This window comes from Benincasa hispida, chromosome 4 (genome assembly GCF_009727055.1).
Source record: "Benincasa hispida cultivar B227 chromosome 4, ASM972705v1, whole genome shotgun sequence".
NCBI classification, from domain to species: Eukaryota; Viridiplantae; Streptophyta; class Magnoliopsida; order Cucurbitales; family Cucurbitaceae; genus Benincasa; species Benincasa hispida.
Window position 1 is genome coordinate 68,384,826 of NC_052352.1, and position 72,089 is coordinate 68,456,914.

Below are 72,089 nucleotides of genomic sequence, written 5' to 3' on the forward strand. Positions count from 1 at the left end.
CATAAGTATTGAAAGCATTAAGTTCATTTTAGTCACTCACAGCTTGTTGGGGCTCTTAACGGTTTATATGCCTCCCCTAGCTCTTCTTGGCCTGAAAGGACATAATTTCGGGTTAGATTCCTTAGAATTATTAGCAAAATGCCTCAGATAGTTCGTTTACTAATGAAAATTTTATCAACAAAATCAGCATTACTAGCAAGATAATCATCATGAGCGAGATCATCCACATGAGCGAGATCATCCTTATGAGCGAGATTTACCATTCCCAGCAAGATTTGACACTTTCCAGCGAGATTTAGTGCAAAACCAGCGAGATTTCCATCCTTAGCGAGATCCATCTCTCGCCCTCGCTCTCTCTCGCTCTCGCTTCCTCTCGCTCTCTCTCACTCTCACTCACTCTCGCTCTCTCTCATAAGCTGCCTGCTTAATCTTCCTAAGCAGCTGCTTGTTTATGCACAAATTTCCTGTTTAAAATTCAAAAATTCATAACTCAAAATCCAGGACTCTTTTTAATAAACTTTCTTCTACAAACTTGTTTAGAATTGAGTAACTTTCTTACCTAAAAATATCAGCCGAAAATCCCTTGTAGTTTGGCCTAGAGCTTCCAAACTTCATCCTAGGCCTTGATTAATTCGAGAATCTGCCCCTTCTGCAAATTCTTCACTTTTTGTTCTTCTCCTTCTGAGATCTTTATCTAGAAAAAAACCCCGAAAATTAGATTCTCTCAGCTTTCAAATGGCGTCAATCTCACTTAATTTGCTCATGTCATTTGCCAAAACCGAGCTTCTAAAATTCCGTTTCCATTTATTCTTCCTACTGCCTCCCGTGCTCAATGGTCAAGCTGCCACCTCATTCCGCACTTAGTGTTTCTAGCCAATTCTAATTAGTGAGCTTCTTCAATTAATTCGTTTTTCCTTCCCTTCCTTCATAACCCCTGTAAGTAAGCATGAATCTCCACTTATCAAATAATTAATATAACATTCCTTTGGCTAAACATGCCTATATAGGAAACTTAGAGTTCAGGGTTTACACAGGTAGCAGTAAAATCCTCAAGAGATAGCTCTGCATTTGCTCTGCCACTAAAAGAAAAAGATATTGTAACCGTCTGTTAGGTGGTTACTGTAAATATTGTACACATGTTACAATTATTCATATAAGGACTAAGGTTTTGGGAATCGGGACTTGTGAAACTAGTAATGTAATCACTCTAAATATGTTGTGTTTTTAAAATTAATAAATTCTTCCTAAGAGGCATCCGCTGTGTATGAGTTACATGTTGGTATCAGAGATTTCCGCTAGATTTTTTAGGCAGTAAGTGTCAACAAAAGGGTTGATAATTGCTGCAGTCATGTCCTTTCCTAGGCTCAGAGAGTAGTCTGAGACGCGGTGTGACATTAATGTTAAATGATCAACCAAACGCATGACAATGGTCGTCAATGCTAAACGATCATCCTTAGCGAGATAGTGAGCGAGAGCAAAAGCAGCCAGTTTGACCAGTTCTCTTGAGGTCTGGTTCGGTTCAGCTTCAAATGGTTTGTGGCTGGTTCGGTTCAGACGGTTCGAGTCCGATTCAAGCAGTTTTGGAACGGTTCGAGCGGTGTTAAAGCTATTTTTGTAATAGTTAGGCTTTTATTTGCTTGTTTTGGCCAAAACTCAAACCATATCAGTCTGTGTTTAATTATTTATGCATTGGATGTATGTTATAATTAAATAAATCTTGTATGTGCATATAGTATGCCATTTAGATTTAAACTCCCACCTTAGGAAGCATGCAACATGCATTGAAAGTATGTTACAAGTAGTTATAATATATAGTATGCATGTTAGGGTTTCTTGTATTTAATATAATGGTTATATTAAATATTGAATGCCTGTATGATGTTGTGGATGTTTAGCATGTCTAAAGTTTTATAAATTGTTATAAAATTGGGTTAGACATTTAAAATCCATAACAAAGAATAGTTGCATGCTCACGTGGGTTAACCACTTGTTTTAATAGTTAAAATAGGTCATTAAACTTGTAAAACTAGGGTTACAAATTCGATCGATATATAATCCTGTCGAAGGCTGGGGGTATTTAAGTTGACGGTCTACGGAACACCTCCTACCTGGGGATTATAGTCGAATAATTGAGCATTGGTAACCGGTTTTATGAGTATTCGTGAGCGAAGTGAGGTAATAAAAGGGTTTATCACCTAGACATCGTAGGTTTAAGTCCATTTATAAGTGTTATACTTGGATAAACCACATAGACTTAGGGTTATTTTTATTAGCTGAGAAAGAACCAAAGTATAAATTTACCCAAAAATTATGTTTGTTCAAGCAACTTCTGTTAAGAATCAAATTTTTAAAAGCCATTAGAAAATATTTAGATATTTAAATGGCTAGATCAAAGTATAGAAAGTTTAAAATATTTCTAGATCTGACTGTTAACAAAGAGTTGTTGAGATAGGTCAAATGTGTCTTAATCAAAGAGTTGAGAGTACCTCAATGTAGTGGGAGGAAAGAGTGCTTCCTAGCCATTATTGAGAATAAGATGCATCCCCATATAGTTTATTCAAAAGCCTATTGTATACTAACATGTTTACAATGATTCTCTCGGCTAAAGTGTTTGAGAATCACCTAGTAGGACTAGGAATACTTAATAATCTAGGGCAAATGGGAGAAATATCGGCTATGGGATACCAAATGGTAAAATATGGGTATGGGATGCCCTAGTTTATTATATTTCTCTATAGAACTCAGAAACTCAATCTTATATATCAGATATATATGTTACCACTAGGGTTTTAGTCCAAGTGGGAGTTTGTTGGGTTTTATGTCCTAAAACTCGTGGTATGTAAACAATGGAACTTATTCTGAAAAATTCAATAAGGTTTTATTGAATACATGTATTGCTTATGAAATCCAATAGACCTGAAAGTCCCTTGACTATTGGATGAGTACTTGAACTTTATGTGGAGACATAAAAGTGGATCAGGTTCGAGTAAATAGTCAAAATGATCTATAGTATATGAATAAGGTTGGGTACCTTATTCGGGTAACACTATTATGACCTGCTCTGTAGTTGTTACAAGGAGTTGTAAAGTGCTACAAACGAAATGATCCTAATTCGTTCATTGATAGCTGGAAGAAATACAAGCTATTGTAGCCTTTTACTTAGAATTATGAGGGCTAACAAGCAGAATATGCGTTGATATACTAAGAATTTATGTGAAAAGTGAGCTTGCGTCGATCAGCAATGAAAATCTCTACTAACCCTATATTATGCGTTATTATGTGTCATAATGTCTGTTTTTGTAGCTATCGTAGGAATTGATCACATGCGTTGATCCCAGACCATCGCAAAGTTGATCGCATGTCTGGATCTTCATGAATACCAGTTCGTCTCATGGAATGCTACAGCTATAGAGTGATAACCATGATAGAAGGTCGATCACAAAGTGAGTAGAATGCGTAGATACTTCAGAAGAAACAAGCATGAATGCATACATTGGGAGTATAAAAAAGATAAGATGATGTTGACATTTCACCTACCGTGTCAGAGGTGGCAGTGATTCAGAGTGGGACCACCAATACTATCGGCATTTGAGCTCTATAAATAGAGCCTTAGAGCCAAATTCAAGGTATCCGAGCTTCTGCCTTGAGGTAGATCCTTGTGATCACAGATGAGAGCATGAGCAGACACTCTTTGAGGATTCTCCACCTCTAGAGACCCTTCCGAGTGACGATCGGAGCAATGTCGAAGATAGAGCTCGAGAGACACGTCTCCACCATCCATCCATGGCGCCACCAACAGCCTTGACGCATTTTCGATGAAAAGCAAGAGATTGCTTGCATCTAGACCTCCATCTCTCCTCTTATCTCTATATTGTATTACATTTTGGCTTAAGACATTAATACATTTTGTAATCAATGCATCTATTAGTTCCTTCAGCTTCATCTTCTTCATCTTCTTCTCCTTTATCATCGTTTAGTTATCAAAGGTAGTCGTATACTCAATCGTGCAGCCTAGAGATAGGACGCATGTAACAACCCATCGAGAGGTGTGCGTTGCGGGAGTATAGTAAGTTAATCTTCTTCGCTTGGTGTGAGGCGATAGCAACGCTTGTCTATGAGCCGTCTCAATGCTTGTCTATGATAATTAGCCGCAACTAACTACCTAAGAGGGTGAGTAGTGGAACACACTAAAGCAAAGTATGCATTGTTCCTAGAGATAGGCATGATCTTATGCTCGACGCAACTATGTATTATAGAGATATAGGCATGCGGCTGGCCACCGAGAGGTGTGCGATGCGTTAGTATGGTGAGCTGGGATTACTCGGGCGACCTAACATAATGAATATTATTATGCATTAACAACTGTTGCATCTCTACCAATTCTCATAGCTAAACTTCCATTGCTCAATCTGTTTCATTAGGAGTAGGAGTAGCGCATAATCCTTTTAACTTTTGTCTTTTTACTTTTATTCATCGCCTCAAATGCATTACTTCACAAACATTATTGAGTTACAAGTCCCTATGTTCGACCTCGGATCACCCCGAGAAACTTGCGTTCTCATTATACTTGGCGAGAAAGCAAGAAAACTTGTGACAGGAACGCATGGTCATACATGCTTAAACGCATATTGTATATTTTCTAGTCCAACACATGATCATCGACGCATGGAGATCAATGCATAACATAAGATGCATATTTATTTCCTCTCCTTTTCCAGTCCATCAAGTTTTTGGCGTCGTTGCCGAGGACTTGGCAACTAATAGTGTGTTAAGTTTTGTGTTTTCGTAGGCACCCTTTTAGTCTTGGGCATATTGTAGCTTGCGCGACCAAGTTGCAAACGATATTTGAGTGAAGGCGATGTGCCGAAAATCAATATTGTCCCCAAGATAGAAAGGCCATCTGTCGCACGAGCTAAAAGCAGTCTTAGGAGCATGTCAACCAACATGTGGCCAACAAATGTTGGAAGCTCCAATGGTCGGGACAACGAGTCTCTTGACCTAAGCAGTTGAGATCAATCTCCTACGTGAAAGACTCCTTGCGGTAGCTTCACTCCAATTTCTCCTACCTGCTTTAGGGATAGTAGAGAGGTTGTTCTCTTAAGTGCTGATTCTAGGTCTTGAACAAGGGACCCTGTCCTCTCATTGGCCTGGGAGGAACTCAGTTTTGTTAATTGGATCATAAAACAATTGTTCATTAGGGGATCAGTGGGGACTTAAGGAATAAGAGGGGTAAAACAAAGATTCAACCCAACCGTTATTACGAACAACCTGTGAAGGGTTGATTTACTAATGATGGTTATATCTAGTGGACACAACATATCTACAGTGATGGGAGTTCAACTATGGGCTTTAGTGGAGTGACTCATTAGTTAACGAATGAGGGTTAGATCGGTCTAATGAGTTTAGCCGATTAATCTCGGATTGTTGGAGCCCATGATCTGTGGGTCCACGAGGTCTCCCTACTAACTCAAAATGGATTAGCTCTAGAGTAGCGTGATAAGTTAGTTTGAAACGTTCAAATTAGAATCAAATGGAATTGGAGAACATAGATTTAAATATGATTTAAATATATGAAGATGAATTTGTGTAAAAATTAATTTAATATTGGATATTGAATTAATTAGAATTATTTAAATTGTTTAAATAATTATTTATTAATTTTATTAGAAAATTAATTTATGAAATTAATTTGTAAGATTAATAAATTTTTATTTTAGAAATAAAATATCATTTTACATTCATTGGATTTTGGAAATAGAAAATTACACAAAAAGGAAAAATGGTTTTTCAGCTTCATCTTCAAAGTTGCTCACAAAGAACCCATTATCTTCAACCTTCATTTACTCTAAGCATGAGCTGCATCCCATTCAGCAAATCTCTTTGCATGATAGTCTGCAATATATTGAAGAGATTGGAGTGAAGTTGAAGTGATGCAACCGATTGAATTTATCTAAAAATTCGGGTAAAAGAAGGTGCTCCTCATTTGGGTTGCTGTAGTGAGCATTCTCCAAATTCCCTTTGATTCCAGCTTATTTTGAGTCCCACAACTCAATCTAGAGCAACAAGAGAATAGTGGGAAAGATCTTGTGGTGATCTGCACAAAGATTTGGAGGATTTTGCAGTTGGAAATCAAGATTTCATCGGTTCTTCAAAGGTATGTCTTGAAACCCATTAAATTCTATTTGAGCATGTTTTCTTTTCTGCCAAAATTAATGTATTAAAGTGCTTATCGATCCTCGTCGCTTCCACTACGTGCTGGTACCTTCCAACACAAGCCCTTTTTACCAACTAATAGTGCAAGTAGCAAGTCCGGGGTCGAACCACAGAGAGCCTAATATGGATTCCTAAAAAAAGTTGGAACTTGTAGAAAGTAACCAGAGGGTTTGTGAAAATTGTTAAAAACAAATTTGAAAACAAAAAGAAGTGCAATGTAACAATTGTGAAAATTATCAATAAAACGAACACTTAGCTTGGGCAATTGTAATTTAATTCATTCCTCAATACTTTTATCATAGACTACTCAAAATTGTGTGAGATTAATTGAACTAAAAACTTAGCCTACTCGATTAGAATTCTAATTGGTAGTTCATAAAATCAAGTTAATTAAAAGAAGAGCGAAGATCCTCAACCAATCAATTAACTAACAGGCTTTAAGCTTCAGGGCGAAACTAAGCTAATTAATTGGTTTCTATCATCTAATCGATTAATTGAGTGAAATTTGTCTAAGTTAGAAGGTAAATGCTTGTTAATTGGAATCCCTAATTAACACAACAAACTGACTTAACTTTTGCTTCTAAGTGATGACTACCTAACGATTACAAATTAAGGCCAATCAAAGCAATCAATTAAACGTGCATAGCTAATTTGTCAGATTATCCCATACACGAAAACTTAAAATTTACTCAAGATAAATTCCATAAAGTCACAGAATCACAAATCGAGTCTAAAGAATTACATGGGAATGAAATTAAACTAACTAACCCAAGCTAAGTTCTTACCCTTTAGCCATGGAACATGTCAAAAATCAACAAGATTGGAAAAGTGGAAGAACTTATTACAAGAAACTAAAAGAAAAAGTACAAAAAAAGAACTAGAAGAGAGTTGGCGACGCTCAATGTTTGAAGAAGAAGGGATTTTTTCGTCTCTTCTGTCCTAGGCCTAAGTGGTCTATTTATAAAAATCAAGGCATCAGCGCTCGACGCTACATAGAGCATCATGACACTGCCCTACGTGCTTTAGACGATGTTCCGCTTCAAATCGTAGCATCCCGATGCTATGGATGGCATCGCGACGCTGCCCTACAGTCTTGGAAGTCTGCTTTGCGTTGTAGCGTCGCGACTCTATGGATGGCATTGCGACGCTGCCCTGCCTCTCCCCAGAATAGTTGCTACTGTCTTTCAGCATCACGCAATGCTCAAATCGAGTGTTGCGACACTCCGACGGGGCTGAGGACGTTGTTTCTATGGCTTCCTTCCTTAATTTGTTCGATTTGGTGCTATCTTGGGCATCTTAGCGTCTTTTTTACCTGAACACTTAACTTGATCGCTTGTGCACTTGATTTCTACAAAATAATCAATTAAAAAACATTAAATAGCTTATGGACCCTGAATTAAGCAATAAAAGATAGCACATTTCCAGTGCTATCACACTACAGATACGACCCGCTTACCTTCTGATAAGACAACAGATTCTTAACCTCGCCATCGGCTACTATAGTCAGAATTTTAGCGAAACCCATATAGCAAATAGGTGGGTTCGCGACCTTCCCACTACGTCGAGGTTCCCTCAACTCTTGCGGTGGATTTGACCTACTAGATGAACTTCCATCAACAACTCTTGCTGATGTAATAGGCTCTTTAACAACTCTTGTTAAAGTTTCAGTAGTTTCGTTGGAAAGTTCACGAAACACCATTTTACAACGTGGATTGTGCTCCCTCATATAATCCTCCTCTAGGAAGGTAGCGTTTGTTGACACAAACACCTTGTTTTCCTTAGGATCATAAAAGTAACCCCCTCGTATACATTTGGGGTAGCCTATAAATAGGCACAACCTCGAACGTGGTTCCAGTTTCTTAGGATTAGCCTCAAGGACATGTGTTGGGCAACCCCAGATGCAGAAGTGACGCAAACTAGCTTTACACCCGTTCCACAACTCCAAAGGTGTTCTAGTATCACTCTTGGAAGAAACACAGTTGAGGATATAAGCTGTAGTCTCCACAGCAAAACCCCAAAACGAGTCCCATAAGGAAGCGTAACTCATCATTGACTGAACCATGTTAAACAAGGTTCTATTTCTCCTCTCCGATACACCATTCTACTGAGGTGTACCAGGAACTGAGAGTTGGGAAATGATACCATGTTCTATCATATAGTTCTGGAACTCAAAATCCAAAAACTCTCCACCTCGATCTAATTGAAGTGTTTTAATCCGTTTATCCAATGCGTTTTCAACTTCAACCTTGAACTCTTCAAACTTTTCAAAGGATTCTGACGTTCATTGCATCAAATAAACATATTGAGATTAATGTGCCCTAATCGAAGGTGCCAAAGTTGGGCATTTTCTTTAGGAGAAACCTTAAGTCGTTTATTTTGAGTTACAACAGTTTTAAATATCTCTATGTTATGGAGGGAATTTGTTGCTAACGGCCTTAGCACATATAAATTATTTTCCAGTTTTGCTGAACAAATCTCAACACCATCTTTCAGAATAAACACTTTATTCATCGAAAAGTTGAGAGTATATTTACATTCAATCAGACACTTTACAGAAATTAAGTTTCGCTTTAACTCGGGAACAACATAAACATCATTCAAAATGATAAATTTATTCTGTAAAGTCAATTAGAGTCTTCCCACTACCACAACTGAGATGACGTGCCCGGTACCTACTCGCATCGTCATCTCACCAGCCTGAAGCTGCTGTCAGGATCTAATCCCCTGAAAAGAAGAATAAACATGATTAGTGGTCCCAAAGTCAATAATCCAGGCAAAATCATCATTCTCTACTAAACAAGTTTCCAAAACTAGTAAATCATATTTACCTTGTTTTGCCTTGGCCTTAGCCTTCTGCTTCTCCTTTAACCAGCGAGGACAATTTTGCTTCCAGTGCCCATCCTGGTTGCAATGGAAACATTTTCCTTTCTCTACCAGCATTGGTCGTCTACCCCGCTGTGCGGCAGGTTGTGGGTTAGCAGGTGTCTTCTCTTTCCCCTTACCACTCTTCTTCTTCTTCCACTTGGTAGTGTTAGAAGTAGAAGATGCAGACTTAGTTCTTGGGGTCAAACCTTGATGGAACTTCTTTGAACATGAAGCAATATTTTCCTTACCAACCTTCTTCTCCTTGCTTTTCAGCAATGAATAAAATGTCTGCAACTTGTTGAGGAGAGTTGTAAGGGTATAATCAACTTTGTTCAGCACAACATTGCTGATAAAGTGCAGGAAGCTTTCTGGCAACAAGTGCAGAATTATGCTAACCTGGCAGCCCTCATCGATGCGGGACCCATTTATCTCCACCACATTGAAGTGAAACATCATGTTCAGAACGTGTTCTCGAACAGATGTACCCTCCTCCATTTTAGAGTTAAAGATGCATTTCAGAGCTGCTTGAGCTGTCTAGACGGTTATCTGAACATTCCCCGTAGGGACTCTATGATCTCATGCACAGAGACCATAGGCTCATGCTACTTGGCCAAAACATCATTCAAACTGGCCAAGATGTAAGCTCGGGCCTTCTCGTTTGCCCGTGTCCATCTCTCATATGCCTCTCGAACATTTTGAGTGGCAGTTTGAGTCAGAATAGGAGGACACTCCTCCGAGGATGAACCTTAGGTCATCGATGATAAGTATTGTATTTATCGTGTTTTTCCAACTAGCGTAGTTTTTCACCAGTCAATGTGTCGACACTTAATAGAGCTAATGTGGTTGTAGCCATTTTAATGTTGCTAAAAAACATGAACAAACTGAATAAGTCTATGAAATACCACTTTTAATACCAATTTTAGTTTTAGCAAAATAGTTCCTATGTACCCTAAGTGAAAATATATCTATTTTGCAATGATGCCTCAGAGAGGCAAGACAAAAGTCACCGATGGGGTGATCAAGTGCCCCTTCACTGGGATGAGACATTCTCAACCATTAGACAGAAACAACTCTTATACCTAACTTTAATAGTCACCATTTTTCGGTCCGAAACTGTTAACCTTTAACAATTTCGTGTAAGTGTAACCCCTGATTTTAGGCCCAGTTCTGCCCTAATGCACCCACCGTAAGGAAAAAGCAGATTAGGACAAGAGAATAAAGTGATCTTGTCTTATACAGGAGATCAGATAAAGAGTTATGCAAAACTGCCATCCATTAGGGGGACACTCCTAGAATGCCTCGAGGCGATGCACAAAATGTTATCCAACCTAATGAGAGAGAACGTGGGATATGTTGTCACATATCCCGCTCCCACTTACTATGAACATTCTCTTCATTCACCTTGGTATTGACCTACCCAAATGTCATCCTTTAGGGGGACACTCCCAGGGTGCCTCAAGGTCGAGGATAGATCTCACAGTGTGAACATTAGGGAGAAAAATAAAGAGGTTTAAGTGAAGTATCATATACCTCAAGTACCTCTCACTGAATGTTCCACCTAGGGATTCATTAACTTAGACAATCCGGCTACTAATTTTGTCTAAGTGTGAGTTTAATTTGCTCAAAAACAACCCCTGCTTTTGATAATTAAACAAGTTCAAATCAAGTTCTATTAAACACTTTAACGGACTATCATCAAATTTGCATGTATGCAAACAATCTATCTAATTCACCTTTTCAGGTAAGGTTCCCAGGTAGGAGTGTTCCGTTTTTGTCAGCTTAAGTACCCCAGCCTAGACAGAACCCGCCTTAGACAAAAGAGATAAATTTGGTACATATTTAACCTTTTATTAATCAATTTAATCCTATTAAATTGATTAAAATATTAGACCTTAGGTTTATAATCTCATTAGAACCGTGATCTTAGGTATATCTCCATCAAATTTTAAAACTCTTTTAAAACATGATTCAAGCCTAAGTTTGCATGCATGTCTTTCTTTTGATTTTAGTTCTAATTTTCATTATAACACTTATAAAATGAAACAACCAAAATCATCCACATTGCTAAGCTAGACTAGCTACAAAGAAGTAATGAATTGAACTTATGTGTCATGTTTCATGCATTGTCCATTCATTACTATATATAACTCTTATATAAAGAAGTAATGAACTAAGCATATATGCTTCCATACACCCTTATACTATAACACTTATAATATAAAGATGATGCATGAATATGCTTAATGCATGCATAAATATAACTCTTATATTATATGATGCATGAGCATGCTCTTATGTAATTTAATCATGCAAGCTACTATATCATAACTCTTACAATATAGACATAATGCATGACCAATGCATAACCTATGGTGGGATTTAAAGTATATGGCATATTATATGACATATAATAAAAACATACATCTCATGTACATTCAACAAAATTAATGGACAGAGATGAATATCCTCATAAAACCAAAAATAAATCTATCATTACATTAAACAATCGAGTAAAATGGTTCAACAAGCGAACCGAGTCTTGAATCACCCGGGCGAAGCCTTCTTTGTGATCTTCTAGCAAAGTTGGTTGAGTAACCACGATCTTGTAGCATTGATCGAGTTCCTTTGACTATGCGATGAAGCATGAAGGCCACTCGATCATGCAGTGCACCAAGTTTAAACGCAAGCCTAAACAATCGAGTAGACGACTACAATGCTACGAAGCATTATCGTCTACACGATCAAAGAGCAAGTGATAAGTAACACTTACCGAGCGATCGTGTAGCCAGTGGCTATACAATGAAGCATGCTAGCCTATACGATCGTTTAGTGCACGCGTGTACCATGCAACGAGTATCCCATACTCAACGATCGTTTACCCCCACCATTTACATGATCTGACCAACTCTTGGTCTTCTTCTTCCTCGAAGTAAAATGCATCTCCATGCTTTGAAACTTCATCACGAGTGACTCGTTCAAGAACCCTTTGACACTACCACTCAGCAACCTTGGTATTCTCGAAGTGAGAATCCAGGAGGTGTGGACTCTGTGTGAATTTGGTAGAGGGAAGGAGGAAGAAAATGATCGAACTACACGATTAAGTAAGTGGGAGAAAGGTTTTGTCTATCACATAGACTGAGAGTACTTTATCGTTTAGTAAATCTCGCTCTTGTGAGAATCATCTAGCCGATCATTTAGTCTCTCGTTCAATCGTTTACAAGATCGCTTAGTCTCTTGCTACATTGTTTACATAATCTTTTAATAAATCTCGTTAGAGCAGTCTCTCGCTTGATTGTTTACACGATCGTTTAGTAAATCTCGCTCTATCGTTTGTCTCTCGTGAGGCCTATCATGTGTTGGGAATGTCCTCGAACTCGTCGCTCGTGTTAAACATTCTATTTATCAATAATAATAAATATTGATTTTGCATTCTATTATGAAAATCCAATAAACATATCCATGGCTATAGTATGAATACTGTAACTTTATGTAGTGACATAAACAAGATCAAGTTAATAGTATATAGCCTAAATGGTCTAATAAGTATATGGATGAAATTGAGTATCTCATCCTGGTAATACTATTGGATGCAGTCCACTTTGTAGTTGTTACAAGAAGTTGTAAAGTGCTACAAATGATGTGATCCACAGATCGTTCATGTTGAGACATGTGAGTGGAGGCATCCTATGCAATGAGTTTGCATATAGACTAGACCACGAAAATAGTCACTTTTCTTTATAACGACCGTTTACTGTTAATACTGACTATTGCATTTATTAAGTAACCTAGGTTAACTCGATCTTAATCCTGAGCTAGCTATGAACTCCTGTTTGTTCGGGATTATCCTTTGATCTACAAACGGTGAGAATAGTCCAACAACACTACTCAATAAGCCTCCCATTTTGGGGATAAGATCGGATGAATATCTGGGGACATAGCCCTGCAAGATGGAACTCACTCCTACCCGATTTAGGGTTAGCAGATAGATTGTTCTCTTAAGTACTGATTCCAGGTCTTGAACAATCGGGGGCCCGCCTTCTCATGATAGAGAAAGAACTTGATTCATAGGTGTTATGAATCAGAATTGTTCATTAGAGGATCAGTGGGAACTTAATGAACAATATGTATTCACAGGAGTAAAACGGTTATATTGACCTAGCTGTGATTACGAACCCTGTGAAAAATCTACTTACTAATTATGGTTATATAAAGTGGACATAATATATTTATAGTGAGGGGAGTTCAACTATGAGCTATAGTGGAGTGACCCAGTAGTTAATGAATGGGGGTTAGATCGGTCTAATGAGTTTAGCCGATTCATCTCGGATCGTTGGAGCCCATGAATTGTAGATCCGCGAGGTCCCTTTACTAGCTCGTAAATGGATAAGCTTTAGAGTAGCTTGATAAGTTAATTTGAAACGTTCAAATTAAAATTAAACGGCATAAGAGAATATATATTTAAATATGATTTATATATATGAAGATGGTTTTGTGCAAATATTAATTTAATATTTGATATTAAATTAATTAGTATTTTTTAAAAAGGTAATTTATGAAATTAATTTTATAAAATTAAATTTTCAGTTTTAAAATCAAAATTGAATTTTGAAATCGGTTTTGATTTTGAGAAAAGTTGAAAAATTGAAAATCATGCACAAAATGGAAAATTAAGTTTTCCCATTACCCATCTTCTTCATGCTCACACAAACCCCATTTCCTCATCTTCATTTACTCCAAACATGAGCTGCAGCTCATGCAACATTTTTCTTTGCATGTTCACCTGCAATAAATAAAGAAGATCGAGGTATAAATAAAGAAGATTGGAGTAAATTTGAGGCATGCATTCTATAGAAATTTTAGAGAAAATTTCGGTTGGAAGAAAGTTTCTTCAAGTAGTGTGTTGTTGTGAGCTTCTCCTTGTGTTTTCATTGCTTCAAGCTATTCTTGAGTCCCACAACTTGTTCTAAAGCTCCAAGAGGATATTGAGGAAGATCTTGAGGTGGTTCACGGTGTTCTTTGGAGAAGACTACTGTTGATTGATCGAGGATTGATCGAGATCTTGAAGAGTTCTACAAAGTTATGATCACAAACCATCTTATTTTAGACGAGCATGCTTTAGTTTCTACCAAAATTAGTGAATTTGAATGCTTATTGATCCTTGTTACTTCCACTGCATGTTAATACACTCTTACAATTGGTATCAGAGCATCATATAAGCATTCAATTCGGTTTAACTTTGGTGTGGTGGGTGTTTTTCATGAGAAATATGAAACTGATGCACTGATATGGTTTTCTGAGTTTTGGCATTTTATTTCTCGTTAATTTCTAAATTAAATTTGTAATTGGCTCTTATTTCATGAGCTTATGTGTGTTATCAAGTGTTTGTAATTTATTTGGAGCCATTAGAATTGAAATTAAGCTGTAATTAAAACAAGTGAAGGAGGCTGAGTTGTTTTTCCAGTTTTTCAACTTCTACTCAAAATCGTTGTTGAGGTTTAGTTGCTAAATGATCATCTAGTTCCAGGCATTACACGATGTGAAGAAAACCTAGACGATCATATAGCAATGGGTGCTGGTCGTTGTGATGTTGGATGCTAGATGATCGTGTACCTACGAGAGCTAAACGATGCGTTGAAATGCTATATGATAGCACTACGCGATCGTGTAGCTTTGCGTGGGAACTAAACGATGCGTTGGGACTACTATACGATGGCACTACACGATCGTGTAGCTGCAGCGCGAGCTAAATGATGCGATGAAGTTCTATGCAGTGGAACTAAGCAATCGTGTAGCTGCGGCACTCAATGACGCGATGACGTTCTATGCAATGGAACGAAGCGATCGTGTAGTTGCGGCGGACACTAAATGATAACATGAAACATTATGCGATGGTGTAGCTCACGATAGAATTATGCGATAGATAGAAGACACTAAGTGATCGTGTACCTCTTCTCAACACAAGGCGATGGTGTTAGACGATAGCCTTCAATGTTACACCATCGGCCTTAGCAAGAGTTTGAGCTTGGACCGAGAGCAGCTGGTTTGACCGGTTTTTCTCGAGCTCCAATCTGGTTCAACCTCAAAGGGTTTTTTGGCTGGTTCAGTTTAGACTTTGTTGGTCTGATTCAAACTTATCCAATCCAGTTCAAGATGCTTGGGTTTGGTTTGGAGTGGTTCGAGCAGTTCAAAGATGGTTTTGAAGCTATTTGTAATAGTTAGGCATCTGTTTGCTTGTTTATGCCAAAACTAAAATCATATCAGTTAGTATTTAATTGTTTATGCATGTGATTTTTGTAATAATTAAATGATTCATGTATATGCATATAATATGCCATGTAGATTTTAAACCCCACCATATTTAATTGTTACATGCATTGAAAGTATGTTATAAATGTTATAATATATAGTATGCATGTTAGGGTTATATTTAATATAATGGTTATATTAGATATTGAATGCCTTTATTTAAATGTTGTGGATGTTTAGCATGTCTAAAATTTTGTAAGCTATTATGAAATTGGGTTAGATGTTTAAAATCCATAACAAAGAACAGTTGCATGCTCACTTAATTTAACAACTAGTTTTAATCGTTAAAATAGATTGTTTCCTTGTAAAATTCGATTACAAACTCATATCGATTCATAAACCTGTCTAAGGCTGAGGGTACTTAAGTTGACGGTTTACGGAACACCTCCTACCTGGGGATTATGACTGAAAGATTGAGCATTGTTAACTGATTTTATGAGCTTGTGTGAGTGATGTGAGGTAATAAAATGGTTTATCACTTAGACATTGTAGGTTAAATCCAATTATAAGCATTATACTTGGATAAACCACTTAAACTTAGGTTGTTAAAATTAGCCGATATACCTAAGCAAAATACCCAAACATTTAGAACACTTCAGTGGAAGATTAACAATATATTTGATATATAGTTATTAGCTCTCACGTCCTCAAGAGTTCACACCGTGAGATCCATGCTCAGCTTCGTGTAGCTTTTACCGCGACTGCTCCATTTGGAAAATGTTTGCATGGGTCAATAACAAGGTGAATGAGGGAGGTAGTTCATAGTAAGTGGGTGAAGGAAATGTGTCAACATTTTTCTACGGTCTATTCCATTAGTTTGAACCGTGAGATTCCTATGTTATGCCTGCTGTCATTTTAAGGCGGCATTAGCTAGTCGTTAACCGCGACGATCCCCTTCGAGGGTTGTAACATAGGATTCGGAACAACCTAGGCTTTAATAAAATGAATAGGGTCTTATAGTTCCGTCTTGGGTATTGTCTTCTATTTTGGAGGCATATTCATATGGTTTTATAAGATCTGAAAATGGCGGGTCACACTTACAAGAATTACTAATTGTTAGTAAAAATCTTAACCGAAAATTATAAACAAAAAAACTATTGGAATATGAGTTATTCTAGAAATAGTATTTGGTCAAGAATTGTCTTGCTTTTGTGAAGGAATTCTTGACTGCCCCTCGGTAGCAATTGTTCTAAATCACTAAAGTATCGTTGCAAATAAATAGAGATTTATTAGGTACTTTATTATTTTTGCTAAAAATGGATTTAGATGCATATTTAATAAAGTTTGTTTAAAATGTTTCAGCAATGTCGAACTTAATCATACAATTGCTTGCTTATGATAAATTTAATGGAGAGGGTTATTCAAACTGAAAAGCAAACATTAATACGATATTAGTTGTAAACAATCTGAGGTTTGTATTGTCGGAAGAGTGTCCTCCAGTTCCTAGTTCAACAACCACCCGAAATGTTCGAGACATCTATGATAGGTGGGCGAGGGCGAACAAGAAAGACCAGGCCTATATCTTAGCGAGTATATCTGATGTACTGAACAAGAAGCAAGAGGTCATGCCCACTGCTCGTGAGATAATGGAATCATTACAGGATATGTTCGGGTAATCGTCATCTTTGGTCAGACATGAAGCCATTAAATATGTCTATGTTACGCACATGAAAGATGGAACCAATGTAAGAGAACACGTTCTTGATATGATGGTTCATTTTAATGTTGCAGAGGCTCATGGGGTGATGATAGATGAGATGAGTCAAGTTAGCATGATACTAGAATCTCTCCCAGAGAGTTATCTACCGTTCAAAACAATCGTTGTTATGATCAAAATCACTTATAACTTGACGACGATGTTGAATGAATTACAGACTTATTAATCAATGATGAAACTGAAGGAAAAAGAAGTAAACGTTATTTCGAAACCAAAGAAGTTTAATAAGGGGTCTACGTTAGGAACTAAACCCACTGATGATAAGAAGCCTGGTTCTTCTTCTTCTAAGGACAAAACCATACAAATGAAGAAGAAAAGAAAAGGGCAAAAGAAAGCCACTACAAAGAAAAACAAAAACAAAACTCCCAAAGGAAAATGTTTCCATTGTGGAGAAGCTGGGCACTGGAAATAACACTGCCCAAAGTATTTGGCTGAGAAGAAAGCAGAAAAGGCTAAACAAGGTAAATTTGATTTACTAGTTGTTGAAACATCTCTAGTGGAGAATTTTCACCTTACCTGGATATTGGATTTAAGCGCCGCTAATCATGTTTATACTTTTCTACAGAAAACTAATTCTTGGAGAAGACTTTCTGAACTTGAGATGACTTTCAAGGTGGGAACGGGGTAAAGTTATTTCAGCTAAAGCAGTGGGAGATGTAAAATTGTTTTTTTGGAGATTCTTTTATCTTACTTAAGAATGTATTCTATGTACCTAAGATGAAAAGAAATCCGATCTCTATTTCCTGTCTGCTAGAAAATATGTACAGTGTATCTTTTGAATGTAATGAAGTGTTTGTTTATTCAAGAGGTGTTCATATTTGTTCTGCAAGACTTGAAAATAACTTATACATATTAAAACCAACTGTAACAAGAGCCATTTTAAATATAGAGATGTTTAAAACGACTGAGACTCATAATAAGAAGCGGAAAATTTCTCCTAACGCCTATCTTTGGCACCTTAGGCTTGGTCACATTAAAAGCCATGGACGATGAAATGAAGTCTATGTACTTCAACTTTGTCTGGGAACTTGTAGATCAACTACATGGGATTACGCCTATAGGTTGTAAATGGATCTACAAGAGAAAACGAGATCAAACTGGCAAGATGCAAACCTATAAAGCCAGTCTCGTGGCAAAAGGTTTTACCCAAAGAGAAGAAGTTGATTATGAAGAAACTTTTTCTCCTATTGCAATGATAAAATCAATAAGAATACTTCTTGCCATTGCCACATATTATGACTATGAGATATGGCAAATGGATGTCAAGATAGCTTTTCTGAATGGCTATCTTGATGAAAGTATTTTTATGTCTCAACCAGAAGTATTCATCGAAAAAGGACAGGAACAGAAAGTCTGTAAGCTTAATCGATCCATTTATGGATTGAAACAAGCGTCCAGATCCTGAAATATAAGGTTTGACACTGCGATCAAATCTTATGGCTTTGAACAGAATGTTGACGAACCTTGTGTGTACAAGAAGATAGTCAACAAAAATGTAGCATTCTTAGTTCTTTATGTTGATGATATCTTACTCAATGGGAATGAGACAAGTTTTCTTGTTGACATAAAGAGATGGTTAGCAACACAGTTCCAAATGAAAGATTTGGGTGATGCTCAATATATTTTAGGAATACAAATCTTTCGGAATCGAAAGAATAGAATATTAGCACTATCTCAAGTATCTTATATTGACAAGATATTGTCAAGGTATAATATGCAAAATTCCAAGAAAGGTATGTTACCTTTTAGACATGGAATTCATTTGTCGAAGGAACAGTGTCCTAAGACATCTCAAGAGGTTGAGGAATGACAAGAATTCCATACGCATCTGCAGTTGGGAGTTTGATATATTCCATGTTGTATACACGCCCTAACATATGCTTTGCAGTTGGAATCGTCAGCAGGTTCCAATCCAATCCAGGACACAGTCATTGGACTGCTGTAAAAAACATCCTTAAGTATCTAAGGAGAACGAGGGACTATATGCTTTTGTATGGATCTAAGGATTTGATCCTTATAGGATACACTAATTCTAATTTTAAGACTGATGTAGATTTAGGAAATCTACTTCAAGATCAGTATTCACTCTTAACGGGGGAGCTATAGTTTGGAGAAGCATTAAGCAAAATTGTATTGCTGACTCCACAATGGAAGCAGAATACGTGGCTGCATGTGAAGCTGGCTGAAGAAGCAGTATGGCTACGCAAATTCTTGGCTGATTTGGAAGTACTTTCAGATATGCACCTGCCTATCACACTATATTGTGACAATAGTGGTGTATTGCCAACTCGAAAGAACCCAGGAGTCACAAACGTGGAAAACACATTAAAAGAAAGTACCATCTCATCCGAGAGATAGTGTATAGAGGAGATGTGATCGTAAAAATGATTGCCTCTGAAGACAACCTTACTAATCCATTCACAAAGGCCCTCTCGGCTAAGGTGTTCGAGGGCTACCTAGTTGGACTAGGACTCTGGATAGTGTAATCTAGGGCAAGTAGGAGAATATCTATGGTATTAGAGATGCCCTAGTTCATTGTATTTTCCTTTTTTTTTTTTTTATGATTCTCAACATCATATTGTATATATTTGTTCCCACTGAGTTTTAGTACAAATGGGAGATTGTTGGGAATTTCCTAGAACTCGCAATTCGTGTTAAACATTCTATTTATCAATAATAATAAATCGTTGTTTTTGCATTCTATTATGAAAATCCAATAAACATATCTATGACTATAGTCTGAATATTGTAACTTTATGTAGTGACATAAACGGGATCAAGTTAACAGTATATAGCCTAAATGGTCTAATAAGTATATGGATGAAATTGGGTATCTCATCCTAGTAACACTATTGGATGTGGCCCACTTTGTAGTTGTTACAAAAAGTTGTAAAGTACTACAAATGATGTGATCCACAGATTGTTCATGTTGAGACATGTGAGTGGGGGCATTCTGTGCAATGAGTTTGCATATAGACTGGACCACAAAAATAGTCATTTCTCTTTATAACGATCATTTACTGTTAAAATTGACTATTTCATTTATTAAGTAACCTAGGTTAACTCGATCTTAATCTTGAGCTAGCTATGAACTCTTGTTTGGGATTATCCTTTAATCTGTAAACGGTGAGAGTAGTCCAACAACACTACTCAATAAGCCTCTCATTTTGGGGATAACACCGGATGAATAGCTAGGGACATAGCCCTGCAAAATGGAATTCACTCATACCCGATTTAGGGTTAGCAGATGGGTTGTTCTCTTAAATACTAATTCTAGGTCTTGAACAATTGGGGTCCCACCTTCTCATGATAGAGAAAAGACTTGACTCATAGGTGTTATGAATCAAAATTGTTCATTAGAGAGTCAGTGGGAACTTAAGGAACAAGTTGTATTCACAAGGGTAAAACGGTTATATTGACCCAGCTGTGATTACGAACAACCTGTGAAAGATCGACTTAATGATTATGGTTATATAAAGTGGACATAATATATCTACAGTGAGGGAAATTCAACTATGGGCTATAGTGGATTGACCCATTAGTTAACGAATGGGGGTTAGATCGGTCTAATGAGTTTAGCCGATTAATCTCATATCGTTGGAGCTCATGATCTGTAGGTCCGCGAGGTCCCTTTACTAGCTCGTAAACGGATAAGCTTTAGTGTAGCTTGATAAGTTAATTTGAAACGTTCAAATTAAATTAAACGAAATAGAAGAATATATATTTACATATGATTTAAATATATGAAAATGGTTTTGTGCAAAATTAATTTAGTATTTGATATTAAATTAATTAATATTTTTTAAAAATTAATTTATGAAATTAATTTTATAAAATTAAATTTTCAGTTTTAAAATTAAATTTGAATTTTTAAATCGATTTTGATTTTGAGAAAAGTTGAAAATTGAAAATCATGCACAAAATGGAAAATTAAGTTTTTCCATTACCCATCTTCTTCATGCTCACACAAACCCAATTTCCTCATCTTCATTTAATCTAAGCATGAGCTGCAACTCATGCAGCATTCTTCTTTGCATGTTCACCTGTAATAAATAAAGAAGATTGAAGTGAATTTGAGGTAGACATTCTATAAAAATTTTAGAGTAAATTTCGGTTGGAAGAAAGGTTCTTCAAGTAGTGTGCTACTGTGAGTTTCTCCTTGTGTTTTCATTGCTTCAAGTTGTTCTTCAGTCCCACAACTCGTTCTAAAGCTCCAAGAGGATAGTGAGGAAGATCTTGAGTGGTTCACGGTGTTATTTGGAGAAGACTGCTGCTGATTGATCAAGATCTTGAAGAGTTCTACAAAGATATGATAAAAAAATCCTCTTATTTTAGATGGGCATGCTTTAGTTTATGCCAAAATTAGTGAATTTGAATTCTTATTGATCCTTATTACTTCTGCTGCATGTTAATACACTCTTACATCATGTAGTCTCTTGTGAGCAAAAGATTAGTATTTCACTAAATGAAGCAATCGATTAACAAAATGAAGACTCTTTTCATTTTATCCTTCAATTATGAAAACTGAACACAACCTTCCACTTGCACGGTTAAGGAGAAAATATATAACCACCCACAATTATCATATAATTGTTTTATTATAAATAAATATAATAACTAATTTATCATATTATATTTATAACCTATAGTTTTAATATCACATCATATGTAATATTTCAACCATAGTTATTTTCTCCTTTATTTAATAGAAATCATATTTATATCAAATTCCTCCAATTAATGTATCTTATACATCAAATCAATTATATCGCATATAATTGAACAAATTTAATTATATCATATAAAATCAAACTTCCTCTTGTTAATTTGAACAATTCAAACTAGCATAAAATGAAAGTCTCTATCATGAACGACGTTATATAATTAGATTTGTGGTTTATGAATATCTCATATAGGATCCTACGAGATTTATGGCATCAACTCCAATACAGACTTTGCATACCTTTATATTTATACCCTCGACATTGCTAAACTTTCAATGTGGGATAACTCCTTTCCCACTTTGTTATGTAGAGATGGAGAATCAAATACTGAACCTAGAAAGATCATGTCAATTATTGTCGAACTAAGCTCCCTTTGACTGTAAATGATAGATTTAATATCATGGTATTTTAATGTTCCACAACTTTAATAATACTTATCTTTCTCTCAACAAGTGCTATTATAATTTTTTTTATTAGGGTTGTGGAGTCGACAAGTTTTGAGGGAGTCACAAATCTCAATGGAAAAAATTATGGGTGTTGAACCTATTGTAGTTTCAAGATTAAGGAACAACTACGTGCTTCACGGTCGAGTGACTACTCTCTTTGAGAATAAGAAAACTAGAGCAAAATTCTAGACAGTGCGAACTCTGATATCATATTATTTTGTACATTTTATTGAATAAATATTTGTGCCTTAGAATCGAATATGCCCAAGAGGATTAAAATTGTAATTATCTTAGTTTTTATTCACAACTAAACAAAAATAATATTTAAACTCACATAGCAAGCGTACCGTACAATGCGGAAGGTCAAAATTAAAGTTAAATAATAAAGGTGTCCATTTCGAAGGAGGTGATCACAAATTTTCCCTCCATATTTGCATCTCTCACTCTCAGATTGGTTAGTAATATCGTGGAGTCTGGCGCGCGCTTTATCGCTCCCTTTCTTGGTTTCCGCTCTGCGATAGTTTGATCGGCACGGAACAGAAACTTGAACTGAATCACATCTTCTTGCTCTGCGAACTGTCGACGATGGAAGAGTATTTGCAGTACATGAAGACACTGCGCTTCCAAATGAATGGTACATACCGGCTTCTCCATCTTCATAGGACCACATTCAAGTTTTAACTTACGGCAATTTATGTTTCGAGCTATTTTGGATTTAGCAACATTATTTTGGATTGATTCTGTATCAATCTTTACTCAGACGTGGAGGATCAAGCTATGAAGATCTCTGTCGAAGAGCATATGCACTTTGCTACTATTCAAACCATGGAGAACGATCTCACCTCTGGTCAAGTCTCTACTTCTAGTCTTCTAGTTCGTTATCTGTTTATCTTAACGTTATTCCTTCTGCATCTAGTAAAATATTTCAGAACGTACATTTTTATATTTTTTTTTACTGAGATTTTGCAGATTTATTCTCTCTTTTTTCCTAGCTCGTCCTCGATTAGTTTTATTTCACGTCAGATGGTTCCGAGGGTGTCTAACTGATTATTCTTATCATTTTTTTGCTCAAAACTTCATAGCATCTAGTTTGCCTTTTGCTCACGTTTTCTCCCCGTTTTCTAAATTCTTCTGATATATATACATATGGATGGAGGATGAACTTATTTGAAAGCAGTTCTGGTTACTTCATGCCATTTTCCTGTACTCTGCCGACTACAACCATGAATACAGGGTGAAATTGAAGGATTTTGCTGTTTTTATTACAACGGCAACTGAATAATTCTTCTAATCTATTCAGAGACTAGCATAGACCTTTTGTCCTCAAACAAGTTGATGCGTTTAGTCCTAAAATCTATTTGAATACTTTTTTTTTTGCCAAGGCATTTCAAAGTGGTAAAATAATCCTGTTTGAAGAATGTCATAATTCATATCGGCAATACATTATTACGTGAATTGATTAACAAAAACCTAAGAACGTTCGTCTTCTTCTAAGTTGATCCAACATATTTTCCAGTGAACCTAATGTGATATCGAACTTCTTTACTTTCATCTTAGGCATAATCCTTCTTTTTTTTTAAAAAAAAAAAAAGACTAAACTTTTGGTGCACATCTAGAATGCTGTCATTATGATCCAGTGCCATGTAATGCGTAGTGTGTCCTTGAAGTATTTTCATTTCGTCTCATTCTGCTCTTACTTCAGTCAGATTTAGTTTTTTTTTTTTTTTATATATATATATATCTTGCTGATATGATAACTCCCAAATACTATAGAACCATTACGTAAATCAACCAAACAGAACTGATTCATCTTTCATTTTATTTACCTATTTTTATTACCTAATCCAGTACTATTCTAGAAGGCTTTTAATATAGTATGTTATCTTATATTGATGATTTTTGAATGAATAATCAATTACCTTTTGGATTAACATTCTAATTTCTTTATTGGAGGCGCCTTCACCATACTTTGTCTTACAAATCCATTATTTGCTTGTAGTTCTCATGTAATGCTGATTAGCAGCTGTTGCCGTTGGAATACTTTCTGTTGAGAATTGGTCGGCTGAATGAACTTAGGCACAATTTGTTCCATGTTCAGTTTAGTTTCGGGCCTGTGACCGCTTGTTGGCAGCGTCATTGCATCTCTTGTTAGCTCAAGTTGCCAGCAGACTTAATTGTAGTTCTTTTTGTCCTAAAACATTAATATTTCGAGCAAGCTAAAAATTTTGAGCTGTTAGATTGAATTGCTAGATTAGTTTGCTTTCACTAAAGACGTTTTGATGCAGCAAAAAGTGAGTTAAAACAACTCAATGAAGATGCAGAGCGAATGATGAGGGCTAAGGGTGAAATATGCTTCCAGATATTGGAAAAACAAAGAAAAATAGCCTCTTTGGAGTCTGACATAGCTACACTTTCTCAGGTGGTCTCTTCTCTGTACTTGTGTGTTGGTGGCTGCCTTGTGTGCTTTCCCTCCCGTTTAGGTCTAAAAGCTGTTTAACAACTGCTTTTAATTAGTGTAAAAGGACCATGCTATAGCATCTACATTGTAAATAATTGATCTCCATTTCATCATTTCTCATTGCTAACAAAAATGGATTGCCATCGAGAGAGCAAAGCATATGTATCAAAATGGTGATATTGTTCCGTTGCAGGCATAGAACAAATCAATTCCTTTCTCCAATTCTTTTGATTTGTAAGTTTGATTCTCCGTCAAGCAGTTTACAGTTTTGATGAGGAAGGATTTTTTACATTCCTTTTCTTTTTTCTTTTCTAAAATTTCTTACAAAAATGGAGAAAATAGAACAAAAAGTTAAATTTTCCTCTCTTATTACACTGCTAGTATTGAAATTGCTGGGTAAATACGATGTATAAGATTAAATTTAGTGGAGTAATGAACTAAAAAGGAAAGTCATATTGTGCGACCTCAAGCGTTTTGCTCATGAAATGGAATCAGAACTTTTCTTCTGGTCCGGCCTCTCCATAGTTTTTCTTTCTTGGCTTTAGTCAATCAAATAAGTGAGCTGAGGCTGGATATTTTGCCCAAGTCTTGTATATCTAATAGGTTTAAAAGAAAAAGAGTTCCTCTGATGTCTAGTTTCATTAAACTTAAAGAACAAAGGGAAATATTTTCTCCGGTTCACTTATTCTCCTGTTTAACAAGAGGAGAAAAATATTTGTTTAGTTTCTTTCCATTATGGGTTTCAAAGAATACTATTTTGCACCAGCCTCTTGTTAGTTAAATACTCTCAACTGGTTGATATTCAGACTCTCAAGCTCATTCAGCAAGAAAAAGTCAGCTTAGGAGCCAAAATTATTGAGAAGAGGTGATTGAACTACGCAAGATGGAGTTACTGATTCTGCCAGTGGTGCATGATGGCATTATTAACAGTAGTATATTTGACCATGATAGTACTTATTATGCCAAAGTTGCTGAGGAGATCAGTCTCAAATTCCAAGATCAGCAGGTTGAACTCCAAAACCTATGTCATATCAATTATGAATTTTAATCCATTATTTATGTTTCGGAATTTAGTCTATTATGCAACCTTTGCGTAGGATTGGGTAAATGCTAACATGATCCGCAGAGAAGTGGGAGAACACGAATTGGTATGCTTCTCCACTATTTCTCATTATATGAGTAATTATGATATATTTCAGCTGCTCTTTCTTTGCACCTATGAGATTTAATGGTTGTCTCTCGACTGATAGATATAACCATTAGATTTTGTACACGGGTTTGAAGAGAGTCATTAAACAAGTATCCAAGTGACTCTTTCCACTACTTTAATTTTATATCTCTATATAGCAAACTAGATCTTTTGAGTCGGTCTATTGTAAATTTTACCGCTCATATATAATTTTTTTTTCCTTCTCAGGTTCTAAGAGAATCTTCCTTGGTCTCTATATGTGAATTTCAAATATCATCGTGGGAGTCTATATTAGATTTTCATGCTTAAGTCTCATCTTATTTAACACTCATAATAGCATTCTTATGGCATATGTGTAGTTTGGCTCTGGATCTTTGTTTCAAGAATATGTGCCCTTGATCACGGCCTTTTTACTTTTATCATCCTTTGCTTACTTACTCCTTACTATATTTGCTTGAGAATCCATCAAACAATCTTAAGAGATAAATTTTGGGACCCCGATCTCTTCAATAAAATCAATTGAAAAAGAGAGAAGAAAAGAACACAAGATTTACGTGGAAAACCCTAGATTAGGGAGAAAAAACCACGATAGAGACTGATTTTTTATTATTAAATTGATACACAAAGTACAAGAGAATAAGCCAAATAAATAGACTAGTGGGAAGCCCTAGGGTACATACAATTACTAAAATACCCCTAGGGTTACAAGCTGTTTTTCGACACTCCCTTTCAAGTTGGAGCGTAAATATCAATAAGGCCCAACTTGCTGACACAATAATCAAAGCTTTGTCTGAGTAACCCTTTTGTGAGCACATTTGCAATTTGCTGATTTGAGGAAACATAAGGAATGCATATACTTCCGCTGTTAAGTCTTTCCTTGATGAAGTGTCAGTTGATCTCAACGTGTTTTGTTCTGTCATGCTGAACAAGATTATTCGCAATACTTATTGTTGCCTTATTGTCACAAAACAGTTTCATTGGGAGCTCATTACCTTGATGAAGATCTGACAACACTTTCATTAACCACATTTCTTCACATATGCCTAAACTCATGGCTCGATACTCATCTTCAGCACTACTTCTTGCTACAACTCCCTGTTTCTTGCTCCTCCAAGTCACTAGATTACCCCAAACAAATGTGCAAAACCCAGATGTTGATTTTCTATCAACAATAGACCTTGCCCAGTCAGAATTAGTGTAGGCTTCAATGCAACGTTTATCAGACTTCTTGAACATTAACCCCTTACCTGGTGTTCCTTTCAGATATCGTAGGATGCGTTCAACTGCTATCATGTGTTTCTCATAAGGAGCCTGCATAAACTTATTGACAACACTAACTGCATATGATATATCGGGTCTCGTGTGAGATAAGTATATCAATTTCCCAGCGTCTCTTATTCAAATCATTCAAAATACCTTTCGTGACTGCTGATACCTTTCTTTATTGACCGGGACACTGTTACCTATATTGCTGAGCTTTGAGTTATATTCAACTAGGGTGTCAATAGGTTTACACCCAGTCATTCCTGTTTCCTTTAGGAGGTCAATAGTGTATTTCCGTTGGGACACTGAGATCCCATCCCTTGACCGAACTACTTCCATTTCGAGAAAGTATCTTAACTTTCCAAGGTCTTTAATCTCAAATTCTTTGGCGATCTTTGCTTTGAGTTTCACAATTTCATCATCATCATCATCATCACCAGAGAGCACAATATCGTCAACGTACACAATGAGAACTGCAATCTTCCTTGAAGTTGACTTCTTTGTAAACAGTGTGTGATCTGAGTGCCCTTGGGTATATCCTTGTCCTTTGAAAAAGGTGGCAAATCTGTCAAACCAGGCCCTCAGAGACTGTTTCAACCCATATAGTGACTTTCTCAGCTGGCAAACTCGCTGTTTGAACTAATCTTCAAATCCAGGAGGAGGATTTATGTAGACTTCCTACTCAAGTTTTCCATTGAGAAAGACATTCTTTACATCCAGTTGATGCAGAGGCCAATCTCTGTTAACTGCAATTGACAGCAATACTCGGATAGTATTGAGTTTAGCTACGGGAGAGAATGTCTTGGAGTAATCTACACCAAAGGTTTGAGTAAATCCTTTCGCAACTAACCTGGCCTTGTATTAGTCAACCGTTCCATCTGACTTATACTTTATAGTGAAGACCCAATTGCACCCAACTGTCTTGTGCCCTTTGGGTAGAATCTCCTGGTCCCACGTTCCGTTTTTCTCAAGAGCCCTCATCTCTTTCATAACAACAACCTTCCATACTTCAGTTTTAATTGCTTCCTGTATGCTACTCGGTATCACCCCTGTATCTAAACTGGTGGTAAAGGCCCTAAATTCAGATGACAGGTTACTGTACGTCATGTAACTATGCATAGGGTACCTTGTACATGACCGAATACCTTTCGTCAGGGCTATTGGAAGATCGAGAGAAGCATCATGCTCTTCTAGACTTTCAGATTTCCCACTATGATCAATAGTCTCCTCCGCCTGGGTTTCATCTTCAGGAGTCCCCTTTAAACCATCATCTCTAGTATCATTCACATTTCCTGGAACTGTTTCTGGATCACTATTCACCGTTGTCTTCCCATCTGCTATAGTGGTGCTATCAGCACCTTTTTTTTCCTTTTTCCTCTCTGCATTCGTTAGTCTCAGCACAAGTATCAATCTCATTAATTTTAGGAATACACGTACCTGATACCGGGTTTGACTCATGGACCGGAGCCAGAGATGCGACAGGTGGCGCTGTTTCCTTCTTGAGATTCTTACTATAGTATGTTATCCATGAGACTTGATTGGTAGGGAGGATAGGACCGACATGTTCGGGAATCGGAGGTGATTCTAAGGGAACTGTATATGTGGACCAGTTAGCCACTTCACTAGATGTCTCCCCTTGAAGATGGCGAATGGGAAAGAAGGTTGATCCTCAAGAAAGATGATATCCATGGAAACAAAATATTTGCGAGAAGATGGGTGGTAACATTTATACCCACGCTGATGGAGCGGATACATAACAAAGACACATTTTTTCGCACGGGGGGTGAATTTCGTGCGGTTTGGACCGTGGGAGTGAACAAAGGCAACACAACCAAATACTCAAAGTGGTACATTTGAGACTAAACAAGTAGTTGGGTAGGACTCTTTCAAACAGTCTAACAGATTTTGAAAGTTGAGGACTCGGGAAGGCATTCAATTGATTAAGTGAGCGGCAGTAAGGAGAGCATCCCCCCATAGGTAAGACGGGAGTGATGTGGATAACATTAAGGACCTGGAAACTTCCACCAAATGACGATTTTTTTTTTTCAGCTACCCCATTTTGCTGGGGAGTGTATACACACGAACTTTGGTGAATAATGTCTTTGGATGCAAGGAAGTCCTGGAAGGAAGTGTTAAAGAATTCTCGCTCATTGTCACTTCTCAAAATGCCAATCCTGGCATTAAATTGGGTTTCCACAGTGGCATAGAATTGCTGGAATATAGATGACACCTCAGACTTATCAGTGAGAAGAAAGACCCAAGTAAGCCGAGTATGATCATCTATAAAGGTGACAAACCAGTGTTTCCCTATGGAGGTTATGGTTGGTGAGGGACCCCTAACATCCCTGTGAACTAAGATGAAGGGTTTGAATGGTTTATAGGGCTAGGAGTGGAAGGAGAAACGACTTTGTTTGGCACGAATACAAACATCACAATTTAAAGAAGACATATTAATATTGCGAAATAAATGCGGAAACAAGTATTTCATGTATTAAAAATTTGGATGTCCTAAGCGGTAATGCCATAACAAAAAACCGTTCTCAGAAGTAGAAAAATTTAAAGAAACAAGGCTAGTCCTATAATCATTCCTAGAGGAAGCATCATCAATCAGGAAGTAAAGTCCCCTATCGTGTTGGGCAGTGTCAATCGTTGTCCCCAAGCTCAGATCCTAAAATAAAACAAAATCGGGTGAAAAAACTATCTGACAACTCAGATCTCTTGTAATTTTACTGATAAATAACAAATTATATGATATTTTAGGAACACGCAATACATCCCACAATACCAAACCCTCAAACGGAGATAAATGTCCTTTCCCTGCAACAGGTGCAAACGACCCATCTGCAATCCTAATTTGTTCGTCACCGGCACTTGTACAATATGAAAGAAACTGATCAGAAGTACCAGTAAGATGATCTGTCGCCCCTGAGTCAACGATCCATGGTTTTTTACCATTAATACTAATAAGACCAAAAGACTGGATAGTACCTGACTAGGCGATGGCACTGACTCCAACTATACTTAGGTTGGTCATACTGTCTACTGAGGGTTCTCATTCGCTGAGTCACTCACAAGTGCACGTCCAGGGGTTGATTTGTCATGTGACTAGCGACGTTTACTGTTCGGGGGCCGTCCATGTAGCTTCCAACACTGGTCCTTTGTATGCCACGGTTTTTTTCAATGCTCACAGACAAGAGTGAGCTTCTTATCGTCGTTAGTGCTGGAGGACTTAGTCGCAAAAGCAGCAGCATCTGTAGAGGTAATTACTGGGTTATTCATTGCACTTGATCTGTCTTCCTCCAGATGTATTTCTGAGCAAACTTCCATGAGAGAAGGAATAGGGCGTTGCCCTAGAATCTGACTCTGAACGACATCAAACTTCGAATTTAGTCCAGCAAGGAAGTCATAGACACGGTCAGCTTCTTCAATTTTTGCATACTGTGCTCCGTCATGTGCACATTTCCAGACTATCTCCCTGCAAAGATCTATCTCTTGCCACAGAAGAGACATTTAATTGAAATAGGACGTTACGTCCATAGTTCCTTGCTTGCATTCATGTGCTTGTTTCTGTAACGTATAGAGTCGGGATGCATTCTGCCTTTTTGAATAAAGTTGTTGAACAATATCCCAAATATCTTTGGCAATTGCAGCATAGAGTAACGGTCTGCCAATCTGGGGTTCCATACTATTAATAAGAACAAATCTCAACAGCGAGTCTTCTCCCTTTCAGATCTATTCCCGAGGGTCTCCTGGTACGGGCTTAGGTATCTCTCCAGTCAAGTACCCAAATTTATGCGTCCTTCCAAGGCCATTCTGATGGATTCTGCCCGAGAGACAATAATAAATCATGCAGAATTTCCCATGGATCCGGACAAGATTTTTGTAGTGGGTAAAATAAGGAAAGAATTTACCGGGTTTTCAGAATATATTGGTATGTTGGCCGATAATTCTGGTTGAGAGTTCGTCCCAAGAACCGTTCCAAAATCTGCAATCTGCTATTGGAGATGGGCAAAACGCTGTTGGAGATCATTTGTAGACCCTCGGCAAGGTTGATGTGCAGACCCGACCGCCGGTGCCATCGGAGCAGACCGCTAGATTGAAAAGTCGATCGAAACACTTGGGCAGAAGACCGGCGCATAGAGATTGATTGACCTCTCCCAGGATGACTCGACCAATGAGGGCACCACCGTCTGGGTTTGCCGGTTGGATCACCATGATCGACTGCTGCTGTCCATGGATCATCCCACCGGCTGGATCGACCGACAGGGATGTGCGGCTGGAGTCGAGCGGCGGGGTCTGGAACGTGCTGGGGTCGAGTGGCTGGAGTTGCGACTGTTTTGCTGGGGTCGAGCGACGATCCGACGGGATCTGTTCGGCTAGGAATGAGTGGCTGGAACTAAGTCGGCTAGGGTTTAGGTCGGACACTGATTGGATGATTTTCGGCAGCGCGGCTTGGAGTTATTGTTCCACGGCTTCTCGAATGGCTTTAATGATGTCGGCGTTTACGGTCCCACTAGTTCCAATGCAGGTTGTTGATGGAGAATCTGGTCTATTCTCATCGATGATGGCTAGGGTTTCTCGTTGCCATGCTCTGATACCATGTTGAAAAAGAGAGAAGAAAAGAACACAAGATTTACATGGAAAACCCTAGATCAGGGAGAAAAAACCACGATAGAGACTGATTTTTTATTATTAAATTGATACACAAAGTACAAGAGAATAGGCCAAATAAATAGACTAGTGGGAAGCCCTAGGGTATATACAATTACTAAAATACCCCTAGGGTTACAAGCTGTTTTTCAACAAAATCATCCATACAAAATTATCAATCTAAGTGAATTGAAGATAGTTGAAGAATTCGTTCTTGACCGTCAGTCCTTATTCACCAAGAAAGTAATTTGGAGTTAAAAGCTTGTGCTAGGGCCAATCAATTTATTTACAACTAAGGCTGAAAAAGTTTCAATCTTTAAATCATTTTTTCAATCTCCTATGTTTGCAGGTTTTGCATTCCCCTATGTACAATAAGTTATTCCTTCCAGCATAACTGATTAGAGTCGATTGCAGGTTAAACTTGAAACTGCCAAGCGAGCAAGTGAAACGGAAGGATTTTCTGATACAGTTGGAGGTAGTTCTGGACCTCCTATACCCCTCTTCAAGTTGTTAATTAATCATAATGCGTAAAATGGTTTACTTCAGAACGGTTTTGCTTAAATCTATCCTAATTGTAACTAGTTTTGACTTTTGCATGTAGATATAGAATGGATGATAAAGTAGAATTGTCAGGCATTTTTCAAAGCTTCTCAAAGTATAAGGCTTTTTGAAATAATTTCTTTTAGTTTCTGAATTAGTAGCAATTTGATCAATAGCATGCAACATTTCATACAATGGTTTGCAAGTGAAGTTCAAATTTAAAATTTGATTATTTGACTTCCATTTATGATGTAACAATATAGTACTGTAGGATGAAATTCATACTGATTTATTTCATCTCTCTTGTAGGGATCTCTGGCACTCGTATATACTGCAATCCTAACAATCTGGTATTAAACTCCTGCCACGGATTTGCAAATGTGTTGTACCATAATGTGTTGATCTAATGTTAGTTTGCAGGTGGAAGAGAGGAAAGATCTATTGGGTAAGTTGGAATCTGCGGAAGCTAAACTTAGTCAAGTTCTAAAGAGGAAATGTGCACTTGTTTTGGAGAAGTCCAAGGTAATTAATGTCATCAAAGGTTGTATGTGCAATTATAAGAAGAGCGGTTCCATGTGCAACTTCCTACCATCCACATTCCACATATACGTAAAGGAAAAGAAAGAGCTGCTAAGAAGATAGGAAACATTTTTTAAAACTTTAGATTGTTAATTTTGGCCAGCATCTATTGTTGTTTCAGATTGAACAGTCAATTGAGGAACTTAAGAACGAGTTAAATGATTTCAAGGTTAGTGTACATGGTGCGGATATTTACTCTTTTTAGCAAATTAAATTAATTTTGGCTAAGTAGTTGATCTGCTTCGTGATCAGTACGTATTGTAATTCCTTATGCTACTGACCTACATTTACCTCCCAACTGCAACAATAGTTTTTACGCCCCAATTATGGGGCTAGGTTTCAAACATACAAATCAATGATATCCCAAATCTTCTATCAAACATTTTAGAATCAACCTGTTTTATTATAATCTCTTATTTAATACTTTTTCCTGGATAAAAACTTCAGCCAGAACTCAGAGCAATGGATGATGTTACATTGGAGGAAGAGTGCAAGGCTCTCTTATCAGATCAAGCCGGAGAAACTGAGTATTCACGATCACTTCAAGACCAAATTGCAAAACTGAAGGTGAATTTGAAATCAGTGATTTTTTCTTAACATTTGGCGGTTGGTTTTACTTTTTACTTTTATCATTTTTCTAAGCTACACCATGGAGGTTCTTCTGTCTTTTAATAAGAAAGGGTTATGTTGTTCGTTTTAGGGAATTTCCCGTGTGATTAAATGCACTTGTGGAAAGGAATACAACGCTGGAGTAGGCTTATGTACATGATAATGCGAACAGTTCTGTAGGTTGGGAGAGTGAAGAAGAAATGGGTCATGGGACAAGCTAACCACTATGCAGGTAATTGAGGGGGGAATAGATGTTTGATGGTGGTCCTGTGCTAGAATTTGTCAAAAACTTAACTTGCTGAAGGGTAATTGCTTCTCTTTCCAATGTGCTATTTTCTATTTTTTACGATAGTAATGTGCTAGGTTCTTGATCCTATTGTTGTGGAAAACGTTGTTACTACTCAAGCTAATAAATAGTTCTTCTCAGTTCATAATTCTTTTTCATTGGAAAACAACTTAGTTGGATAAAATACTGAAATCAAACTATTTTTTATTGTGCAACCGCTGTGGACATTAATGCCAGCAATTTGTTTTGAAAATTATTTTACGATTGTTATTTTGCAGTCTCCTTTTCCTGCAACACTCTCGAGTGAAAATGTTGTGAATTACCTTTATGTGAACTTCGTAAACAACCAATTGTATACCTTTTTATGAACATCAATGTTCTTACGAAAAGTGAAGTATATTCTTCTTATTATGGCAATCGCTTCTTCTTTTTCATTATTTACATATGTGCCAACAGGACAGGAGGATAAGAAAATAGAGGGTATCTAGTAGCTCTTGATCTCAGCAACATTTAGTGCTGACAAAAGATCATGGACGCCATAACTGCCATCTAAAATGGATATGTTAGGGCTATCACGTGAGAGTGCAACTATACCTTCTTTGTTAAAGTTGTCTTCACTTCGAAGAAGCTTTTCACTCCCATTCTCAACAGAACCATTTAAAACAATGGTCTTGTGCAGGCCAGCCAGTAGGTCTTCATGATCCGTATCTCCTTTCTCTCCAACGAACGTGACCATTTTGGATAGATCAATTCCCCATTTAATTGAAAGGTACCTACCAAAGATAGCAGGCATTTAAGTAATTTCCTTCTCGCTTGGTGTTTTCCTTCTTCTGTAATTATTGCAATGATAATTCATTTTTATAATATCATTGTTACTCTTATTCTTTTTATTTCTTCGTGGAGTCTTTGTTGTCTCATAGTGAAAGGATTCTTACCTTAGTGCCTGTCTTCTCGATGCATATAATGGTAACACATTTAACCTTGATGCTGCTCGTACATAGACAATATTGCACCGGAATCCTCTCATCCGCAGCCGTTGGTGAAGGTCTTCGGTCTTCCTAATCTGCCAATTACATTAGGATTCTCATGAGAAATGTTGAGTCCTAGGCCACATATTCATTTGTCAAATCAGTACAATAAAGCATATTTGGATTCTTACATTGGCAGTTGATTTCACACTGTAGGAGCAGCACCTTGAACTCCATACACCTACATGTTCTTTTATGTCATCCTCGTTCCTACCTTCCAACTTAGCGAGCCTGGTCACTGTTGATCTGACATTCTCTCCTGGCCATCTGTACTCGATGTGTGATTCATAATCTGTATCAGCTGCTGTATCTCGCCATGGATAGTACAGCTCACTTCCGCTATTACACACTAGCGCATCAAATTCTTCTAGGCTTACTTGGCACCATTTCAGTGCTTCCATTGTTTCTCTTAAGCTTGATCCTGTCAAAAATATGTATCCTATGCTACCTAAACCCAAGGCTGAGCCAGTTTGCATCACGTTCTTAATTGTCGATCTCAAGCTTTCAGTATACTCTCCATTGTTATTGTAACAATCTGTGGCTATTACAAATAGTCCTTGCCTTCTACCTGGATAATAACTTGCAGTGTCATTGTTATTAGAGGAAACCATTCTTTTGGTAATTGCTTCAACAAGTTCCTTCTGTCTCATTGCATCGTCAAGTTCTCCATTAAACTTGAATTCTCCTTCTATGGTGAATCTTAATGAGAGATCATCTAGATCCTTTAGGGAGTCACTCATGGGTTCTTCTAGAATTGGTACGATCTCATGGCGGGTGGTAGGATGGCGGTTACGACAGTGCTCAATGTGGGAGAGATAGTTTTTACAGTGTTCTGTCCATGAAAATCGGTGTATGTTTTTAAGGCTGTTCTTACGACACTCGAGCCACAGGTTTTTGTCAGCAACCAGCTTCAAAAGGGCATCTGCTATTGCTTTCTGATCATGTGGATCAACGAGGAGTCCATTGTGCAATGCCTGAGGAGACATTATTAGTCTGATCATTAATGATGATTACAAATCTCTGTAGAAGTGACAAGGATAAATATCACATGGCATTAAACATGGTACAAAGAACTTATTGAATACTACAGCTAAGGGAATTACGGATCCAGGCGTACTTAGGGCAAGTTATTCGCTTGTAATACCTACCTTCAAGATATCTACAGGTCCTCCATTTTTTGTGGCAACAACAGGTAAGCCATAGGCAGCTGCCTGCAAATTTAGATATGGAATCAACGTGGTGATCAGTTATCAAAGCCATTTTTCTCGTGGATTTCATACTTTAGGGACTATTTCTAATTTTTAGTTTCAATTAAACATTATTATAGGCCCGAAATGAAGTTCATTTTAATCTGTGAATAGAAGTGTGAACTTTTTACCTCAATGAGAGTGAGGCCAAAAGGTTCGACCAAAGCCGGGTTGATGAAAACTCCCTTCAAAAAACAACACCGAGAGGAACTATTAGATTATGGAATACCATTAATAGAATGCTTTAGCATCAACTTTGCCTATTCTATGGTGCACAGGTTGGATATTTTCTTTGTTTCTGACAATATATGGGGTGGGAGAATCAAACCTTTAACTGTTAGATAATTTCTTTGTAACAAGCTAATTCTTGCAAGGCTAACCCCTCAGAGGAAGAGCAATCTCATCCTTAACATAATTATGCAGAAATTAAGTTTCGCAACTTCTTTGTATTTGTTAGCATGGGAAATTTACCTTTGTTTTTGCTGCCAAACAATAAATTTGGTGAACTTCAGATTGCTTATGGTGCTTAGGGTAAGCAACTTGACCGTATAAATCATACTTATCAAGGAGCTTAAGCACGGTTATCAAAACACTTGAGCTGTTAGTGGACATTTCTTCAATATCATCTCTGTTACCAAGAATCAGAACCTTCAGCAAGAATAAAGAGTCAACAAAAGTTAGTCCTTATACGTAGGGCTTTAGAGGCATGCATTATAAGCAATGATAGAAGAAAGGGAGGAATTATATTATTACCAAGTTGGCCAATTCCCTCAGGGCTTGACATTCTCCAAAAGCCTTAAGCAATGTGGTGACATTTTTCTTAGGGTCAGGACGGGATAATGCAAGTATCATTGGCTTGTGAGGATTTGTTAGAAACCGCATAATCTGCATCCAGTTTGTTCTATGAGATTCATTAAGAAATTCTCTTCCCTTGCTAAAGAGAAGAAAGCTGAAAGTAAGTATGTAAATCAATCTATGCTATTTTTCATTGACATTCTGAAAATCAGTTGATTTCACCATTTCCAATTTCAGTTTTTCAAGAACAGTACATAAAATGAAAGAAGAATGTGAAACCTCATTCCAGATTGGAGGTATATTTCTATTGCTTTGAGCTCTGTCTGGTCCAATCAATGACTTTAGGTCTCCCTCGCCTTCCATTGAATCTTGGATTGTAACATTGCTGAAATCCATGCCTGGAGGTATAACCTAAGGTCAAAGGTTGATAAGTTTCACGGTAAAATGTTCAAAAGCCAAAATTTCCTATTTTCTTTCTACTATCTTCTAGGTGTGACAAATGAAATAAATATATTATGTGAATGAATTTGGGTTAGTGGTAGCTATTCTTCTTAATGTAAGAAAAGGAAGAGCTTCAAGAGGTAGCATGTATTATACCATCATTCTGGGCATGTATCTACCAAGGCAACTCACTCCCCGCTGCCTTCGAACTCTAAGCTTCCTTTCCAACTTGAGATCAAACCCATCATACAGTCCCCATTGCTCCTCTATCTCTTGCCTTGTGCTAGTAACCACCATCTCAGCAGCATCCAATCCCAACTCCTCTGCCCCAATTCTCCTCAAAATGTTATAGGTTGCATTGATATCCTCTCTTGACAACCTCCCTTGTTTAAGCAATTGTTCAAATTTGTTCCTGCCCAAAGAATGTCCTGTTAGCACCATGGGCACATTCAGTGCCCCAGACAGGTGAGCAGCCACCTCCCCTGCATCTGCATAGTGACCATGGATGACATAAGGCCAAATTGGATTTCCTTCTGCAACTTGTTCACCCAAAACTCTTGCCATGTTAACAATGTGATTTAAAGCTCCATCGACGAATTCAGGTATATAAGGCCAGAGAGACTCTTTTGGTATGTATCTGTTACAAGATTTGCTTGCATATTAATTGCCACAATTAGGAAGTAAATGTTGAGCGAGGAAGAAAAAATTATTTAGCACATACTTGTCACGAGGTCCACATGGAATTCGAATAATGTAGGCACCACAGCTACCAGTTCCGTCAGATGGGCACGACAACATCTCTACAGGCTCTCCATAACTAGAATCTACCTCAGGTGAGGAAATTTGTCTAGTTAGGAGATCAACCCGGTGTACCCCTTTTGTGTTGGCTAAAGCTCGAGCAAGTTCAATCACATATTTGACCTGAAATTAAAGGAACTACAACTATATTAGAGAGATAGATAGATATCACTTATCAGTTCTATGCTTTAGATATGGTAAGTTTTGTCATGCAGGCCCTTTCATTGGAGATGTATATTTCTAAAGGAAGAAGATCTAGGCATGTTTTCTTTCTCTTTTACTTTTTCTGTATCTTATTGCTTATAAATGACTTGACAAATTGCGTCTTACCTGGCCACCTGTATCGGAATCTCGTCCGAGTTCCATATTTTCTCCTCGTACCAGCCCATGGATACTGGAAGAATCAGAAACTTCAGATTAGAAGGTACACATATTTATACCAATTAATTGCGGAGACGCATTGTCCTCTGGCTATTCAAGTGATATTACCACCCATATTTAGTTGTCTACTGATTAGACCTCCTTTATGATCATCATTGAAATTAGAGTACTTGAATGTAATACCTGATCAAGACAACATAAAGGCTTCTAGACTTTTCATCATCAGACCAAATTTGAATGTCAGAATTAGTACTAGGACTATCTTTGATAGACTCGGATATGTTAGTGTCCCCTTGATCCCTTTCTCCTTCTGAGCTGCCTGAGAGATCGTCGGAAGCATCGCTCCGACCTTGCTCTCGTTCCAGTCGTCGGTTTGTTAGTTTTTGTTCATCATCCCAAGCTATCTGTTCATGCACATAACACAAGACTATTTTTAAATATAATATAAGCTACAGCCTATAGCTACTGTCTAGTTTACATTGAACTTCAAGGATTTGGAGTGTAGGGAACCAAACGATGAAATTCTGCATGCACTCTCATCAAAACTAGCCTGATTACTCACGCCAGCACTTAAGTTTGTTAGGAATGACGTTAAAGGATTTTTTTTTTTTTTTTTTGTTCCTTTTTTTCCTTTCAATTTTGTTTTCAGAGAGATATATATATATATATATTTTTTTTAAAAAAGAAACATCTCATTAATATAATAAAAAGGAATAAATATTCAGACATACGAGCTCCTATAAAGTGAGTGGAAAAGAAAAATGGAAAAGTACAAAACAATAAATGCACCCATAAGGAAAATTAGCCTGGAATATAAGCGTTAAAAGATCAAAGAGCTCTATTGTTTTTCTTTTTTCTTTTTTGTTAAATTGAACTGTTTTGCAACCATTTTTCTTTAAAACTTGTATCCGTGTTTTTAAATTTTAGAAATGGTTTCTAGTGTACGTAACTCAGTAATTAACAATTCTTCAAATTTAAGTCAGGTTATTCCAAAAACCGACTATTGATGATTTTACATAGACAGCTATGCTGGAGAAAAAACTTCCCAAAGCAAAATAACATTGATTTTATTTTTTCACTTTTAATTTTGAACACATTTTCGAGATAAACACCAGGAATGGAAATATGTTTTAATAATTAAAAGCGATTTTTTTATTTAAAAAAAGGATAAAAAAATCAACAAAAGTATTTCCTTGTTCCAATAAATTCTAGGGTAAAATATACTTTGATTCTTATATTTGAGATTTTTTCAATTTTAGTTCTTATACATTTACCTATCCAATTTAGTCTATATATTTGTAATAAATCTTAAGTTTATTTTTTCAAAAGGATTTTTTTTTTTTATTAAAATTGGTTAAATAATAATAATATTCTCATCGAAGAAAATATAATATGTGTGAATAAGTTTTTAAAATTTTGAGTGAAAATGCTAATATAAATAACGAAAAGTTTTTGAAAAAATCAACAATTAAACAAGCAGCAGAAATTAAAAATTTATGTTTTCTTGAAAATATGAGGATTGAAATTGGGCATTTAAGAATATAGACTAAAATTAAACAAATTTTGAAGTATAGTGATGAATGATATTTTATCTTAGAATATGGATGTTAAGAAAACAACGATAAATAAATGGTTAAATATATGTTTTAGTTCATAATGTTATAGTGTTTTTCCAATTTGGTTCCTAATATTTAAAAAGTTTTAATTTAGTCACTTTTAAAAATTTTCAATTATGCCCTCATAGTTGGTATATATATATATATACAGTTGGGAAAACATAAAATTAGCTTGTAATAAACATACACATGATACTAGCGAGTCATTAGAAAATTGGATGAGTTATATTTCCTAATAGTTAGAAAATTTAAAAATGTTGCCAACTTTTCATGTCAATGATGTAGGTATAATTGATAAGTATTAAAACACATGGGGTGAAATTAAAAAAAAAAAACCTTAGGACAAAATAAAAACACACACACACGACACTAGGGACCAAAAATGACCAAATTATTCTTCTGGGTGGGCTAATAAGTAATACCGTTATAAACTAACTATAAAATTATAATTACTCGTTATTACTTAAGATTTTAAAGTTGGTTCGTTATTTCTAAACTAGGACGCATCAGTATTCAGTATTCAGTATTCATATTTGCTAGAAAATGAATTGCATACTTAAGACTCACCCGCTTTTTCTTGCGAGCCAGATCCCAAATGCGCCAGCACATGTTTTCCAGTCTATTATTGCGATCACGTGTATTCCTAGCTGCAATCACCTGTGAAAGTATAATCTCATCATATTAATTCTCTGTACTTTTCCTTCAAACATACACTGCTTCCATTTCCTTTTTCTTTTGTTTTAGTGTTATTTCCGACGATGATGGATCATCTTGGCGTAGTTATACCATGTATTAGAAATATATTAACTGATATAGTTTATTCAGAGTTTTGGAATCAAGGATGATTTAGTATAAATTCCTGCAAAATATTACCATCTCTCATGTTAGCATTAAATTTTGATGATTTGATTATTTGAGTAATTAATAAGCTTTTGGGCAGTGATTTTACTGGAAGGGATACAGTTTAGCCTCTTTAGATTAGGAAGTTTTATCATTCATCAAAGGCAGTAGAAATCTTGAAGCAAAAAGGGATTTTCTATTCATCAGGTACAATTCTCAACTATTGATCTTGCGTAGTACTAGCATATGCAAATACTTGGCTAACTTTTTGTTTCCTAAGCGGTAGTTTACAATTAAATGAGAGATAATCAAAAGGTTATATATATATATATATTCTCCTTCAAAAAGTGGCCAAAAAGAGGTAATGCTACAGTGGGGGAGCTGACGTTGCTTTGCTTTTAGATTAGAAAGGAATATATACTCTTCTTATGTGTCATGTTGTCTTTTTTTGCTTCTTTTGATTAATAATTAGTTATTTGGCTTTCTTTTCTATTTATTTTATTTTTACTACATAAAAATAGTGATGGAAAATTCATGTTAAGTTAATATTACTGAAATAAATAATAAAGAATGAAATATGTTGAGGAATACACAGTACTGCACGTAAGTAATAATAATAATTTCTATCACGCATTCTGTCCATTGAAATAAGAAATTGCATTTCTTTTTTTTTTTCAGTTCAATTGTCACATTAGTAAATTCTTCTTTTCTTTTTTTTTTTTTTTTTTTAAAAAAAAAATAAAAATCTCTCATTATGATTTGAGGTGGGCTGCTAACAAAGAAAGGCTGCAGCCCAAGTTACCCCAATTAAAAATTGTCATGTGATAATTTTTTTTTATTTAAAAATATATTTTCTTGTGTGTAGAAGAAGAGGGTCATGCCTAATCATTACTCATCAAGAAATACATGTAGTATGCATTAGTAAAATAACAAAATAACAGTAATTGAATAATTAAAAAATGAAAAATATAGAGATATATAGAGAAGAAAATAAGGGGAGAGATTATATAGAGAGGGAGAGAGTTAGAGAGGTAATTAATTAATGTGTAAATGAAAGAAGACCTTGGTCCAAGTTTTGTAGAGATCAGACTCATCGAAGCTGTAAACGACCTCTTCAACAAAGTACTTTGTTGGGCAAAACAGCTTCCCTTTCTTTTGTTTGTCTTCAAACCTCCTAATTCTGTTCTTTCCTTCTAGTTTTTTGCTTGTGTTGCTTCCTACGTCCAGAATCGCTTCCAAATACCCATGCAGCCATTCATTCCCAGTTGCCATATTATTCTCTCTATCTCTCTCTCTCTCTCTCTCTCCTGTCTCTTATACACATCTAGATGTGTATAAGAGACAGATATATATACTCTCTGAGAAAGGGCATCGAATATCAAAATTTTCAGTTTTTTATCCTTTTCTAAGACTTGCAAATCCAAGAAAAGGGAGGATTTGGTTCTCACTTCTGTTTCTAAGCCCATTTCTGAAGGCATATTACCCAAATAACCTTATATTCTTTCTTTCTATTCCCCACCCCGAAGCCGACCCGCAATTATTATTAGCTAAAATTCTTTTGCAAATTCCATAACTCTCTTTTCGTTTAGGGTGTAAAAGGAAAAGGTTTCGTTGCCTTATTAATCAACAAATTCTCGAAGAGAATATCCATGCAAAATTATTCTAAAGTGCACCTTAGACTACACCTACGCATTCATCAACAAATTCCATAACTTATTTCTACACATCACTTTTTTTTTAAATTTTTATTTTATTTGATTATTTGATTCTTTATTTATTTCTTTCTTTATTATTATTATTATTTTGTGATTAACAAAAATGAAAACATTTTGGGTGTGGCGTCGCTGGGAGAATAATAGCAAGTTAGTTTTAGCGATGTAAATATTATTTATATCACACACACTGGCCGTCAGATTTTAATAAGTATTTTTAAAATAATTATGTTTTGCATATATTCGAATAATTTAATTTTCTTTTTAAGTGTGTCCTCACAAATTAACTATTTTAATAAACAAGTTAATGGAGATATTCTTACTTTTTTTTTTTTTTTTAATTGTGAGTTTGTGAGTACTGATTTTTAATATGTATAATCATTTAAATCTTTACAAAAACTCTAAATAATATTCTCTAAAATATTTTTGAAAGAAAACTGAAACTTATTCTGAAATGTAACTATATATATATATATATATATATATAAACGTTAAAGTACTGCTTATAAACTGTTTTTGGAATACGCGCATCTATTTTTAGAACAAAAATTAGTTGAAAACAAATGTGTTGATAAATATAACTTTTGTGTTTTCTGATGTATTAGTTTACAGTCATAAATCATCTAGAAAGAGTTATTATCTTTCCAAAATTATGATTTTGCAAATAACTATTTAACATGCACACCATAATTTTCAAGGTTTTTCTTCTCCCTTTTCACTTCAATGGCATTGGAAAAGCTACTTGTGTTTTCCGAAGGCTTTGTTTATTGATATAAATTGTCCTATAATTTGAAAAAAAAAAATTAGAAATTAATCCCTATAATTTATGAATTTAGTTTTTTTTGGTTTTACAAAATTCTTATAAATAATTTATAGAACTTATAAATAGTTGATGAAATTAATTTCCGACTTTCTTATATTACAGAGACTAATTTTTTTAAAAAAAATTATAGGGATTAAATTTGTTATTAAATAAAAATGAGTAATACAAATTGAAATAAAAAAAAAAATCACCCACCGGTCGTCATAGAAATCCAGGCATCTGCGGTGGGTCCCACGGATTGAGATTGAAGAAAATTAAAAGGAAAAAATTAAAGGTTAATTTAGTGTTGAGAGTGGGATTTGAACCCACGCCCTTTCGGACCAGAACCTTAATCTGGCGCCTTAGACCAACTCGGCCATCTCAACTTGTTTGGTGTGACCCACATTCTTTATTTAATATATATACGACATGGATCCTATTCATTAATACGTGTACTATCAACGTCTAGGACCAACCGGAAGAGGTGATTCCCAGTTAGCTTTTCGAAATTTTCACTTTTCATACTCTGCATCTTCATCATATGTCCCACAACATAAAACTTCAAGTTGGAAATATATATATATATATATATCACTTAAATTATAAATTTAATTTTGAAAGGTAGAATTTTGTTCCTATGATCTATAATATGAATTAAAGCTAAAAGAGTTAAATTTCAACTTTTTTCTAACTACAGAGAGATCAAATTTGTAATTTAATCAAAAATATTTTATCATACTATAATATAGGTACTATTTTTAATTATCATTATGATATTCTTTAAGAATGTTGTAGAGTTTAATAATGTTAAATAATTATTTATAAAGAGTTAATAGATACTAAGGAAGTACTACAACAAAGTCTAAAGATCGGTTTTAATTACTATCTTATGATATCAGATACCCAAGAGGCAACATCACATACGCTACCATATCCATATGTCAGTTGAGATATATGTTCATGTTGGCTTATTGAGTTACATCTTATTGTTCAAAAAAAATGGGTGAAAAAATTAATTAAATATTATCATTAAAAAATACAAGAAAAAATGCATCAAATAGGATAAGATACTAGGGAAAAAGAAAGTAGTGTTGTAGTTAAAAAGAGACGATGGACATGTTTAGTTTAAGGAGTTTGTGAACCTTGCAGTTAATAAATATCAATTTATGACTGTAACTTTTTCTATAGTAGATTTAACGACTAAACAATTCAATAATCTATAGAACTTGACCCTTTACTTCAAACACTTTTATATGTTTTATATGATTTAGTTTGAGCCATGTAGAAACGGTAACATTGACTTTTCACGCTACTACACCTTTATAACAATATTCATGATTCAAATTATTCATTGTGTTATTCATCTCTTGATTTTCAACCCTTCTTTTTCTCTCTTTGAATTGAACAAATGTTTATGGTCATGTTTTTTGTTTGAGTATACTATTTTCATTCTTAGTACATGTCCTTTTGTCTTCTTGTTTAATACTTTTTTATGATAAAAGTGAGATTTGATGGAGTTTACACTAAAAAAGCAGAATTATAAAGATGTAAAAAGGGGGAATATTTTGAATACAAATTAAAGAGAAACATCATTCGTCATTCTCCATTCGTCATTTATTGGATTCGTCTCTTGATTTTTACCTTGTTTACGTACGGTGATAGTCAGTCTCATTATTTTAATAGTATAATCACAAAATATTTTATCCCTTTATGTGTATAAAATTATTCCATTTCATTGGTCTTCTTAAAAAAAAAAGAGTTAAAGGATTAATAAAAGGATTTTGATTAGGTGTAGCTCACGTAGTACATATTTTGATTCATTGGTCATCTCACATGTGCACCTAATCCTATGTAGCCATACATAGTTAAAAAAAAAAAAAAAAATCAAATTGTCACATGATATATTTTGATTGAATGTTGTCTGAAGTATACAAATAGACGATACAATTTAGATCCCAATTAATTTTTTTCTTTATAAAATTAATTATAATAAACTACAGAATCTAGAATGTAGTATAAAATAATAAAAATAAAACAAAGAAAACACGTGTGTGTATATATGTATAATTACATATAGTTAAACAGGTATGAAAGTGGGCATCAAACCATCTTAATCTTTAATTAAGACGGTGATAGACTTTAATTAATCTTGTATGTGTATTTGGTGGATTAATTAAATTATTTTAATAGGCATGAGTCATCAATGCCTTTCTAACATTGACTAAGCTGTCCTATTGACAAAAGTACCCTCATCTTTATGATCTCATTGTCTGAATTTGTATTCTTATTCTCATCTATCACTTCAAAATTCCCAAACAAAAAGTTAACCTCATTCTTTTTAATATTTCAAACTCTTGATTTTCCTAAGTTCAATGGATAACATGTTATTTGATATTATCATTTATCTCATTAAATCATAATTAAACTATTGGTAAATTTTGAAAAGAAAACAAAATAAACATATGTACCTTACTTTCCTTCAAAATGCAAAAGATTAGAATAGCTTGGAGTATTATAACTATTCTTATTTTATAAGTTGTGATTGTGCCTACTTATTTTTAAGTCCACCTCACTATTCTCTGTTTCTCTTATTCCTTCCAATTAAATTAATTAATAAATATATTATATTTATATTGATATTAGTATAGTATAGTAGGCACAATCTCTAATTTCTGTTCCTTTAATGCTTTTTCTCAAAGATAATCATGAGACCAATTGAAACTTTAATGTTCAGGAATTTAAGAAAGCTTTAATCTCTTTCAAGTCTTCAATCTCCTAATCTTTAGGTGAGTTATACTATTTTTTGATCGTTAAAGCTTCAAAGTCTTCAGAACTTTAGGACTTAAAGCTCTTTCAAATTCCCCAAGAACGAAGGATAAAACCTCTCTTTTATAGATTTCTAATGGGCCTTAGATGGGCTTAGGCTTATTATCTGTCTGGCCCGATAATTAGACTTGACTTGGACCAAGGTCAAATTTAGGTCCGACCTTTTCTTTAGCTCAATTTTCTCCATGGATTTGAATTGGGTTAGACCTTGAGTCCAAATGACTTGATTTACCAACTCAATCCAATGTAGAATTTAGACCCAATTGAATTATTAACCAAATTATCGATGGTGGTCATGCTTAATTATCGTCGTCGAATTCGATCGAATCTGGCGTTGTGATCATATGATTAGAAAGAAGAACGAAATGTTTGGGCTGCATTATGTATAAATGGGCCGATCTTGGGATTTCCAGGTCTCAACTGTAAATAGTCTTATGGACAAGTAGTAGCTCAAATAACCAAGATGATAAAGAAGTTGCACCCATGTCCATAGTGAATATATTAATTATAATAGTAATAGTTACAAATTATTATTATAATATTATTATTTTAGGAAGGGAATAAAATTGATTTTTAATTTCGTTTAATACTTTTTTTTTTAGTTTTTATGGTTAATAAACAATTTTATAACAAAAAAGAAAATCACTCCTAGATGACAGTGAAAACTACCATTGCACTTCAGATTTTTTTAGAAAATAGATAATCGAAATCTTTAGATGCTCGAAATTATAGATATACGAATTACAGAAATCCAACATGTTTGTTTTGTATAAATATTTTTTTTAGACATTTGTGAATTTTTTTTAATAACTGCTTTTGTTTCGTCAGATTTTTATTCAACAATGTCTAAAATTTACATCATGTTCCAAAAAACTCCTTACGACTATCTATTAATTTAATATAATTCGAACTTATATAATATGTTTCTATTTTTCTTTAAATTAATATAATTTATATTATTTTTATATGTTATTTTTCTCAACAAAATAATGTATCGTATTTTATATTTTTTATATAATAAATATCAATTTAAATTTAAATTTGAATATCTTACTAAAAATAATAAAAACTACAATATAACAAAAAAAAAAGTATGATATAAATATAATTGACAATATTATTTTAGTCGTAAATGAAGAGTAAAATATTTCTAAATATATATATATATATATAAGAAAAAAGAAAGGGAAAAAAGTAAAATGGGGTGGTCTTCTTAGGAATATGGAAAACCTGTGTTTTAGGAGGGCATCCAAAACTCTCGAAATATTTTCCATAAGTCCGGAAATCTGCATTTTACAATAGCATAAAACAAAGATATTAATTTAAATGCCCACTTTATGAGAATTAAAGGCTCTCTTAAACGGTTTCAATTTTAATAACCATCTGATTAAATTCTTACGTTCTATTTTTTTTAAAAAAATTGATTGATATAAATATCATTTTGGTCTTGGTTATATTTATCTCATTTTTTTATCACAACTTTATTGAAAAACCTACCGTCAATAAATTTCTTGAAAATGTACAAATATTTTATATGGAAGGTTTTCGTTAAGTATGCAATTTGCATTAGAATTTTGCAAATAGGCTTATTTATATGGATACAATGAAAGTTACCTCATAACAAACTAATTGAAATCAAAAGACGTTGAACTAGTTAAACCATAATCTTCATCTCATGATAATGTTTAAAGTCAAAAAAGAAACACCCACAAACAAAATTAGGATGAAAGTGTTGTCTCCATAACTAATAATAAATATAGTATATATCTTCAATCAAAAGGTAAAAAGCTCGAGACTCTTATTCATAAATCATTGAAATATTAATGTATTGAGTTGAAGGAATCGAATTACCGATGCGAAAGTGAGTAATTGCTTGTATCGATGAATTTAATTTTTGGGATTAACTTAAAACAGAGAAAAACAAAACGATAAACATGAAAACCTAAGCATGCTTTCTACCAAAAAAACAGAGAGGAAAGGTAAGATAACACATACTCTTGAAGAAACTTTTCTTCACAAATTTTCTCTTTAGTGAGATCACGAATAGAAAATCTCCCACGAACTCAACAATGTACAGCAAGATGAACACCACTAAAAATCTTCCTTGCTATCCTTAAAGTGAGAACCAAAAAGACAGAGTGTGTGGGCGTGCTTCTTAGATTTGGTGAGAGAGAAGGGAATTTTCTTAAGAGAGTTTGTAAGGTGGGAGGAGAGATTTTTTTGTAGATGGATTTTAAAGGTTTTCACGTATTGAACCACTTCTGCCCAACTTTTTGGGATATTGCAAATGAGAGATGCGAGGGGGTTATCCCATAACTCCCATAAAAAAACGTGGAAATAACTCCCCTATCTTAATTCTAATTATATTAACTAATTTTACATAATTAAATTAAATTATATATTATATCTAATATAATATATAACCTATAGTTTATGTTCTCTCGTATAACCTATAGTATTAATATGAATCATATTCTTATTCATTTTAACATATAGTATTTATATGAATCTCATTCATATAATTAATATTTGAATCATACTCAAATATTTATTTCTCTCATTGAACTTTATATTATAATGTATCCAAATACATTATATTAATTGTATCTCATACAACTAATTCCCTTTAATTAATTTGAACGATTCAAATTAATCTAAAATTAATTGGTTCTCATTAACCCTTATTGAACTAGTAATGAGACCTCATGGACCTATAGATTAGAAACTCCAATGATACGAGATTAACTAATTAAACTCTTTATTAAATTAATCAACATTTATTAACTATCGGTTACTCCACCAAAAAACTTCAAATGCACTCTTCGTACTGTAAATATATTTCCGTGTTCATTAGATATAACCAATCATCAGTAAGTTGACCCTTCACAAATTGTTTATAACTACAGTCAGGTCAAAATTACCATTTTACCCTTGTAGTTACTGTTGGATTTTATGCCTTAAAACTCGTAGATAGTAAAAATAACATTTAACCGATCATTAAGTGTTATCAATGTTTATTACAATAAATAGTTATTGCTTATCTTGTATTATCTTGCCTAAATAATCTTAATCCAAAAAAAAATAACATCCTAGATTGTTGTATGAGTCTTGAATTGTATGTAGAGACATACGAGGATCAATATTCAAGATACAACCATAAGGTTGGGTACCTTATCCTGGTGATACTATGGATACGACCCACTTTGTATTTGATACAAATGCAATGATCCAACGCATTCGTGTAGAGGACATGCGAGTGGAGATATCCTATGCAATGAGTTTGCATAAGACTGGATCATAAAAAAGTAACTACTAGATGCAACTCCTTTGACTTGTCAGGTTTCTATTTCACTAGGATAACTTAGGCAATTTAGTCTTAATCCTGAGTTAGTTATGTGAAGGAATTGTGAAGTTCCATAGCGGAAGTGGGGATCAACCCAATTTTTATTTTTCACAAAACCAAAATTTTATAGAACAAAATTATGCAAAATTTCAGAATTTACATAGCATGCAAAGAAAAAGGAGAAAATGAAAGTAGGGTTAAGAAAATAGGAAACTTACCCTTGAAGAACCATTCTTCACGAATTTTCTCCTTAAATGACCGCGAACAATTCGATCCAAGATGACCACCACCACAAGAGTGTCCTCTACATTCTCTGTAGGGGAAGAGAAACACATGAGATATGGGCTTTGTGATCTTTTGGGAAGAGGGAAGAAAAAAATATTTGAGAGGAGAAGAGTTTTTTTTCCAGAGAGATGAACCTGTAAAAACCCACAGAGACCTTCTCTGTGAGGAAGATAAATGAGATCGTTGAAACTAATCTCCCACTCACCACGTTTCTGCAGAGAGAATTAAGGGGAGGGAAGTTATTTCCTTCCCTTTAATTTTGAAAAATAAAATAAATCTAAATAACAATTATATATATAATAATAATAATAATAATAATAATAATTTATAATACCTAGTGAATGCCCTAAAACTCATAGCTAGTGAATGTAATTAAATGACCGTCATTAATAAATAGTTATTAATGTTTTTCTCAGTAAATGTTATTAATATTTTATTTAATTTCGTCTTATTAACCCTAAAAATCCAATAAACTAATATCCTAGGCTGTCTTATAAGTCTTGAACTATTTGTAGAGACATATAGAGACCAATATTCAAGATACAACCTAAAGAGTCTATAGTATAGGGATAAGGTTGTCCTGGTAACACTATGGAACTTTTTAGATGATGAAACAACATTTGTTTCACCATTTTTCTCCTTGCTTTTCAACTATTGGGGTTGATGCCCTAAATTTCGTAGGGTCCTATAGTTTGTAAACCTTGTATGAACAAACTTTTATGTGATTAATAATATATGATATTTTTTTATTCACTTTGTCTATAAAATATGTGATATTTAGTTGCATTAACCACAAACCAATAAACTAACATCGAAGGTTATCGTTGTAACTTAAACATGTATGTGGAGACATACAGGTGGATGATGTTTAAGTGATAACCTAAATGGTTTGTAGTATATGGATAAAGCTGGGTATCTTATCCTAGTGACACTATGAGTATGGCCCACTTTGTAGGTGTTACAAATATTGTAAAGTGTTACAAATGATCTGATCCTGATCATTCATGTATTAACATATAAGCGGGGATATTCTATACAAAGGAGTTTGTATAAGACCAGACCACGAAATGTTTAGTCTCATTATATAACATCATTCATAATAGAGACTTTCATTTCACTAGGATGACCATAGATAACATGACCTTAATCCTCAGTGAGTTGTGAACTCTTGCCTATGAGGACGGTCTTTTAATTTGTATAGAGTTGCCAGATCACCGACTCAACAAGCCTACCATTTTGGGGATTTGTCTGATTCGGGACCTGGGAACATAGCTACACAAGATGGAATTTACTCCTTTTTCCGAAGCAGGGATAAGTAGATAAATTGCTCCCTTAAGAGCTGATTTTGGGTTTTGAACAATGTGGCGCCACACCCTTTCCTTGCTCGATAGGGGTTTAGTCATAGTGGGACTATGATCTATTGTTCATTAGAGGGATCAGTGGTACTTAAGAAGTTAGATGTAACTACAAGAGAAAAACGGTAATTTGGCCCAGTTGTACTTACGAGCAATTTGTGAAGGGTCATCGTACTGTTGATTGGTTTTATCTAATGGACACAAAAGTATATCTGTAGTGCAAAGAATGCAGCTATCGGTCTTTAGTAGACTGCTCGACAGTTAACGGATGGTAGATAATGTAGTTAAAGAGTTTAATTAATTATTCACGTACCGTTGGAGCTTCAATGTAAATATGATTTATATTAAATGTTATAAAATAGAGAAAATGAACTATATTTTATATTGTACATGATACAATATTAAAACTATAGGTTATGTTATATTTGACATAACATATAGTGTCATATAAATAAGATATGATAAGCTAGTTATCATATTTATTTATATTATTTTTTATTATTTTAAATAATAATTCTTTTTTTCTCTCCAACTACCTTAATGGATGGTTAAGTGGTTTTATGGCAAATAGAATACAAGAATTTAGTTTCTTTTCTTCCTTACAGACTTACGTGAGAAACTACATGATTGAAGTTTTCTATACGATAGAGTGAACCGAAGAGCTCTGTCTTCTTCAATCTTCATCTTCCTCCAAACTAAAAAAAACCCTCCAAACCAAAATAGTCAAAGTCCACCACTCCTGGACTCTCACCCTGAGAATACCAAAGGCTCCCAGTGGTTGTGTCTTTTGTTGGTTTGAGAATTCTTGAATAGGGTCTTTAAGGTTTACTAAGTTTGAGGTTCGTGAAAGATCGAGGGATTTACAAGAAGAAAAATTCTTCAAAGGTAGTATCTCTTAAATCCTTTTCTTTACAAAAAGCATGTTGTAATTTGTTTAGAATACATATCTTGTATGTTTACTGTAAATTTATTTTTTTCCAATCAAAATGAAATTTGGACGATCCGCTTCTTCTCAAGGATCTCTTTAAAACGAGTTCCTTAAAAAGGATTGGGAAGTCTACAGCATAGCCAATTTTGTTCAGAACAATATTGCTACAGAAGTGAAGGAAACTTTCTGGTAAAGATCATAATGATGCTAACCTGGCTGGCCTCATTGATGCTTGACCCGTTCATCTCCGCCACGTTGAAGTGGATCATCATGATGAGAACCTGTTCCCGAACAGATGACCCTTCTTGCATACGTGAATTGAAGATGTACTTGAGAGCGTCATGCCTGAGCTGTGCAGACGGTTGTTCGAACATTTTCTTCAGGGACTCCATGATCTCACGTGCAGTGACCATGGGCTCATGCTTCTTAGCCAAGGCTTCGTTAAGGCTTGCCAAGATATACGCTTAGGCCTTCTCATTTTCCCTTATACAGTGCTCATATACTTTCCGAACGTTTCAAGGAGCAGTAGGAGGTGGAATGGGAGGACACTCCTCCATAGGACAAAACATAAGTCATCGATGATTAAAATTGTCTTTATCGTGTTTTTCCAACTAGCATAGTTCTCGCCAGTTAATTTGTTGGCGGCAAGTTAACTAAGAGTCGTGGTAGCCATATTAAAATTGCTGAAAAAGAACCTACTTGCATTAAACCACTTTTAGAAAACTAATCAAGTTTTAGCAAAATAGTCTAGTGTACTCTAAGTGACATCTATTTTGCAATGATGCTTCAGTGAGGCAAGACAAAAGTAACCGTAGAGTGATCAAGTGCCCCTTCACTGAAATGAGACATTCACAACCATTAGATAGAAACAACTGCTTGCAACTGTAACTAATAGTTACCATTGTTTGGTCCAAAATTTGTTAAGATCCTTATCCATCTACTACAGACCATTTAAGTTATTATTTAAACAAGATCCACCTGTATGTTTCTACATACTCATTTAAATTTACATAAAATAACCTCAGATCTTAGTTTATTGGATTGAGTATATGCTTATAATATAACACTTATTTTATTAATAACAATATGTTTATACATAATTTACAAATTACAAGATTAAAAGGAGATTTAGGACACCATTCCCAACAATTAGAACGTTATCAGTCCTTGCTTCCACTATGCATGTGTTCTTTATATTCCAACAAAGGTAACTCAGGGGTAAAATGGTAATTTGACCCAACTGATGTTATGAACACTCATGAAGGACTAACTTGCTGTTATTGATCAATATCCGTGGATACATAAATATATTTGCAGTGAGAAGAGTGCAAGTGTGGGTCTATAGTGAAGTGTATCCACAGTTAACAAATATTGATTAACTTGGTTAATGAATTTAGCCAATTAATCTCATATCATTAGAGCTTCTGACCTGTAGGTTCATTAGGTCCCACTGGTAGCTCATAAAAGGTATTGAGATAGTTAAAGTAATTTGAAATGTTCAAATTTACTAAGAGAAAGAATATAATGTATGATGATACATTATAATATAAAGTTTATATTTTAATTAAACTTTATAATATAAATTTATTTTGAATTTGATACAAGAAATTAATTTCATGGGAGAATTAAATATTTGAAGGAGTTCAAATATCAAATTTAATATGAATCGAATTCATATTAAAATTATAGGTTAAAATTAATGCGCATTAGATGCACACTAAAACTATGGGTAATTTGTGAAAAAAATAGTTGAATGAGATTCAATTATAAGGTTAAATTAAATATGTGATATTTAATTTAATGATTAATTAATTGGAGAATTAATTAATTATTTAATTAAATTAAATTTTAAAAAATTAAATGAAATTAAAACTATAGGTTATGAGACAGAGATGTATTAAAATATAATTGTAATGCACATTTAATTAAATATGAGATATTTAATCATTATTAATTAATAATTATTTGATTTACTTTAATAAATTAAATTTTGATTTAATCTATTTTTAAATTAAATAAATTTATTATTTTTTAATTAAATAAATTAAATTTTATTTAATTTATTAATTAAACAAATAATGAATTAAAATAAATTAATTATAACAAACTCCTAACGTGGGGAGTTACATGGGAATGTGAGAGATCTTCTCCCTAACTTCCTCATTTCTTTCTGCATCACATAATTAGTTTTTTTTTCTCTATTTTTTGGTCTTTTGAGATTTTTCTTTGTAGAAAATTCTCTCTAAGGATCCAACCTTCTTCTAGCTCACTAGTACAAGGAGAATACTGTTGAAATTATTTTGGTGGTATTCACTTGTTTTTGCAGCAAAGAAATCAAGATTGTAGATTTAAAAAGTTGGTGAAGCCCTCAAGAGTCGTCAACGAGAGTAAGGGTTTCTAGATTTTATTTCCTCTATATTATGTTATTAAAATCTGAAATGAAGGAAATCAAACACGAGGATTTCCATGAGCAGTGGAAGGGAACGTTCCAAATTCCATTCGAATTGAACACAAAATAATTACAGTTTAAACGGAAATTAATAGGTCATGTACAACTAGAAATTACAGCATGCTAAACGATGATACAAGGGATAGAGGATGCATACCTTTGAAGAACTATTCTTCACGAATCCCTCGATCAATCTACAAGCATCCAAGAACAGCACACTCGAACGCAATGACCGGTACAACCAACGAACACGAACGGCCAATGACTCCTCGAACTTAATCGAGTCTAACTCGATCCACGAACGAAGTGAGGAAACCACCATATTGGTTACCTTAGTATTCTCGGTGTGAGAATCCAGGAGTTGTGGACTCTGTATGATCTTGGCTTGAGGAAGAGAATGGAGGTCTATGATCGAGTAGATGATCGAGCAAATGGGAGATAAGACACTGTCTATCGTATAGATGATGTGCTCGATCGTTTAGTAAACGGCAGCCTATCGTATAGAAAAAGCCACTCAATCATGTAGCAACAATCAATTGAATAAATATCGTATAGTCAAAGGTAAGTGATCACTTAACTGATCGTGTAGTCTCTCAATGTTATCGCTTAGTGAAACACTTTCAATTGATAGCTTATCCGTGAGTTCTTTTCGAATGAGGCAACCCCTAAAATTAGGAAACCCATTTTCCTTTTATCTCACGGTTACCATAAAACTAGCAATAACCTCCCACTCAATCGGTTATTAGAGAAAAAGAAATTAATTATCATATAATTAATATATTATAAATAAAATATGATAACCAACTTATCATATTATATTTATAACCTATAGTTTTAATATTTCATCTCATGAAACATACAAACCATAGTTCTTTTTCTATTTTATGGTACTTAATGTAAATCATATTTACATTAGTTCCTCTACTTGATGTATCTCATACATTACACCAACTATACCATATATAATTGAATTTTCTCTTGTTAATTTGAACACTTCAAATCAACCCCAAAATCTGATTCTCAACTTGAATCCATTGAGCTACCAAAGGGACCTTATGGACCTATAGCTTGAAGCTCCAATGGTATGTGAGTAACTAACTAAACTCTTTAGTCATGGGATCCACCATCCATTAATTGTCGGGCACTCCACTAAAAACTGACAGTTGCACTATTCTCACTACATATATATTTTTGTGTCTATATCAACCAATCACCATTGCGATAACCCTTCACAGATCGCTCGTAAGTACAGCTGGGCCAATTTACCGTTCTCCTCTGTAGTTACATCTAACTCCTTAAGTACCACTGATTTCTTTAATGAACAATAAGTCATTGTCCTACTATGACTGGGTCCTCTCTTCCAAAAGAGGATGTGGCCACTATGTTCAAAACCCAGAATTAGCCCTAAGGGAACAATCTATCTACTTGCCCCTGCTTCAGGGAAGGAATGAATTCCGTCTTGTGTAACTGAGTTTCCAGCTCCCAAATTAGACAAATCTCCAAAAAGTTAGGCTTGTTGAGTTGGCAAATTGGTCACTTTCACCCATACTAATCAAAAGACCGCCGTCATAGGCAGAAGTTCCCAAAACTCTAGGATTAAGGTCATGTCATCTATGGTTGTTTTAGTGAGATATAAGTCTCAATTATCAATGGCGTTATATAAAGAGACTAATCATCTCGTGGTTCGGTCTTATACAAACTCTTTGTATAGGACACCCTCGTTCGTATGTCTCCACATGAATGGTCAAGATCAGACCATCTGTACTAGTTCACAATACTTGTAAACCTCTACAAAGCGGGCCATATCCGTAGTGTTGTCAGGATAAGGTATCCCTTCTTTATCCTTATACTACAAACCTTTTAGTTATTACTTAAGGCATGATCCACTTGTATATCTCATATACATGCTTAAGTTTACATACAATAACCACAGATCTTAATTTATTGGATATGAGTAAATGCAAATAAAATAACTCTTATTTTATTAATAACAATGTGTACAAAGTTTACAAACTATGAGACTCTGGGAGAATTAGGACATCAATCCCAACAATCTCGCACTTGTCTTAATGCCTCAGGAGACTAATGTACAATACATGAAAAAACAAGTACAATATACAATAAACTAGGACATACTCTATACCCAAGTATCATCGCCCACTTGTCCTAGACAAGATGCCGCATGTCCCGTAGACCCAGACTCTCCAGATGACCCTCGAACACTTTAGCCGTGAGGGCCTTTGTAAACGGATTAGCAACGTTGTGCTCCGACTGTTAGGTTTTATGTCCTAAAACTCGTAGTTTATAAAAGGATAAACATTTTCGATAATCAATATACTTATTATTGATTTCATGAATTGTATGAAAGTCTAAATTCAATAAACTAAGACCCATGACTATTATATGAGTACTTGAACTTTATGTGGAGACATAAGAGTGGATCAGGTTTGAGTAAATAGTCAAAATGATCTATAATACATGAATAAGATTGGGCACCTTATTCTGGCAACACCATTGGATGCGACCTACTTTGTAGTTGTTACAAAGAGTTGTAAAGTGCTACATATGATGTATCCTAATTCGTACATATTATGACATGAAGAGTGGGGACATCTTATGCAATGAGTTTGCATAAGATCAGGACCAAGAAATAATTCACTCTTATTTTATAACGCTGCTTACTGTTTAAGACTGACTATTTCACCTAAATGACCTAGGTAACTCGATCTTAATCTTGAGCTAACTATGAACTCCTGTTTATTCGGGATTGCCCTTAGATTTGCATAGGTAAGGGTTGGCTCAACAGCGCCAGCTCAATAAGACTCCCATTTAGGCGTAAGACCGGATAGATAGCCAAGGACATAGGGTGCAAAACAGAGTTCATGCCTACTCGATTTAGGGATAGGAGAAAGGTTGTTCTCTCAAGTGCTAAATCCAAGTCTTAAACAAGGGACCCTAACCTCTCACTGGGCTGAGAGAGTTTGGTTTAGTGATTGGATCATAAACCAGTTGTTCATTAGAGGATCAATAGGGACTTGAGGAATAAGACATAATCTCAGGGGTAAAACAGATATTTGACCCAGCCGTTATTACGAACAACCTGTGAAAGTTCGACTTGTTGATTATAGTTAAATCATGTGGACATAATATATCTACAGTGAGGGGAGTGCAACTATGGGCTTTAGTGGAGTGACCCATTAATTAACGAATGGGGATTAATTTGGCCTAATGAGTTTAGCCAGTTAATCTCGAATCGTTGGAGTCCATGATCTGTAGGTCCGCGAGGTCCCCCTATTAGCTCGTAACGGACTAGCTTTAGAATTGCGTGATAAGTCAATTTGAAACGTTCAAATTAGAATTAAGGGTAGTAATTATATGAGATATAATTACATGTTTAATTTGATAATTAAACGGAATAGGAGAATTTATATATTTTAATATGATTTAAATATATAAAGATAGATATGTGTTAAAATTAATTTAATTTTGATATTAAATTAATTAAGTTTATTTAATAATTAATTTATGATATTAATTATATTTTTCATTTTTAAAATCAAAATAGATTTTATAAAATCAAAATTTTATTTTTGAGATAAAATTTGAAAATTAGAAAACAAAACACTAAAATGGAAAAGATTGATTTTCCATTATCCATTTCTTCACTTGCTCACACAAGAAGCATTCTCTTGGCCTTGTCTTCTCCAAGCATGAGATGCAACTCATGCAAGTCTCTCCTTTGCATGTTGATCTGCAATATAATGAAGAGATTGGAGTGAAAATCGGGCATGCAATCTATAGAGAATTTGAGAGAAAACTCGGTTTGAAGAAAGAGTTCTTCAACAAGATTACTGCAGTGAGCATTTCTTCTTCATCCCTTGATTCAAGCTTGTTTTGAGTCCCACAACTCAATCTAGAGCATCAAAAGAATAGTGGGGAAGATCTTGAGGTGGTCTGCAACAAGATTTGGAGAAGATAGCAGTTGGAAAAGAAGCTTTGAAGAAGTTCTACAAGAGATATGTCTTAAAACTCACTTGTTTTTCTGCAAGAGCATGCTTTATATTTTTATCAAAATTAGTGAATTTGAGTGCTTAGATGATCCTTGTGCTTCCGTTGTTGCTGATACAATCCTACAACGATGTGATCTTTGTGACTATCACATCACTGTGATGCACAATCTCCCTAATCAAATGATATTTTCGTTCAATATGCTTGCCTCTATGATGACTCCCTGGTTCCTTTGAATTTGCCACAACCCCGCTGTTATCACAATAGAGAGTGATTGGCAAAGACATATTTGGAACAACTTCCAAATCTGTAAGGAATTTTCTCAGCCAAACAGCCTATTTAGCAGCTTCACAAGTAGCTACGTATTTGGCTTCCATACTGGAGTCCGCGATGCAGCCATGTTTGATGCTTTGCCAAACTGCAGCCCCTCCATTCAGAGTGAACATTGACCCTAATGTCGATTTTCGAGAATCTCGATCAGTCTAAAAGTCAGAGTCTATGTATCCTATAAGGATCAAATCCTTATCTCCATACACGAGCATATAGTCTCTCGTTCTCCGAATATACTTGAGAATCGTTTTGACCGTTGTCTAGTGATTTAATCCTGGAATGGACTGATAACAACTGACAATCCCTACTGCTTAGCAAATGTCGGTCTAGTACATAACATTGCATACATTAAGCTTCCAACAATCGAAGCATAGAGAATCCGTCTCATTTTCTCAACCTTTTGAGATGTTTAGGGCATTGCTCCTTTGACAAAACAATTCCATGCATGAAGGGTAATAAACCCCTCTTGAAATTCTACATCCTGTACCTGATCAACATTTGATCAATGTATGATACATGAGACAAGGCTAACCTCTTGTTCTTACGATCTCGAATAATCTAGATTCCTAGAACATACTGTGTCTCTCCCAAATCTTTCATTTGGAATTGGGCGGCTAGCCATGTTTTAATGTCAGTCAGAAAACCTACATCATTATCAACCTGTAGGATATCATCCACATATAGTACCAGGAAAGCTACTGAGTTGTTGATGATTTTCTTGTAAACACATGGCTCATCAACATTCTGATCAAAGCCAAATGATTTGATCGCACTGTCAAATCTAATGTTCCGCGTGGAACTATTAAGCTTGCAAACTCTTTGCTCTTGATCTGAAATAATGAACCCCTATGGTTGAGCCATGTAGATGGTCTTCTCAAGATTACCATTCAGAAAGGAAATCTTGACGTCCATTTTCCATATCTCATAATCATAAAATGTGGCTATGAACAGGAGTATCCTGATAGACTTCAACATGACAACAGGTGAAAAAGTTTCCTCATAGTCCACTCCCTCGACCTGGGTATAACCCTTGGCCACGAGTCTAGCCTTAAAGGTCTACACTTTTCTATCTATACCTCGTCTTCGCTTGTAGATCCACTTACACCCTATAGGTTTTACCCCATCAGGCTGATCCACAAGTTCCTAATTATTGAAGTACAGAGACTCCATTTCCTGGTTCATGGCTTTAATCCACTCATCTTTGTCAACATCCTCCATTGCTTGCATAGAAGACAATAAATCCTCGACCCCATCATCAGAGATGATGTTTTGGGCTTCAGTCAAACCCATGTAGCGATCTAGTGGGTTCATACCGACATCCACTATGTCGAGGCAGTCTCAACTCTTGAGATGGTTGACTAGATGAACCGACATCCACAACTCTTGTTGATCCATCAGTCTGTTCAACAACTCTTGTTGAACTCTCAGTAGTCTTACTAGAAATCTCATGTAAAAGAAGCTTACTTCGTGGTTTATGACCCCTGATGTGGCCTTCTTCCAAGAAGATAGCATTTGTTGACACAAACACTTTGTTCTCACTCAGATGATAAAAGTATCCACCCCTCGTCTCTTTGGGGTAACCTACAAAGAGCTAAACTTTCGAACGCAGTTCCAACTTCTTTGGGTTAGCCACAAGCACATGGGTCGGACATCCCCAAATCCTGAAATGGCATAAACTACCTTTACGACCTCCCTACAGCTCAAAAGATGTTTCAGAAACACTTTTTAAGGGAACGTTGTTCAAAATGTAACATGTAGTCTCCACTAAAAATCCCCAAAATGAGTCTGGAAGATGAGCATAACTCATCATAGACCGAACCATGTCCAACAGGTTTTTGTTTTTCCTTTCTAATACACCATTCTGCTGAGGTGTACCTGGGGTCGAGAGTTAGGACGTGATTCCATGTTCTATCTGTAGGAGTATATCAGCATGCAACGGAAGCAACAAGGATCAATAAGCATTCTAATTCATTAATTTTGGTTGTAACTAAAGCATGTTCATACAATAATAAGAAGGTTTAAAGAAATACCTTTGTAGAACCTTTAGAATCTCGACTCTCAGCAACAAACGTCTCCACATCTTGTTGTGTACCACCCCAAGATCTTCCCCACTATTCTCTTGGAGCTTTAGATTGAGTTGTGGGACTCAAAATAAGCTTGAATGAAGGAAATTTGGAGAAGAACTCATTGAAACAACCCACTTGAAGAACAACTTCTTCAAACCGAATTTTTAAGCAAAAACTCAATTAATACATCCTCAATCCCACTTCAATCTTCTCTATTTGTTGCAGGACTCTCATGCAAAGAAGATGGTTGCATGAGATGCAACTCATGCTTGTAGTATTGAAGCTTGAGTCAAGTGGATTATGAAAGAGCAACTTCATGATAGTGGAGAAATCCCATTTCTCCAATTTGTGTTTTTTCAATTTTAATTTTATTTTGTAAATTGATTTCCAAAATCAATTTTTAGTTTTTCAAAATTAAAAATTTATTAATTTTATAAAAATTAATAAATAATTAATTAAACAATTTAATTAATTATAATTAATTTAATATCAAATATTGATTCAATTTTACACAAATTCCACCTTCATGAATTAAATATTTAAATCATATTTAAATATTAATTAATTCTCCAGTTCCGTTTAATTTTACACCTATAATTACTAATTCCCTTAACTCTAATTTGGACGTTTCAAATTAACTTATCACACTACTTTAAAGCTAATCCATTTACGAGCTAGTATGGGGGACCTCGCAGACCTACAGATCATGGGCTCCAACAATTCGAGATTAATTGGCTAAACTCATTACACCGAATTAATCCCCATTCATTAGTTAATGGGTCACTCCACTGAAGCCCATAGTTGAACTCCCCTCACTATAGATATATTATGTCCACTTGATATAATCATGATTAGTAAGTTAACCCTTCACAGGTTGTTCATAATAACGGCTGGGTCAAATGTCTGTTTTACCCCCAAGATTGCCTCTTGTTCCTTAAGTCCAACTGATCCTCTAATAAACAATTGATTTGTAATTCGGTCAACAAATCGAGTCCCTCTCGGACCAACAAGAGGATGAGGCCCCTTGTTCAAGACCTGGAGTCAACACTTAATGGAACAACCTCTCTACTATCCATGAAAGCAAGTAGGAGTGAATTCCATCTTGCACCCTATGTCCCCAGCTATCTACCCGATCTTACCCCTGAAATGGAGGTTTATTGAGCCGTCGCTGTTGAGCCAACCCTCACTTATGAAAATCTAAAGATAATCCCGAATAAACAGAAGTACATAGTTAGCTCAAGATTAAGGTCAAGTTACCTAGGTCATCACTTTGAAATAGTCAGTCTTAAACAGTAAACAACGTTATAAAGTAAGAGTGACTAACTTCGTGGTCTGATCTTGTACAAACCCATTTGCATAAGACGCCCCCACTTCTCATGTCATAACATGTACAAATTAGGATCACATCATTTGTAGCACTTTACAACTCTTTGTAACAACTACAGAGTAGGGCGCATCCCATAGTGTTACCAGAATAAGGCACCCAACCTCATTCATATACTATATATCATTTTGACTATTTACTTAAACCTGATCCACTTTTATGTCTCCACATAAAGTTCAAGTAATCATGTAATAGTCATGGGTCTTTTTAGTTTATTGGATTTCTAATAAGCAATACATATATTCAATAACAACTTATTGAATTTTTAGAATAAATTTTATTGTTTACAAACCACGAGTTTTAGGACATAAAACCCAACACTAGCATATAGTTCTGGAATTCGTGGTCCATATACTCTCCACCATGATCAGATCGTAGTGTTTTTATCTTCTTACCTAACAAGTTTCAACTTCAGCCTTATACTTCTTGAGCTTGTTAAGGGCTTCAAACTTACATCGCATTAGGTATAGATACCCATATCTTGAACAATCATCTATGAAAGAGATGAAATATTCATACCTACCTCGAGCCCTAACACTCATTGGACCACAGAGGTTTGAATGTATAAGCTCCAAGGTTTCCTTGGCTCTATAACATTTTCCAGTAAAAGGTCGTTTGGTCATCTTGCACATACCGACAAGGAGTTTTCTTCTAACTCTTTAGAAGTTCATGTTGGAAATGTCCTAGAACTCGTAGTTCGTAAATTTTGTGTTAAACATTCTATTTATCAATAAAATATTATTGAGTATCTTATTCAATAAAGTTGTTGATTTTGCATTCTATTATGAAAATCCAATAAAGCATATCCATGGCTATAATATAAGTACTTTAACTTTATGTGGTGACATAAACAGAATCAAGTTACTAATGTATAGCCTAAATGGTCTATAAGTATATGGATGAAATTGGGTATCTCATCTAAAGGAACTCTTATCAAAGAGTACCTCTGAGTGGAAGCAAGATCGTTCAAAACTCATTGTGACAGAATTACCGCATTCACAATCAAACAGACTAATTATGCATTTAACAACAAATTACAGGAATGCTTTGAAACTTTAAACAACAAAGAGAGGAGATACGTAGCAGTTGAAGAACCCTTGTTCACAGAAATATCGCTCTCGTCCACGGATTGCACCTCTCGCTCTCACTGAAATCATCCAAGCAATCATCCACCAAATCGCGGCATTGTCTACCCACGAACAGACTCGTCATGAACAAGGCAACAAAGGAAGACACCACCACTTGGAACCCTCGGTATTCTTGGAGTGAGAATCCAGGAAGTGTGGGCTCTGTTGGATTTGGTAGAGGGAAGGAGGAAAAGACAATCGTTTACCACGACCAAGCAAGTAAGAGATATCGGGTGCTATCGTATAGACGATGCTTGATCATTTAGGTAAAGGTAGAAGATCGTGTAGTAAAAGGGGCAAGATCATATATATTAGGGTTGATACCCTAAAGTCTCGTGTCATGTTGTTTGTAAACAGTTTGTACAAATGCTTATGTTGTATAATATATGATATTTACTTCACATCTTGTTTTTTGCTCAGTTGCATGTTTTATTTGCTTTAACACAAACCAATAAACATAAAATCTCTTGTTATCTGTATGTAACTTAAGCATGTATGTGGTGACATATAAGTGGATCATGTCTTGAGTGATAAACAAAATGGTCTATAGTATATGGATATAGGAGGGAAACCTTATCCTGGTAACGCTACGAATGTAGCCCCCTTTGTGGAATGGTCACAAGTGTTATGACTTGTCATAGATGGTCTGATCCTGATCATTCATGTAGGGGACATGCGAGCGGGGGCGTCCTATACAAAAAGTTTGTATAAGACTTGATCACGAAATGTTAACGTCTCGTTATATAACACCGTTCATGACAGAGACTTCACTTCACTAGGATGACCATAGGTAACATGACCTCAATCCTGAGTGAGTTGGAAACTCTTGCCTTTGAGGGCGGTCCTTTGATTTGTATGGGTGCGAGTGGCAAGGTCGCCGATTCAAACCTACCATTTTGAGGATTCGTCTAATTTGGGAGCTGGGAACTCAGCTACACAAGAAGGAATTCACTCTTTCTCCGAAGCAAGGGTAAGTAGATAGATAGCTCCCTTAAGGGCTGATTCCAGGGCTTGAACGATGTGGTGCCACAATCTTCTCTTGGCCCGAGAGGTGTTCACACATAGTTGGACTATGTTGTATTGTTCATTAGAGAAATTAGTGGTACTTAATAAGTGAGATGTAACTATAGGGGAAAAATGGTAAATTGGCCTAGTTGTACTTACGAGCATCTGTTAAGGGTCATACTCATGATTGATTATATCCGATGGACACAGAAATATATCTGTGGTAAGAAGAGTTCAATTGTTGGTCTTTAATGGAATGCTTGGCAGTTAATGGATGGTGGATCTCGTGGCTAAAGAGTTTAGTCAGCTATTCACGTATCGTTGGAGCTTCGAGCTACGGGTCCATTAGGTCCCCTGGGTAGCTTGGATAAAGTCGAGAATCAGTATTTGGGTCAATTTAAAATGTTCAAATTGACAAGAGGGAGTTCGATTATATATGATATAATTGAACTGGTTGGTTATATATGATATAATTGACTAAATATATGAGATACATTATTTTGGAGGAAATTGATATAAATATGATTTATATCATGTGGGGGAGAAATTACTATAGTAGATATGTAATATCAAACTATAGGGTAAGAACATAATATGATTATATTCATTAATTCTTAAATTGATTAATTATATGATAATTGGCCTAAAATTTCTCTTGGACACGCATTAATGGGAGCAACCACATTCGGTTATGGTAACCGATGGATAAAATGAAAATTTGTTTCATTTTGCAAAAGTTCAAAAAATTAGCAATCGGTTTGAAAACATTATGATCGTATAGTTTGAGAGCCTATATGATAGTCGCTCATCACCTAAACGATCGCACGCCAATGCCTAAACGATCGCATGCTAGTTCCTAAATGATCGCTTAGCTTTCCTAAACAATCGCATAGTATGCCGCATTTTCTAAACGATCGTCTACCATTTACTACACGATCACTTAGTAAAACCTACACGATCGTGTAGCTTCTTCTAAATGATAAGCACATAGCTATACGGTAGCTCTTTTTCTCTCCCACTTGTTTATCATCTACATGATTTATTTTTTCTCCAACCTCTACCAAATTCACCAAAGACCACACTTTGGATTCTTACTCCGAGAATACCAAGGGCTCCATTTTGGTGGTGTCGTCCCCGCTGTATTCACTTGTTCGTGACTGTTCATGTTGCTGCTGTTCGTGTAGACGCTCATGCTGCTGTGGACGATTGGTTTGCTGGGCGATAGAGTTCACGTAGAGGTCTTCCGCTGCGTTTGAGTTCCAAATCTTGAAGAGGGTCTTCAACTGATATGAGAACTTTCCTTATAATTTTATTGTTCAAAGCTTGCCTTTAATTAGTGTGAATTTGCATAACTATATGTTAGAATGTATATGTTGTATTTCGGTCATAATGAAATCGGAAAGATCCGAATACGCTCATGGATGCTCTTTGTTAAGAGTTCCTTCAGTATAACGATCGTTAAGTAAACGCTCAGGCACGTGATCGCGTAGGAAAAAACTAGACGATCGTTTAGTAAAACCTATGTGATCGTTTAGTAAACCACGTGTGTGTATACGATCGTTTAGAAACTTTGAACTGTCGTGTATGCTCTTGATTTGCTATGTGATAGGCAGTATACACAACTCGGTGAGCAAATGTCTGATCATTTGCAAAATGAAAACTATTTTCATTTTATCCTTCAATTACGAAAATTGAATGCAATCTCCCACTATCTCATTCGGTTACGGAGAAAAAGTCGGGCAATAATTATCCCATAATCGTAAATTAAAATTTTAAAAAATAAATATAATCTTATTATATTTATAACCTACGGCTTAATATCACATCAAATGCAACATATGAACCATAGCCTTTTTCTCCTCCACTAGATATAAATCATATTTATATCATTTTCCTCCAATTAATGTATCTCATACATCATGTAACCTATATCATATATAATTGACCCGTTTAATTATATATAATCAAATCGCTCTTGTCAATTTGAACACTTCAAACTAACCCAAAAACTGATTCTTAACTTGAATCCATTGAGCTACCAAAGGGACCTTATGAACATATGGCTCGAAGCTCCAATGGTACGTGAATAGCCGACTAAACTCTTTAGCCACGAGATCCACCATCCGTTAACTGCCAGACATTCCACTAAAGACCGATAGCTGCACTCTTTTCACCACTGAAATATTCCTGTGTCCATCGGATATAACCAATAAATAGTACGATAACCCTTCACAAATGCTCGTAATTACAGCTGGGCCAATTTACCGTTTTACCCCTACATTTAAATTTAACTCCTTAAATACCACTGATGTCACACCCCGCTTCAGATTACCCTCATAACCGGGATGGAATGGTGATTGCAGCAGTTACCAACCTTACTGCCCATCTAACCTGTTAAATTTTGCTCAAACCCTGAATACGTACATATCATCAATATACGAACATATTAACTCAGAACTTAACACATTTACATTACAGGGATTCGCAGCATTGTTCATACATGAATACTACAGCTTAGTGAGCCCCATTTAGAATACTAGTCACTAGACAGACACATGTGTACTAACTAATACAGGTATTTAATTACGCTTCCTTCAACCTATTTCTTTGAGTGGCAGAGCAGTAGTAGAAAAGTCTTTTGGGAACTGACCGCTACCTGAAAGGAAAACATTTGAAAACATGAGCCAGAAGCCCAGTGAGTGACTTAATAAAAACATAAATCTCATGCTTAAACTGAAAGCTCGAAAACATAATACTGGAACTAAAATATGCCAAGCATCGTGTACATAAAACCTTTAAAACCATTGTATTAGAAACCTGAATCTTAGTTGATAATGAACATCCATCGCTCTAATTCCCAACATCAAACCATGGCCAGAAGGGACCCCTAATTCGACCTATCCATACTGAACTATGGCTAGGAGAGACCCCTACGTCGATCTCTTTAAATATACCGATGGGCATCTCAAGAAACTTCCTCTAACATAAACATTGATAACTACTCTTAAACACTATTAAACGTCATTATTCCCTAGTTGAGAACGATTATACATTGCTCTAGCTCCCAACGTCTATTACCGGCCAAGAGACCCATACTTCGACCTCCCTTTGTTGGTATATGGCCTAGGAGACCCATACTTCGGCCTCTCATTCAGAACTACCTACGTGCACGTGGAGTTTTCTATGTACCGTCAACACCTTAGGTACATTTATTTAGATACCTTCCTTACCTTCAGTATCCGGCTTACTTAAGCTATCAAGTTCTTAAAGAGCATTAAAGAATAGTTTCCAAATATAGCATAGAAAACTCTTTAGGATACCTTCCCTACCTTCAGTATCCTTTTTCATTATGTTTAGGAATACCAACGCATGTATTTTGACAACCTTAGGTATTTAAGAACATAGTACATCAAGCTTCATTCAACCTTAGTTTAACCCTAACGCATGCTTCATACTTGTAAAAATAAGTTGGCTTAAATCATGTTGAACTAGCTTGTAAAAACCATTAGCATGCGTTAGACATGGAAAACATACTTGGAAAACTCATACATTAGTAAACATCATGCGTTGATCATGCTTTCAATCATAGAAATAAGTTTCTTGGAATCAAATAAAATTTAGCATGAGAATAATTTTGCTCAATCCCTCGACGTCGTATTACTTACGTTCACATGGTTATAACCGAGTACCGTCATACCTTAGGTACTTAACTAGGATACCTTCTCATTGGCCTTCAGTATTCGTCGTATAACTAGTCATAAAGTTTAGTTGAAAACTAAGGCTCGGTGCTCAAATCATCATACTAGTTCATCATGAAAATGGAGTTACTAAAACATACTGAAAGTATTTGGACATACTTAAATCATGTCAATTTCCATGGAAAACATGCTTTACTTAGCATGAGAAATAACTTCAAACATATGTTGCTTTACACATCATATAAACACTTAGCATGAGAAAGAACTTCAAAGAAATCATAGTTTCTAAATCATTAAAACATTAAGTCATCACATAGTCACTCACAGGTCTTTCAAGTTTGCTTCCTTAAGGCTTGATAGGCTTTTCAAATGGGAGTTAAACCTACACATATAAGCATATTACTTAGTGTTTACATTAGCCTTCCTTTTAGGCCTACTCAATAAATCAAACTCACATGTCAAACTATCACATTGTGCCTCCTACCATTCACTTTGAGGGTCAGACACTTAGCCAATTTGGAGGGATTGGGTGTCAAAAGAATGCACTCTTTGATCACCCATACTCCCCACACTTAGAAAAATTTTGGAGCATCAAACTGCAGATTCAATTTCAACAATTCATAACTAAATTTCCAGAACTCATCGCAAGGAGCTTCCTTCTACAAACTTTCTTAGAATCAAGTAACTGCTTCTTAAAATTTCATAACTAAATTTCCAGAACTCATCGTCGTTCATAACTTTCTCAGAACTCATCTTAAAATTTCAGCTCGAAATTCCTCGTCGTTTTATCTGGATTTTCAAAACTTCATCATTGGCTCCAATTAAAGCAGCTACTTGCTTATTCAACGATTTCCAGTTCAAACTTCAAAAATATATAACTCGATTTCCAGGCCTCATCATAAAAAGTTTCATTCTACAAAGTTGTTTATAACTGAGTTAACAATATTACCTCAAATTTTTAGCACAAAAATCTTCGTAATTCGTCCTGGAGCTTCAATTCTTCACTGATGGCCTAGATTCACCCGAGAAACGAACCCTTCGTATTTATTTTTCTTCTCCGGCCTTATTCCGGCGAGTTTTCCCTCCAGCATCTCAGCCACAGAAAATAGACACATAGAGCTTTCGATGCCACTGGAATTACACAAATAGCCTAAGAGTTTGTCCAAACAGACCCAATGAATTCGACCTTCTTGCTTATACCACCGCCCAAAATCCTGTATGAACCCTCATTGTGCCACTTTTCCCACTATTGGTGATGAAGGGCTAGGATTTAGAAAATTTTCTTTTGCTAACTGCACTCACAATATTACTTTCAGCACTACACCTCATTAGATGGCATGGTCTCATCCATATGCTTATTATGCATCCATCATCAAGCATGACCTTCCCACACTCGGCCAACCCACCTCATGCTCGGCTTACTTCACAATTGCACACTACCGCCCACACATTTCTCCATCTCCTAGCCCTCGTGCATGAGCTCCTTCCTTAGCCTAGCCGAGTTTTGTCCTACTTTTACACTTAGCTACCCAAGAGCTTATTTCTTCTTGCTTCCATCTTCTATCCTTCCTAAGACATGGTTTTGTTTAGCTCATTAGAAGATATCACATTACTTACTCTTACTTAAAGTAATTAGGGTTCAGGTTTTACAACTGATCCCTCTAATGAACAATACAACATAGTCCTACTTTGTGTGGACATCTCTGAGCCATGAAAAGGTGTGTGGCGCCACATTCTTCAAGACTCGAAATCAGCCCTTGAGAGAGCAATGTATATACTTACCCCTGCTTCGGGGAAGGAGTGAATTCCATCTTGTGTAACTGAGTTCTCAGCTCTCAAATAAGATAAATCCTCAAAGTGGTAGGTTTGAATCAGCAATCTGGCCACTCGCACCCATGCAAATCAAAGGACTGCCCTCAAAGACAGGAGTTCCTAACTCACTCAGGATTGAGGTCATGTTACCTATGGTAATCCTAGTGAAGTGAAGTCTCTGTCATGAACGACGTTATATAACGAGACTATAACACTTCTGTTGGGTTTTATGTCCTAAAACTCGTAGTTTGTAAACAATAAAACTTATTCTGAAAATTCAATAAATTGTTATTGAATATATGTATTACTTATTAGAAATCTAATAAACCTAAAAGACCCATGACTATTACATGAGTACTTGAGCTTTATGTGGAGACATAAAAATTGATCAAGTTCGAGTAAATTGTCAAAATGTTCTATTGTATATGAATAAGGTTGGGTGTCTTATTCTGGTAAATCTATTAGATGCGACCTACTCTATAGTTATTACAAAGAGTTGTAAAGTGCTACAAACGAAGTGAACCTAATTCATATATGTTATGACATGAGGAGTGGGGGTATCCTGTGCAAATGGGTTTCTACAAGATCAGACCACAAAATCAGTCACTCTTACTTTATAACGATATTTACTGTTTAAGACTAACTATTTCAAAGTGATGACCTAGGTAACTTGACCTTAATCTTGAGCTAACTATGTACTTCTGTTTATTCGGGATTATCCTTAGATTTGCATAGGTGAGAGTTGGCTCAACAACGCCGACTCAATAAACCTCAATTTCAGGGGTAAGACCGGGTAGATAGCTGTGGACATAGGGTGCAAGAAGGAATTCATTCCTACCCGCTTTTAGGGATAGTAGAGAGGTTGTTTCCTTAAGTGTTGACTCCGAGTCTTGAACAAAGGATCCACCCTCTCATTGGCCTGAGAGGGACTTGGTTTGTTGATTGGATCACAAATCAGTTATTCATTAGAGGATCGGTGGGACTTAAGAAACAAGAGGCAATCTCGAGGGTGAAACAGACATTTAACCCAACCGTTATTACAAACAACCTGTGAAGGGTTAACTTACTAATCATGGTTATATCTAGTGAACATAATATATCTATAGTGAGGGGAGTTCAACTATGGGCTTTAGTGGAGTGAACCATTAGTTTTCGATGTAATGAGTTTAGCCAATTAATCTCGGATCGTTGGAGCCCATGATCTGTAGGTCCATGAGGTTCTCCTACTAGTTCGTAAATGGATTACTTTAGAGTAGCGTGATAAGTTAATTTGAAACACTCAAATTAGAATTAAAGGAATTGTTAATTATATGAGATATAATTATGCGTCTAATTTTAAGAACTAAATGAAATAGGAAAATTAATATTTAAATATATGAAGGTGAATTTGTGTAAAATTAATTTAATATTTGATATTGAATTAATTAGAATTAATTAAATTGTTTAAATAATTATTTATTAATTTTATTAGAAAAATTAATTTATGAAATTAATTTTGCAAAATTAATAATATTTTCAATTTTTAGAAATTAAATTGATTTTTGAAATCATTTTGGTAAAAATTTAAAAAGTTAGAAAAACACAAAAATGGAATTATGGTTTCTTCCATTTACACCTTCAACTAGCTCACTCAAAACCCATCTAAGTTGGCTTCAATAACTCCAAGCATGAGCTGCATCTCATGTAGCCATCTTCTTTGCATGATAGTCCTGCAATATATTGAGAAGATTGGAGTGGAATTGAGGCTTGCTTCTATAGAATTTTTGCTGAAAAATTCGGGTTGAAGAAGTTGTTCTTCAAGTGGGTTGTTACAGTGAGTTATTCTCAAGCTCCCTCCATTCAAGCTTATTTTGAGTCCCACAACTCAATCTAAAGCTCCAAGAGAATAGTGAGGAAGATCTTGAGGTGGTCTACAATAAGATTTGGAGAAGTTTTCAGCTGAGAATCAAGATTTGAAGAAGTTCTACA

At 35.4% G+C, this 72,089-nt stretch overlaps 2 protein-coding genes and 1 non-coding gene across 7 annotated transcripts; 1 reads left to right on the plus strand and 2 right to left on the minus strand.

Annotated features, from left to right (window-relative positions):
• The first annotated feature begins 22,648 nt into the window (after positions 1-22,648).
• LOC120075611 (tropomyosin alpha-1 chain) lies at positions 22,649-34,121 on the plus strand. Of its 5 annotated transcripts, none has more exons than XM_039029162.1 (12): positions 22,649-22,905; positions 23,032-23,118; positions 24,557-24,690; positions 25,536-25,594; positions 25,681-25,735; positions 25,827-25,877; positions 32,246-32,306; positions 32,681-32,721; positions 32,792-32,893; positions 33,072-33,119; positions 33,402-33,517; positions 33,651-34,121. In XM_039029162.1, the coding sequence occupies exons 1-11, from the start codon at positions 22,857-22,859 to the stop codon at positions 33,513-33,515; spliced, it is 801 nt and encodes a 266-aa protein (XP_038885090.1). In that variant the 5' UTR covers positions 22,649-22,856; the 3' UTR covers positions 33,516-33,517; positions 33,651-34,121. The 5 variants fall into 5 exon arrangements, with proteins under 5 accessions (XP_038885090.1, XP_038885091.1, XP_038885088.1 ...); XM_039029163.1 differs by having other exon boundaries at positions 22,659-22,905; positions 23,032-24,447; positions 33,398-33,517; XM_039029160.1 differs by having other exon boundaries at positions 22,659-22,905; positions 33,398-33,517.
• Positions 34,122-34,222: 101 nt separating this feature from the next.
• Positions 34,223-43,180, minus strand: LOC120075610 (probable sucrose-phosphate synthase 4). Its single transcript, XM_039029159.1, has 15 exons — positions 43,164-43,180; positions 42,054-42,306; positions 40,719-40,808; positions 38,719-38,939; positions 38,485-38,548; positions 38,078-38,277; positions 37,513-37,993; positions 37,195-37,326; positions 36,874-37,005; positions 36,592-36,768; positions 36,252-36,305; positions 36,022-36,084; positions 35,005-35,847; positions 34,781-34,908; positions 34,223-34,618 (listed from the first exon to the last, which is right to left on the minus strand). Exons 2-15 carry the CDS (start codon positions 42,261-42,263, stop codon positions 34,330-34,332), a joined length of 3,084 nt encoding a protein of 1,027 aa, XP_038885087.1. The 5' UTR covers positions 42,264-42,306; positions 43,164-43,180; the 3' UTR covers positions 34,223-34,329.
• A 630-nt stretch (positions 43,181-43,810) lies between these two features.
• On the minus strand, positions 43,811-43,891 carry TRNAL-AAG. The gene has a single exon. It is a non-coding gene; the product is annotated as a tRNA-Leu (tRNA).
• Positions 43,892-72,089: the final 28,198 nt, after the last annotated feature.

Coding starts and splice junctions, on each gene's coding strand:
- LOC120075611 (XM_039029160.1), top strand. CDS start 22,857: ATGGAAGAGTATTTGCAGTACATGAAGACACTGCGCTTCCAAATGAAT. Junction 25,595..25,680: donor GCCAAAATTATTGAGAAGAG/GTGATTGAACTA, acceptor TGACCATGATAG/TACTTATTATGCCAAAGTTG. Junction 32,894..33,071: donor TTGTTTTGGAGAAGTCCAAG/GTAATTAATGTC, acceptor TTGTTGTTTCAG/ATTGAACAGTCAATTGAGGA.
- LOC120075610 (XM_039029159.1), bottom strand. CDS start 42,263: ATGGCAACTGGGAATGAATGGCTGCATGGGTATTTGGAAGCGATTCTG. Junction 36,306..36,591: donor GTTTGGCAGCAAAAACAAAG/GTAAATTTCCCA, acceptor TGTTTTTTGAAG/GGAGTTTTCATCAACCCGGC. Junction 36,085..36,251: donor TTGGCCTCACTCTCATTGAG/GTAAAAAGTTCA, acceptor CTAAATTTGCAG/GCAGCTGCCTATGGCTTACC.